This window comes from Leiobunum rupestre, chromosome 9, assembly GCF_980474605.1.
Source record: "Leiobunum rupestre chromosome 9, qqLeiRupe1.1.hap1, whole genome shotgun sequence".
In the NCBI taxonomy this organism is placed as follows: domain Eukaryota; kingdom Metazoa; phylum Arthropoda; class Arachnida; order Opiliones; family Sclerosomatidae; genus Leiobunum; species Leiobunum rupestre.
In genome coordinates, this window is record NC_143392.1 from 44,154,281 (window position 1) to 44,226,369 (window position 72,089).

At 35.1% G+C, this 72,089-nt stretch overlaps 2 protein-coding genes across 3 annotated transcripts; both read right to left on the bottom strand.

Annotated features, from left to right (window-relative positions):
• Nucleotides 1–300: 300 nt before the first annotated feature.
• LOC149928513 (uncharacterized) lies at nucleotides 301–40,347 on the bottom strand. Of its 2 annotated transcripts, none has more exons than XM_090158741.1 (8): nucleotides 40,187–40,347; nucleotides 23,474–24,080; nucleotides 18,027–18,421; nucleotides 14,738–14,949; nucleotides 11,223–11,375; nucleotides 7,445–7,594; nucleotides 3,746–4,015; nucleotides 301–1,920 (listed from the first exon to the last, which is right to left on the bottom strand). In XM_090158741.1, the coding sequence occupies exons 1-8, from the start codon at nucleotides 40,207–40,209 to the stop codon at nucleotides 1,898–1,900; spliced, it is 1,833 nt and encodes a 610-aa protein (XP_090014867.1). In that variant the 5' UTR covers nucleotides 40,210–40,347; the 3' UTR covers nucleotides 301–1,897. The 2 variants fall into 2 exon arrangements, with proteins under 2 accessions (XP_090014867.1, XP_090014866.1); XM_090158740.1 differs by having other exon boundaries at nucleotides 7,445–7,603.
• On the bottom strand, nucleotides 29,282–35,853 carry LOC149928514 (uncharacterized). Its single transcript, XM_090158639.1, has 2 exons — nucleotides 35,835–35,853; nucleotides 29,282–30,264 (listed from the first exon to the last, which is right to left on the bottom strand). The coding sequence occupies exon 2, from the start codon at nucleotides 30,260–30,262 to the stop codon at nucleotides 29,378–29,380; it is 885 nt and encodes a 294-aa protein (XP_090014765.1). The 5' UTR covers nucleotides 30,263–30,264; nucleotides 35,835–35,853; the 3' UTR covers nucleotides 29,282–29,377.
• Nucleotides 40,348–72,089: the final 31,742 nt, after the last annotated feature.

Consider the following 72,089-nt stretch of genomic DNA (forward strand, 5'->3'; position numbering starts at 1 on the left):
AAAAAAAACGAAGTGTCCAGCAAAACCAACCGTTACACGACTAATAAAGGTTCCTATAATACTTAAGCGGTTGACCCGCGAAGTAGTGCAAATAGCTGGAATTCTATATGTAAGTAGGACTGGTTATTTTTAACTAGTTGCAAAAAGCATACAAATTCTAGTGATCGGATCATAATGGGTGCTTCTGTTTCGTTCTCTAACGATTTTCCATTCTGATCATTTTCCAAGATGGCGAATATTTATCCAACGAAAAAAGCTCCCCAAAATCTAAAAAACAACAAATGATGAGACATATATCAATTTAATAGGAGATCAAAGTCTATTTTCCTGTTAATATTTTATGGTACATTTTTAGATTCATTTCTTTACCCTGGATTTTGGCGCTGCATACTTGCCAACAACATCCATAATTTATTAATTCGATGTGCAAGAACATTTATAGAAATGCCAAAATTTAAAAATGGGGTATTTTTATAAGTGCAACGTTTTTATCCAGAACCTTCAACCCCATGCAATATTTAAATATATTTTTGCCTTTACGGTTCTTAATCTTGTTGTTTCGGGAGAGTATAGTATGGCCTAAGAAAAGTTGGCTTTCACCCCAAACCTTGGAAACTACCACCCGATTTCATTTCTCTTCAATTTTGGTTTGAATTATTATTTGACCACCATTAACTAAATTTTTACAAAATATAAGAATGAAGTTTAAAATTATAAAAAAAACTGCTAATATTTGGTGGAAAGTTTTTTACAAAGACGATTTAATAAAATTAGCGGGAAAGGTACAGGTAGAGAGAGGATAATATTTCAATACTTAGCTTTAAATTTCATAACGATTATACAATTTGAAGTACAAATAATGTTCTTAATTTTAATTCCTCGTGTCAGTGTCGCCATCTGTCTAGTAGTGCCAAAATAAAAGTACAAATAAAGATTCAAACATATCATTTACGTTGGCAGGCAATTTAAAATAAAACCACTTTTGTGAAAAATTCTATTTCAACACGTATAAACTAGATTTTTATAATCTACGGAATTTTTGGAATACAGCTTCGATATAATTAGCAAATTCAAACGATTCAACGGAATATTTTCAAAAAAAACATATTTTAAATCTATAAAGATTATCAAACTGAACAAGATAATTTTATCACTTTTACGTTTAAACATTTTTTAATAATATTAGAAATAGCGTTAACATACAACAAATAATTATAATTTTCAGTTTTAACCAGATGTAAATTTAACGTAAGACCTTCATTATTTGAATTTTATTTCAAGATTTCAAATTAACACATATTTTTGATTTCACGATATAAAGATGTTACATTACTTTAAAGAGTTTTACTTTGCTTTTATATATTTTTTACATTGATTTCAACATTTGAATTGTCAATTTAATATTTTTACTTTAATTTTGAGAATTTCACATTGTATTCAAGATTCTCATAAACCATTTCGTTAGTTTTCAGAGTTTGAGTTGTAAGTTACAAGTAGATTTCGGAACTTCCAAGATGGTATCGAGGTACGTCGTTTTTCCGATAACCTGGCTGATTCGCGAATCTTTATTAAATTAATTACGGCAATAAATTTATTTCCAACAAACGTTTTTAAAGTATTTAATTGACGAAAGATGTTAACATTATAAACTATATAAACTTAAAGCAAAAACGTTAGCCCAAAATGTATCTTTTTTGCCGTTGAGCTTTGAACATTTGTTTAAATATTAGTTGAAACATTTCTTTTTTTGTTAGTCTTAAGGAAATTTCGTTTCGAGTAGTTTCGAAATATAATCACTCAGTAATACAAACCGATTATTAAACGTATGATTAAATGCTCGTTTTTTAATTTACTAAAGCGACTAATATAATTTACAAAATATTATAAATCTTGAAGCTTAAAAATCAGTCCCATCCATTTCTGAAAAATACAAAAAAATATTAAAATCGTATTTCACTTATTGTTAAGGTATGATTTTACTAGGAATCGCAGAACTTTGACTAAACTTTTTCACAAATTACGTCAGACAAACAAAAAACGACATTTTCGAGTTTTCCCTCACCGTCGTATCCGAGTGCAATTTAAAGAAACTACGTCACCATGAATATTTTTCCATAATACATATATTTTACAAAGTAACACATTTTTATTATAGTAACCCTAAAAGTTTTGATTATTTAATTAAATGTATACATTTTATTGTTTGGTATCCTTTAGGATTTGGTGGAATTTGCGATGCAACTGTAGCCGAAGTTCTTTTGAGCTTGAAATTTTAAGGTCCAGATCTTCTCAACTATTTTTATTGCTACCCAAGCTTGAATTTATATTTTGAATATTCGACGGTGGATTTAACATTTTCTAGAAATTGACCAATTAGGCTTCCTAGAACCAGAATTACGAATAAAACTATTCTAATGAAAATTAATTAATATTTAAATTGTTTGGATAAAAATTATTTGCTTTATCTAGTCCTATGGCATTATCGAGGCAAGGAGGATTAAGGGAGGGGTGTTGTATTGAGGCTCCTCTTATGGCTGCATCCGTAGTCAGAGAGCGTGAGACGCCCAGTGGGTGGGAGCGGGAGGAAAACGTATGTAAAATACCAGCTCGCGTTCCGGTTTTGAGCGCCCTCTAGTTCGGAAAAATTGTTGAAGGTCATTTCGGTTTTTATTTTGAGAATTTAGTAAGTGCATTTTCCATATAAAAAATATTTTGAGTTTTGCAAATTGTTTACTAATTTACGGCATTAGAAAAACAAACACCGAAGCAGCTGAATTCTCAAAATAAAAACCGAAATAACCTGTAAAAACTTTTCTGAACTAGAGGGCGCTCAAAACAGGAACGCGAGCCGGTATTTTACATACGTTTTCCTCCCGCTCCCACCCACTGGGCGTCTCTCTGACTACGGATGCAGCCATAAGAGGAGCCTCAATACAACTCCCCTTCCCTTAATCCTCCTTGATCGAGGCACCATGATTGACATCTTTCTCTTTGGCAGACAAACAGTTTCTGCCTACTGTGAGGTTTTCTTAATCACAGATTAACCTTTGAAACCGAAACAATTTAAATGATAAAAGTTGTTATAACAAATTCCTCGTGTGATACCTTACTCTTAGATTTGAAAACTGTTTCAAGGCAATATACGACCTTTTCGATCTATGAACAAAAGCAGAAATAAGGTAATGTCAATTATTTTAAGCGGACTAAAAATCAATAATCTTGTTCGATTTGCTCAGTTGGTCAATAAGGTAAACAAATATTTCATTTATATTTAAGCGTTAATACTGACAAGGAATATTAATTTAAAATTTATCATCTGGGCCGTATTCGACATTGATTTTAATATTGATTATGCGTAAGCATTGTTCAATAAAAAGCTAATTTGTGGAGGAGACATTCATTTTCCTGGGGTATATAAAACAAATCATTCTAAATTAACAAAGAAAATTAAAGGGTTTTCGATTAACTTTTGCAATATTCCGCATTTAAGAAAGTATCGCTTTTTGGTTGTAATTTGCAATCCATGTGAATTTGAAACACTGAAAGCATCGAATATTCCAAAGGAAAAAGATTTCTTTAAGCTCTTAAATTCAAAATTGCTGTTTTGGATCGCGTTCATCTCAAAAGGGACATATCTAATGTTTTTAATACCGTTAAAAACAACTGCAATCACGCGAAACAGATTGGCTCATCAAGAGCTATACTGAACAAAGGAAAGGCCTATATCTTAACCGCAGCTACATACCGTGTTCGGTAGGGTCCTCTCCCGTCATGGCTTGCAACATTTTGAAGGACTGCGACGGAATTCTGCCACCAGCGTACTTCCTGGGCTCCGGGTCTGATTGCTGTCGAGAGGCGGGCACCTCTGGTTGAGGGAAATACTTGGCTGGCATTTGCGGCGGCGGTTCTGGCGTTCGCGGCTCTATTCGAATAGGATGCACTTGAACTCGGCTAGTTCTCTTGGTCGGTGGTTGTTGACCGGGAGGAGCTTGCCAGACCGAGGGTGGCATCACACCTGTTCATGAAAATCCGAAACTTCAATTCTGTACTCACACCACCGAACATTCGAGTCAAATTAATTTTGTGACTATTCATACGAGTTAAGGCTAGCTCCCACTTAGCGAAAAATGCAGTTTACGCAAAGCAAATTGACGCATGCGAGTAAAATTTAGTGAAGCTCAAAGCTAAGACGAAAATTAAATTCGTCGCGAAAGTCTCGAAAATTCGTCAAGTGGGAACTCAGCTTTAGCTTGAATTCAAAGTTTTCCTTTAAGACGTTTGGATAAAGAGTTGGTGTCGGCTAGGAGCAACAAACACCGCACCCCACACAAGGAGAACGCAACCCGTCAAAAGTCGTGCATTTTCTTCTATAAATTTTTCATTGGTTAGAGGCTTTAGCGCCGCTTTAGTCCCATTCGACCGAAGGCGGTTTTTGAGGTGTCCCATTCGACCGAATTCCGCCGAAACGTGCGGTTTTTATGTGTCCCATTCGACCGAACGCTGCTATATAAATTGGCTTTTGCTATGTTTTCAATTTAGTTACTGAAGTCGTTTGCAATGGAGCGGATAGCTAATAAAGGAGGGTATTTATACATCAATAATAATTATTTATTCCGTCTTAATAAAAAGAAAGATACAAATTGCCATTTTTCTTGCCGAAACGCGATGTGTAAAGTAAAAATAGTAACGCATGATGGTGTAATTAGTAAAAACTTAAATAGTAAACTTAATCAACTCTCACCTAACCTAACCTAACCTAACCTAACCTAAACATGGATGTTCGATAGTACATACCTTATAAATAAAATACCAAATCACCCCGCCAATTGGGCTACATTTTAAAATTCTTTCGGTCGAATGGGATTCGGTCGAATGGGAATAAACGTTTAGCGCCTGCTGCCGTTGGAAGGGGAAAAATCGGAAATTTTCTTCCCCCGCCCGTAAAACGTTCAGCGTCCAATGAAATTTGTACACAACACTGCGTTAGCGTGTTTAAACGCTAGCTGCGTTCTCCTTGTGTTTGTTGCTGGTATTTTTACGCACTTTAATTGTGAATTCGATAAATTGCCTTACAAAATGCGCATCAAGGTTTCTTACGTTAGCTTTCTTTTCTGAAATATTCACCATTTGGCCAAAGAACAATATCAGAATAAATCTAATTTTTGTCCTTTCGTCTCCATAGTTCTCCTATCCGAATAACTAACATAAGATTCTTCGGAGAGCTTATAAATTTTAACACATACCTACAATTAGAGAAAATTTCCCGCTTGAAAATTTTAATGGTTTACTGAGAACTTTTTTGTGGAAAGTTTTCCGTATTTTCCAGAAAAAAAATAGCCTAATATTCTTTGCAAATTAAATTTCTAGGCATTTTAGCCTCAGCTTTTGATTCCAAAAGTAAAAATAACGTCTAGACTAGTCTAGTGTTAAAAGGCCTTAAAAAGTAAAATATGTTTTAATTTTAATTTTTCCGTTTTGCGGAATATTTTTCGGGAAAATTAACAACCCTACTTAAAATAAAAATCTTAAGTTGCTCAGTGTTGTGTAAATTTTGGTATTCTTACGAAAACGAAAAAGCATTAGTATAAATAAGAGCGTTTTCTTCAACGATATAGTAACGGTGAAGATTAATTTGTAAAACAAAACAGTGACAGATAAAATATGTGGGCGGGACCTACGATTTTATATATTCAACTATGACGTCGGTTATTAATGAAAATGCATTTTGTTTAACATTTTTGAGAACAGCCGCGGGTGGAAGAAGTACATATTCAATGGTTACAAAGGACTATTTTTAAGTTACATTAAATTGACCAAAGAAGAAAATTAAGTAATATGAAAAGTAGCATAAGACCCAAAAGTTTGTCAGAACGGTATAGTAGTTAATGAGAGTTTGTCGCAAAGTAAAAAGGGGAAACAAGGGGGGTCGGAAAATACGTCATCAAAATAGAGGTACTCCAGCGGGGGAGTAAATCGAAGAGAGATAATCGCGCCAGACTATAGACTAAATATAATGTTGCTAGTACTATTCCAACTAGTCTGTTATGTAGTCTATAGTGTGACTAGGTCTCACTAGAAATTTTAATAGGCGCGAAGGTACAGCTGACACACTTTTGGGTCTTATGCTACTTTTGGTAATATTAATATTAATAATAATAATCAGCTAGGCTGACTCCCAAGGCAAGGTAGTTAACTAAATAGCTATCTCCAAAATTTAAATATAAATAAATGATAATTAAATTTTTGTGATAATATTTAATACGTTTTATGATGATAGGTAGTAGCAGAGTTTTATTGTAATAGGTAGTATTTATGAAATACACGAAATTTATTTAATCGGTTAATGTGAGTGGAAATTAAAATCGCAATGTATTTTGCGGAAAATGTTTGAGTCGATTTAATTATTGAATAGGCTTTGGCGTAAGACAGTTTCGAAACCAGAGTCAGTACTCAGATGCTTTTAGTTTATAACCTACTCAGAAAGTGTTCTAGTTTTGATCTCAAGCTGCAAAGGTATGTCTAGCAAAGTTGTCCATGATTAACAGCCGTATGGAAAATCTGTTTAAATTGGATTCGCGGGATTGACTTCAATGTATACAGCATTATCATTTGAAAATAAATTTGCCTTAATGAATAGTTATATCTATAAAATATTTACGCTTGACCAACTTGTTTGAGGTGGGTCCCTCTACGTCACAAAAACTTCATTTTCTGGGGGAGTGAGGGATATTTTTTGGCACAGTAAAACACGTGTTATCAGCCTCTAGTGGCTCGAATTAGAGAGCTTCACGTCGTATCTGATTTACAAAATATTAATTAAAAGTAAGTCAGTCGATTATTTAATTAGAGAACTTCTTCAGCGAAAGAAAAATAAAAATACCCCGCTAAGAATTTCGTCAAATTTCGCGGCGCTTACTAAATTTTGTGGTAAACGCCCCAATGACGTCGTTCGTGATGCGGCGGGTTCATGCTTTTTCTCACCCAATTTTCTTGCCCCCCGATTTTATAGAAATAAATATTTGTTTCAACGTAAATTCATTCAAAGTTGTCACGTTATTCAGAGTGGGAGTAACGGTAATCACATTCCATGACAAATGGGCACACCGTGAAACTGGAAAAATTAATATGACGATTAAACTGTTTGTCTCGTTGTTGCATCTGCTTCAGTTGATAACAAAAATCGACATTTAGAAATTAGGTTTTTGGCATAAAAGAGCATTTTATACGAAACCACAATTTAGACTAAGAAGGTAAGGTTGACAGTGGGTTACCATTCATCATGAATTGACCACCAAACGAGACACTACGACCCACCAGAATTTTCACCGAGGAATTAAAAATGATAAAATAGAACCGAAAAGAAAATCGCGCAATGCTTACACAAAGTAGAACAAAATTAATTCAGGTTTTGCTGTGGGTCATTGTAAATAAGTATTGCTATTACCTGTCTCCGTCATGTCTTGAAGCATTTTGAAGGACCTGGAAGGTATATTACCTCCGACGTATCTGATATCGACAGGCCCTTCCTCGTCTGGGCCTTCCGACGGAGGCTTGTGCTGATGTGGCTGTTCGTACACAGCCGGAGATTGGTACCCTGAAAAATCTAATCAAAATTAATATTTTCATGTTTAGTTTGCCACTGTACCGCTCAGTGGCGTAGCCAGAAATTCGTCAAGGGGGGTCGAAGTACGTGAATGTTAAGAGGGGGGTCGAGAAGGGGGTAGAAATTTATTACAGTGAAAGGTTGGCCCAAAGGGGTCTGGATCCGGAAACCCGCCCTTGTCTACGCCACTGGTACCGCTTAAAGCCGTTTGGTTCGAAGAATTACAAAAATAAATTTAGCGAGTCAAACTTGAATGATTGTGTGGAATATATACACAGAATCTTCAGAACAAAAATATATATATATATTTCTGAAGTAGATTTAAGAGAATATGACTAAGTTGCGAACTATGAAGGATTATTTATTGATGATATTTTAGATTTAGAGATACTGTTTTGGGAATAATTTGAAAAAAAAAACTTTATTTAACATTTTTATCCAATTTTTATTTTTTATATATTTTAAAACCATTGGCTTAAATTTGAGCCTTGAAACCGTTATGATAAATTGATTGCAAAGGAGTACGTGTGTATGTTCAGGGTTTATAATTTGGATCCACTATTTAAACTCAGTTTATGGCAAGCACGCTGGTATTCCAAAAACTATGCGTACGTCCTATTTTGGTTTTCTCCAAAAACTAGATATGTAGCATATAAATAGGCGCTAGATTTCTGTTATGGACAGCTTATATTTGGGCCTGACAATTGGGTAGTCGTAACAATCGTCTGCTACACTATCGTAACCCATTTGAAGACATTCCTACAGTTTTGTTCGCATTTTTGTTTATTTAATAACATACTAATCTTGGATTTTTATGTATTAAATTTAAAATGTGTATTTTCATTCATACGTTTACTTGCATTTAAATTCAGCCATGTTTTCAAGTTATATGTATTTGCAAAGCTAATTAAAAACCTCTAGGACTTTTCGTAAGTAATTTATTTTTCGTTTATGTCTCATATCTTTAATATCATTTAATTTTAAAATACATGTTACAAATTATTTGTTTATCCAAGGTTTTTCAAATTTTATTAGCAATCTGTAGCTTAAACCTATTATTTTAAACGTTTTCTATTATTTTACATAAAAGATTAGGGTTGATCATCAATCAATTTCAAATGAAGAGTTCGCATGTTTTATAGTTTTATTTTGCATAAAAATGAAATTGCGAAACACTTGTAACCTTCTGAAAGGTATTTTCGAAATTAACTCTTACACCAAAAATGTTGAATCACAAAACTCATATCCTGAATAATATTAGATTTTTTGGTTTTAAATAGTTTAGTCACAATAAACATAACCACCAGCATATCAAAGATAAATGCTGCTATTTGACATATAATCGTTTACAATTTTGTATTTTATCAAATTTAAGCAAAGGGTTTTAAAATGTATGCATTTCCATCTAATAAATATATATGTCAATTAACGAAAAACTGACGAAAGTGATAAATTATATTTAAACATTTATGAAATAAACTAAAATATATAAATATTTTTAATTATTGCCAAAATTTAAAATATCATCAATATCTGAGCCTTTATAGGTCCCAACTTAGTCCCTTCCCCTTAAATCGGCCTTTAAACTGCTTTGGTAAAAGCATTTTGGTTTTAATATATCCCTTCATATTGGACTCACGAGCAAGAATTATGATTTGTTCAAACCAGGAATATTTAGAAACTTAAAAATTGTTACGGAAATTGTAAATAGTTAATATAAACAGTAAAAAAGTATGTGAGCTTAGAATTAGAGTTTCTATTCATGGGAATGATGGAAGCTAACTTTCTCTCATGCTAAATATAATAAATTCACTTAGAAACATTAATTAAAAATTAGTGACAAAACCTAGGAATAGGAGAAAATGGATTTCCAGTGACTGTGGTAATTGTTTGCCTGGACTTTAATTTAGATAAAAGAATCAAAAGATAAAAATAAATTATATTTAGTCGAAGTGATGGAACAGGTCACAAAAGACCAAACCTCTCTATCATTTAGAAAAATTGGCCACTATAAGAGAGAATGCCCCAAAAACAACAAATCTACTTCAAGATGTCATTATTCAAATTGGGAGAAACATTCAAGAGTACAAGTCACCATTGAAAGATTTATATCCGAAATAAAATATGCCATCAAACCTTCAGTCTACTTTAGATTATTTTTGATTTTTGTTAACCCTCCCATTGCCTAACATTAACATTTTCTATATACAAAAATAAACACGTACTAGAATAATCAATAAAATTTAGTCTCTCAATAAGCTTATAATATACAGAATACATGATCCCAGATTTTTTCCTTTACCACTAACTAACGTAATATTTTTCAATGCAAAAGATCAAATAGATTTTACAGTATATTAATCGGTTTTCCTACTGCACCAACATAGCAATTGAAAATTCTACTTTCTAGCTGACGACCAGTAACTGGTGGTATTTGTTTCCAAAATTACTTTCAGCTACGTTCATTTAAACTCATATTTTAGTTACTTTTTGTGGTCAAATAAATCATTTAGTTTGGTATTCTCAAAAGTTTTTTTTATTTTACTACCGACCTTGCCATATAAGACGTAAAATGAACCACGAGCTTTTAAAAACTTTAAATTTATTCCTTTTACCACTCCAACATTTCGGTGGAAAATTTACTGTTGTATGTCTAATAAAATATATAATGTTTTTTAATAATTGAGGGAATTTATTAAGCAATATTCTTTCTTCCCGAAACTATTAGAAACAACCAGTGGGACCGTTAAAGTCCGATATTTCAAGTGAATATCGCAAATAGTGTTGTAGATAAATGATTTTGTTTAGTTTTAAAATTTAAGGGCAACGCAAGAGGAAACCCTTACATTTTCATTAAAATGTCGAAATTTGTATTCATCTGGACTCGAGATATATCCAATTTTAAACCAATCATGTTTGGATTAAATAATTTTGATCAAATCGAAATGCAGTTGAGTTTTAAACCAAGAAGTTGAATGAAATATAACACATTTTGGATTGTTATATGCGATTCGAGACGATTTAAATTTGCACATTTCTTGAGCATAATTTTGTACACACGATTTTCCCAAAGGAAAAAACTAAAATTCGTACAAACGTGATTTATATTTTACGCTGATTTCACTAGCTGATGCACCAAAACCTAACAATCTTTTAAGCAATAGAGATATAATATACGAAAATTATTTCCATAAAAATGACAAGATACTTCATGACTAAAATATGTTTATTTAAAATACTTGAAATATTTTGGTGAGCTTTCGGACCACGGTCAAGCCGAAATTTCACCATAATTTCAACCGTTTACAATCTTATTCCTTTTCGACCATTTTTTCTTTTTTCTTTCTCTTATCTTCAATTCCCCCCAGTTTCTTATGTACATAGGTCCCTTGTCTTGATTGATTCTTAAATACACATATTTTAGTCATGAAGTATCTTGTAATTTTTACGTAAATAATTTTAAATATAGTTATAAAGCCATGATTCGAAAAACAATTATAATTCAAGAGAGATATAATGTGGTTTTGAATTGGCACTTGACACATTTTTAAGGTACACTTCAACCACTAGTTTTTATATTATAACTTTAAATTGAAATCTAAGGTATATATCACCTCACCTTGATATCTCGTTGGCTCAGCAGGGACATTATCGGAGTCAGTCATCCTTTGAAGAGCTTGAAAAGAACGAGATGGGATCTGATCCCGACGAAGACCGGAAAACCGCATTTCGTCTTCCTGAGGTCGCCGATTGACCATTTCCGTTGCATTGTCTGAAATGAAAGCCAAATTTACATCAATGAAGAGCAAACATTTTAGAGAAGGTTTTAAAATATTGTAGCGATAAAGGCGGAGAAATTGAAATTCAATCGGCAGTCTCATTATCTCAATTAAGTTAATAAACAATGTATTTAGTTAGATTTAAATATTTATGCTCACGTATGAAAACTAAAAACATACGTGTTTGGAAACCTATGAGATAACGGACTTATTTATTTGTTTTAGGTGAAGTAAATTACGATTCGCGCATGATCAAGATTAAGAGCATCGTTAAAAGTCGTCTAAATATAGTAATTTCCCCTTTTTATAATCGAATTGTAGGGAGCTGTTCGCTCGCGTGGCATGAAGGGCTTGCCACCACCCTCCTGAGCAATTGTAACCCGGCAACCGAATTAATGGCTTTGAAAGTCGCTTGATGACTTAGGCCTAAGGTAGTGCCTTGGGTATTTTTATTTATGTATTTATTATTTATAACTATTCCGTTATACTATTCCGAAATTATACAGTTACGAATCTATCAAAAATACATATAGAAACGTAAAAATTGTATTAAGTACCCAAAACTGTATATTTTGAAACCCAAAATGTACATTGAAGAACCAAAAATGTATATTTTGAAACCCAAAATGTACATTGAGGAAACTAAAATGTACATTGAGGAAACTAAAATGGATATTGAGGAAACTAAAATGGATATTGAGGAAACTAAAATGGATATTGAGGAAACTAAAATGGATATTGAGGAAACTAAAATGGATATTGAGGAAACTAAAATGGATATTGAGGAAACTAAAATGGATAATTAGGAAACTAAAATGGATAATTAGGAAACTAAAATGGATAATTAGGAAACTAAAATGGATAATTAGGAATCTAAAATGGATAATTAGGAAACTAAAATGGATAATTAGGAAACCAAAATGGATATTTAGGAAACCAAAATGGATATTTAGGAAACCAAAATGGATATTTAGGAAACCAAAATGGATAATTAGGAAACCAAAATGGATAATTAGGAATCTAAAATGGATAATTAGGAATCTAAAATGGATAATTAGGAAACTAAAATGGATATTTAGGAAACTAAAATGGATAATTAGGAATCTAAAATGGATAATTAGGAATCTAAAATGGATAATTAGGAAACTAAAATGGATAATTAGGAATCTAAAATGGATAATTAGGAATCTAAAATGGATAATTAGGAATCTAAAATGGATATTTAGGAATCTAAAATGGATATTTAGGAATCTAAAATGGATATTTTGAAACCCAAAATGTACATTGAAGAACCAAAAATGGATAATTAGGAAACCAAAATGGATAATTAGGAAACCAAAATGGATAATTAGGAATCCAAAATGGATATTTAGGAATCTAAAATGGATATTTAGGAAACTAAAATGGATATTTAGGAAACTAAAATGGATAATTAGGAAACTAAAAGGGATATTTAGGAATCTAAAATGGATATTTAGGAATCTAAAATGGATAATTAGGAAACTAAAATGGATAATTAGGAATCTAAAATGGATAATTAGGAATCTAAAATGGATAATTAGGAATCTAAAATGGATATTTAGGAATCTAAAAGGGATATTTAGGAAACTAAAAGGGATATTTAGGAATCTAAAAGGGATATTTAGGAATCTAAAATGGATAATTAGGAATCTAAAATGGATAATTAGGAATCTAAAATGGATAATTAGGAATCTAAAATGGATAATTAGGAATCTAAAATGGATAATTAGGAATCTAAAATGGATATTTAGGAATCTAAAATGGATATTTTGAAACCCAAAATGTACATTGAAGAACCAAAAATGGATATTTAGGAAACCAAAATGGATAATTAGGAAACCAAAATGGATAATTAGGAAACCAAAATGGATAATTAGGAAACCAAAATGGATAATTAGGAATCCAAAATGGATATTTAGGAATCTAAAATGGATAATTAGGAAACTAAAATGGATATTTAGGAATCTAAAATGGATAATTAGGAATCTAAAATGGATAATTAGGAATCTAAAATGGATAATTAGGAATCTAAAATGGATAATTAGGAATCTAAAATGGATATTTAGGAATCTAAAATGGATATTTTGAAACCCAAAATGTACATTGAAGAACCAAAAATGGATATTTAGGAAACCAAAATGGATAATTAGGAAACCAAAATGGATAATTAGGAAACCAAAATGGATAATTAGGAATCCAAAATGGATATTTAGGAATCCAAAATGGATATTTAGGAAACTAAAATGGATAATTAGGTATCTAAAATGGATAATTAGGAATCTAAAATGGATAATTATGAATCTAAAATGGATAATTATGAATCTAAAATGGATAATTATGAAACTAAAAGGGATATTTAGGAATATAAAATGGATAATTAGGAATCTAAAATGGATAATTAGGAATCTAAAATGGATAATTAGGAATCTAAAATGGATAATCAGGAATCTAAAATGGATAATTAGGAAACTAAAATGGATAATTAGGAAACTAAAATGGATAATTAGGAAACTAAAATGGATAATCAGGAATCTAAAATGGATAATTAGGAATCTAAAATGGATATTTAGGAATCTAAAATGTATATAAAGGGATCTAAAATATAAATTGATCTAAAATATAAAGGGATCTAAAATATAAAGATATCTAAAATATAAAGGGATCCCAAATATAAAGGGATCCCAAATATAAAGGGATCTAAAATATAAATTGATCTAAAATATAAAGATATCTAAAATATAAAGGGATCAAAAATATAAAGGGATCCCAAATATAAAGGGATCCCAAATATAAAGGGATCTAAAATATAAAGGGATCTAAAATATAAAGGGATCTAAAATATAAAGGGATCTAAAATATAAAGGGATCTAAAATATAAAGGGATCTAAAATATAAAGGGATCTAAAATATAAAGGGATCCCAAATATAAAGGGATCCCAAATATAAAGGGATCCCAAATATAAAGGGATCCCAAATATAAAGGGATCCCAAATATAAAGGGATCCCAAATATAAAGGGATCCCAAATATAAAGGGATCCCAAATATAAAGGGATCCCAAATATAAAGGGATCCCAAATATAAAGGGATCCCAAATATAAAGGGATCTAAAATATAAAGGGATCTAAAATATAAAGGGATCTAAAATATAAAGGGATCTAAAATATAAAGGGATCTAAAATATAAAGGGATCTAAAATATAAAGGGATCTAAAAAACAAGAGGCCTACAAAAAACAAGATTTAGGAATGTTTCATGGAACCTCAAAATGTAAGGAAATACGAATGATATATTAAGGGATATTAATAATTTGAATAGTGAAAACATGTCGGCCTACCTTCAGCTTCCTTATCGGCGTCCGTTCCGGTCACCATTTGCAATATTTTAAACGACTTAGATTGCGGAAAGCACCTCTCTTGATTAGGGTCGTACTGTGGCTTCATCTGCTGGTAATTCCTGGGCAAAGAACTGTATCCATCTTGAGGTTGATAGGCCAAAGGACTGCAGGGTAGAATTCTCGGAGAGCCGGCTCCCCCGTGCAAGTTTAACCTTCACCAGAGAAGAAAGAACAACGGCGAAGGAGTGAGAGTGATTTAGAACATTGACCCACATACTTATCGACTTGTAAGGGAAAATGAAATATAATACTCTATCTCGTAAATGGCGTTATTATTGCATCACTAGCCCCGCATTCCATTTCTGCGGCGGCCGTCTGTACAGGGATATTGATAATGAGAGGAGCCACGAAATTTATTGAAGAAGACGAAATAAATAATTCTTTATAAAATATCATTATTAAAATGAATAGAATATATTTATTTCTACTTAAGGAAAATGTCTTTGTTGATACGATCAGTGGCATCGTGAGAGGGGGAAGGGGTGTGGTTAAATGATGTCGTAATTAAAATTTATTAGCTACTTGTACAAAAATACTGAATAAAATGAAAACAACGATAGTTAAAAGTGCACAAGAATTTTTTTTATTATTAAAAGTTAAGCCCGACTAGTTTCGGCCGAGTTAATACGCCGTAATCGTTGTTTTCATTTTATTCAGTAAATGATGTCGCTAAGATTATGATAACCAAAAAGACTTAATTTGTTTATGAGGCAAAACAATAGTTATCCCAATAGATCTTAAATATATCTTTAATATATAATCAAAACTATATATTATCTTATATATTATTCATCGAAAATTATATATTTATCTTCATGTATTAACATTATTATTAAATTTTTCAGTTTATTTAAGATTTATGAAAATCGGAAAACTTCTGATTAACATTTTATTATTTAAAAATAATCAAAGAGCTTATTTGTTTGATTTCGTCATGATATTTAGACAGAAATGTACTTAAAAACAATCGCCGCCCTTGGAAAAGTTAAATGGACGTTCAAGGAGGCAATTTCTTATTGAACCTTTCTTAAAAGGAGTTTTTTCTCCTTCGAAATTAAATTGCTTTTGATTAACAAACTGAGTTGAATTTTTTAGATATAGAAATATAAAGTAGTAATAACCGGCTTTTTATTTAATACTTTTAATGTTAATTTGTTTCATATAAAACAATTATCAATTACGCCAATAAAACATTTTAAAATTTTATAAATTAAGTTCGATGCTCTTTAAATTAGTTGTTGTTAATAAGGTCTTTGGCTATAGATTTGAATTTTACTACTGATAAGTATCGAAACCTAATTTTTCTTAGGAAATGAAAAATTAATTTTCGTGGAATTTTTACACAGGGATAATTGCAAATAGACTTAAAAATATAAAGATTAGTGTTCGATAATTCCCACCAGGAAGGCCAGTGAAAAAAAAAAGGTAATTACGATAATAAACCTGGAAAACATACTGGTACAAATGAGAGGAAGGAGTACCCTAAGTGAGTTACGCCATTGTAAGAACTCTTTAAATAAATATGGAGCAAATTACGAAATTATGAAAAAAGGCGCTTTTTAGATTTATTGCAAAATTTTACTCATAGCCTTAATAAGACTTTGTTTGTAAGAGGCTTAGGCAAAAAAGGATCTCAATTATGATCGAGCAGGAAGTGCACAGTTTATCAACAAGTTGTGGGAAAGGAGGGATATAACCATTTAATTATTAATTATCTTTTGTCTCAAGCCGTTTTTACTAGCGAAATAGAAATTCTGAAAGGCAGATCACATTCAATAAGATGAACCTAACAATGACAAATACATTCTAAGAAATTTGATTAATTCAATCATTTATTAGGTTTTAGTTAGCTCCATATTATCATATCTATTTAAATTGATATTATTTATACTAATAATTTTAAGGCAATTTGAGTTTAAATAATTAGGGAAATGACAAATATTTCCTTAAAGGCGAATTGTCACCACACTAAAATTGGTTAAAACCATATAAATGGATAGAGGATGTCCGAAAATGGTTATACTAGAAAATATCATGTTTATATTTTCAGAATTCGATTTATTATTAGCAACCAAAGTTCGTGTTTTATCCCCCACCCCGACTTGAGAATCTCAGAACCGCTCGCTTCAACCTACCTGCAGCGCCATCTCGTGAGCTAAATATTATTTTTCCCGGTTTTATCATTATTCGGTCGCAAATGTCGTTTGCTACGACATTCTCGTTGGATTTTTACCCGATTTATCGTGTTTTAAAAATGCCTTACAATAAAAAATGTCCGCAAATTTTTACCGCTTCACTCTTTTGGCGCTGCACGTAGGTTCAACCGCGATTGCGAAATTCTTTGGAGCCGCTTGATATAGGTTGCAGTAAAGTAGCGCAACTTTTTAAATACTTTTCCAGTAACTATAAATTTTCAGGGACATAATCATTGATATATTTTCGATCATTTTAAAAAACCTCGTAAATTTTGGTTTTGGTGACAATTCCCCTTTAAGCACGAACGAAAAGGGAAATCACTTTCATAGCGGTCATAGCGATCAAAGAGATTCAGCACTTTTTTCCTGCCAAAATGTGAGCGCAACTTTTTTTTTAAAACCATGACTGGAAACACTCCTATGATGGTTGGCTATAAGTAGGCAGCATGAATGGAAGAGTAAGAAAATGTCATTTAAATTGGTATTTACTAATACATTAGCCATAATATTTTTTTATACATCTAAGGTGACCTACGCCAATATACAATTTTTCTAAATATACGAATATTTGATATAAATTTAATTAAAAGATGAGGTTGATATATTTCTATTTCATTGAATACAATGGTTTCTTTCAGAAAGGTTTTCCAATAAATCTACCTATTTATAATCTTAAAAAAGCTTCACCATTCAATTAGAAAAAGGCCGAAAAATTATAATAGAAGCCTGTAGGATGATTTTAGAACTTTCATAAATTTACCAAAATTCAAACCAACAATCCATCGTTAAAAATTTAAATCCGATCCAAAAATTCAAAACCTCAATCATATTAATATTGATGTTAGTGTGAATAATAATATTATTAAACTTTAATTTACCTTTATTAATTATAATTAACATTTTTAACCATATTTATTATATTAAATAAATTAACACTTAACTTTAAAATTTATAGTTTCATTATGTAAAGCGTTGAGGAATGTGATCTGATTCGTTTTTAGATAACAATAATACCTTGAATGTAATGGCCTTACCCTTCGAGTTGTCTGGCGGCTTGACTGGGGTCAAAGGGTGGCAGGACGGGTTGCGTGGTTCGGACGGAAGGAGATGACATTCCTCGGCCGGCGTTATCGGCGGCGTGAACATCAGCCTGGACTACTTGCCTGATTTGAGGACTAGTTGGTGGTTCCTCCCCGCCAGTTACGGGAAAGTTCTGCTGGTTGGCCGATATCCTTCGCGCCATTCTAGGCGATCTGATCTCGGACAAGTCGATGCCACCCGGAGTGTACGTGAAAGGCTTCTTGTCCTTATTCATGGCACTCTGTAGTTTCGGAGGCAAATAAGAGAAAGGCTGGTTCGAGCCCTCTTGCGGTGTTCTAACTGCGTTCTGCGAAGGATTGTAACCCGAGTTCGAATCGGCTCTGTTTAACTGATAAAATAATAACAATGACGACTTAAGATTTTTACAAAACTTAAGAAATATTCCAACACTGTTTAATAATAATAAACAGCTAGGCTAATACCCTTGGCACCACCTTAGGCCCAAGTCATCTAGCGACTTATAATGCCTTTAAACAGGTGGACGGGTTACAATGCGTAGGAGGGTGGTGGCAAGCCCTTCATGCCACGCGAGCCAACAGCTCCCTACACTAACTATTACCGTTAACCTCGAGTTGTGAACTTGTAACAAACTTTTTCAGAAGCTCGTGGAATTTTACAAAACGGACGATTTTACCCTAAGACTGCAATGCGTAAGCAGTGACAAGGCACAAAATTTACCATGTTGTTTTACTTCACTTGATGTAAATTGTAAAAATTACATTGCGTATCAATATGATCTTATTTTTAAACCATATTAAATCTTATGAAACGATTTAGAAAGTCACTATATATATTAAACATTTCACCTAAAATTACCATTTTAGGAATCGCACTTTGTGAAATGCAGCTCGAGCTTGGGAAAGCGATTGTTTTAAGCTATAAGCATTAGCTGAACAAGAAGAAAAAGAACACTTATCGCTAATAGGCACTTTATATACTTCTCTATGCATTAATCGCGATAATCAGTGAACCTTTTGGTAAAGACATGCAATTGATGTGTACCTAGAAAATTTCATTAAAGGTTCTTCCAATTTACCAAATATCGACAAAATTATTTTCTTCATTGAACTGTCCAAAATTCGGTCAATTAGATTCTAATCGATTTCATTTACCATCACCTACCAAAGTTCAAGAATGGTTTTCAAAATAATTTTTTGATGATTAGAAACCATTTTAATATTGTTTTTAATTTCTTATTTTGTCCGCCGCAAGAGTGGGAAAGGGAAACCTAACTGGCGCGTACTTGAGTCACCTTCGTTTTAAGCGTGTAGGCAAAATACATACAGACTGGAAGGCTCTATGGAGCAGAAAGTCTTATTTAGTTGTACTGGCCGAAAATGACGTTGCGTTTTCTACGTTGCGCGCTAAGCCCGGATCACCCGTGTGAGTAGATCGTAGAACGGGTATTAATTGTTAGATTTATTTATAACTACAATGTGTCATGATTAAATTAAGAAGTTCAAACTTAATTTAAATAGTATCTGGGTAAATATTAAATGGGAAAGGAGCCTTCGACGTACACATTATTGACGGCTTTTAAAATTCATTTTGCGCGTGAAAATACCTCTACATGTTATGGTCAAAGAAGGCTGTGTGCCCAAGACATGTACCTGTAGTGTCACGCGCTAAAACGTCATTTCAAAATATGTCAATTGCGCTTATCAATCCTGTAAAAATGCCAAGGCTAAACAAATTGGCATTGGGTTTCTCAAGTTTCCAAAAGATAAAGATAATTCAAAAATACAACTTTGTAATAGTTTTTTTAGGCTGCTCTGAAATCCACAAATTTCTTTCAGGTGTAATAACTGGATTACAAATAGTGGACGTAACGATCTATTTGACAAGGAAATAGAGGAACTGAACAATTATTACGTATGCGCTGAAAATTTTGAAAGAAAATAAATCCAATACAATAATCAGAATCATTCAAATCAAATAGTTTGTCGTTAAGCCGCAAGCGGAGTTTCAATCATAAAAATGCAAGTTCTCCCGTAAAAAGACCAAGAAGAAATAGTGATGCTATATTTATATTTTAAAATTGTGACTTCATGTTTTTATTGTCAAGGAGAACCCAAAGGCCGAGTTCTGTTCACACCACCCACTACGCGGGGACCTCAAAAACATAAAATAAACAATCAAACATTGATATAAATTCACCGACAAATAAATTAGGTAAGTAAAATAATGTTTAGTTTTTAGTTTTTATATTTTAAAATGAGTTTTCTCTCTTTAGAGCCCTTCAACCAAATGTCGTGGACAAATTTATACGAAATGCTCAAGATTCTAGGCTGAAATCAATTCGAGTCAACATAAAGGAAACTGGTGTGTAAAAAATGTTACTTTAATATATTTTATTTTAATATATATAGCTTAAATTCTCATTTTTCATTTAGAATTAACCAAATCTAACATGCCTACGTCTCCACCCCAATGTTACATCTGAGTGTCTCATAAAAATATTATTCGGGGCTTCATAAAACATTATTTTACTGAAAGTAATTTAACCTCTACGTTGAATGCTTTTATGAGTGAGGAGAGGACCCAGTGAGTAACTTTTTTCCAATAATAGAAAAATGGATTGAAATTTAAAGAATTCTGTTTCACACTAAACTAGAAATATGCATGTTGATTTGATATTTTAGATTTGAAGTATCTCTCCATAAAGTGATTGAATATTACATCGATGAACATCCTTCTTTGACTAGCTAATAAAAAATTAAGATTAAACTGATGTTTGAAACTAGAATTCATAGTCTTTTTTCCTTCTTGATGATTGTAGAAAGGCGGAAATAAGTGCAACCAAAGTGCTCAATAATTTAAAGACATTTTTAAACTAATTCTAGTTAATTCTTTACTCTGTGCTAGTAAGGGACAGAATTGTGAGGATGATTTGAATGACACGCTATAAGTATGAAAGATTTGACTAAAGGTGTGACGGTTGAAAAAACTAATGAAAGTCATACTTCTGCAAGAAAAACTGAAAATATTGATGTAGACACTGCACAAAACATCCCATCAGCATCTTCGGTAACAAATCCTAAAAAGCCTCGAGTAAGCGGATTAGTTGAGGTGGACTCAATTAAAGTTTCAAATGAATTTGGAACTGTTTCAAATTTAAACGGGCTTTCTTACGTGGTGGGTAGTGTAATGCGCTAAGTTAGGGACCAGCACAGAAAATACTCAAGTTTTCATGAATTTAAAATCATTTTCAACTAAGAAATGACATTTTGGTGGGCTGATTTCACCCAGATTAGTTATAGATTTTATTATGCATAAAAACCAAGTGCTCGCTAGATTGTTAAATTATGCAAAAACATTGACAATACGCAAATATGCGATGGTTTTAAAAAAAATCGTTAGAAATTATTTACGGATAAGAATTTACTATGCAGTGAAATAAATGAACGAAAAAATGGCAGAAGAAAAAGAGAAGAAGAAAAGTAAGAAGAAAAATGATTATAGTAGGAAATTAAGAAGGACAACACATTTTTAAAACTAATGAAACTTCAACATAAAAGTTGCTAGCTTTGTATACACTCTTTTTCGCGGTCTTTTCAACCCCTCTTTTTGGCCGCCCGCTAGTCGGCCATTACCTTGAACCACCGGTGGGGGGTCTAGGCTCGGGTCTTTGGTCCCAGGATATGGAGAATGGGGGTTAAGGGGTGAAAACTCAACATGAACGCGCCCAGCAAAATTTCTAAAAAAAGAGTGTATACCATAATATATACCTACCAATATACCTTTTTATATACCTACCAATATACCTTTTTAGATCATTTTATTTTTGAAATTACTTAAAGGTTCCCTTAATTTTTTTAGTATTAAATAATTTTAGTAATTGTTTTCTTCGAAAGGCTTGACAGACACACTAAGAAAACCCTTTTCTTGTTAGCCCTCCGTAATTAGTTCCGGTATTATATAGTACTGTGTGGTCAGCTTGTTTATTTCACGCCTTTAAAACAAGACGTCGCGTACGAAAACTGTTAACCAACTTCACTAATGGCCTTCCAGTCTATGTATGTATTTTGTCTACAGTTTTAGGTAAGTATGGGGCGCCAAACCGGAAAAAACTAAATAACATTTCTAGGAATATTTTAACAATTCTAGGAATATTTTCAAACTCTAGGAATATTTTTAAATAACCTATCAATTTTAAGAATCCTATATATTTTAATAGACTTTCTATAGATATTTTAAAGCGTTTCCTAGTTATTTTAAGAGAGACGTTTCCTATATATTTTACGGACATAGAATATTTTTCGGCAAAACGCGGGAGAGAAAGCAGCGCTTTTAGTTTCCAATCGGAGAGTTGAATGTGAACACTGTAAAGGCGAACTCTGATTCTTGTACCGTTGATGGGATGGTTCTTGTACCGTTGATGGAGTGGTACTTGTACCGTTGATGGTCTCCTAATACCCAATTGAACTCGAACGCTTAAGCTCTACGTTTTCTCACCTCAAGAAAATTTAGGGTCTCGGCTCAAGTACCACTCCATCAATGGTACAAGTACCACTCCATCAATGGTACAAGTACCACTCGATCAACGGTACAAGTACCACTCGATCAACGGTACAAGTACCACTCGATCAACGGTACAAGTACCACTCGATCAACGGTACAAGTACCACTCCATCAACGGTACAAGAATCAGAGTTCGCCTTTACAGTGTTCACACTCAACTCTCCGATTGGTAACTAAAAGCGCTGCTTTCTCTCCCGCGTTTTGCCGAAAAATATTCTATGTCCGTAAAATATATAGGAAACGTCTCTCTTAAAATAACTAGGAAACGCTTTCAAATATCTATAGAAAGTTTATTAAAATATATAGGATTATTAAAATTGATAGGTAATTTTAAAATATTCCTAGAGTTTGAAAATATTCCTAGAATTGTTAAAATATTCCTAGAATTGTTAAAATATTCCTAGAATTGTTAAAATATTCCTAGAATTGTTAAAATATTCCTAGAATTGTTAAAATATTCCTAGAATTGTTAAAATATTCCTAGAATTGTTAAAATATTCCTAGAATTGTTAAAATATTCCTAGAATTGTTAAAATATTCCTAGAATTGTTAAAATATTCCTAGAATTGTTAAAATATTCCTAGAATTGTTAAAATATTCCTAGAAATGTTATTTAGTTTTTTCCGGTTTGGCGTCCCATAGGTAAGCAATGAGATACGAGACATATTTCATTTTTGAGGAATACGGAGTTTACACTGAGGTTTTGGATAATTGGGAGCAACATAGTCATTATCGCTATGTCCAACCCCAAAATAAAGTTCATTTATATTCCATTTAATTAAAACATTATGATTTCCTGGAAAAAATCATATTTGTTTCTCCTATTCGAATTGCTAACTATTGAATGACATCTACTAACCTGTTGTTTTTCCTTCCACGTGGGTGCACCTTCAGGTGGAGGGGGAGGAGGCGGAGGCGGTGGTAGTACGCTACCTGTTGGTGACGTCATATTTCCGGGAGACAGTGGTGCTGGCGGTGGTGGAGGCGGTGGTGGTGGCGGCATAGCCAACGAACCGTTTTGCGCCGGAGTCCATTGCGTTGGATCATCAGGCGAAGAAATTTGCCGGTTTAATCGCGGCATTACACTCACACCGCCAGAAGGCGCGTTTGGCACATGGTCATAGTCAGACGCTACATTAGCGTTCTGTTGTCTAAACAAAGGGCTTTGTTGCAACATTTTCCCGAAGTCTACATTCGCGGGGCTCAGGCTGGGGCTAGGGTTGCTCGGTGGCGGCGGCGGAGGTGGCGTCATCTCGTAACTGGTCTGATAAACATTTGAGTTCTGTCTCTGGAGTGCCGGCGCGACACTAGGACTGGCCAGGTTAAACGTCTTTGGTTGGTTCATCCAAGGTGGATTCAACGAAGCCGAAGGACTGGCTGACGCCGGTGGCGTTTTGAACATGGGGTTTCCCAAGTGCATGTCCGGTGTGCTCGGGTAGTATGGGTTGAAGCCTCCATTGGCTGGCCTGTCAAAAATATTCATTGTCAGAGCGAAATCATACATGTACGTTATAATATTCAATTGACAAAAAAAACAAATAACATTTCCAACCCACAGAGGCTAGTTCAACACGATTTAATAGAAATTGTTTTTGATAATTGATATTATCAACTTGTGGCATTATGTTTATACCATTAACCATTCCCAAAGATGTTACAACGAAAATAACAGACGGAGTTATGATTACTAGTAGACTCTAAATCCTATTTTGTTTCTAGATTTCTGCACAAAGTTTTACATTTTAGCCATACAGCAATAGATATTCATTTTTCCTGTATTTGTTTTCTATAATAATTAAAAGACCGAAACCAACGTATGACTGGGAAAGAGTACTAACAATTTAAACGCGAAACAGTTAGATAAGAACCAGATTTAGGGGAAACTAAGCCTTAATAGGCCTTCTATAGGCGAATACAAGACTTAAGACCCAACACTTAAGTTTTGTATTCGCCTAGAAGGCCTACAGGACGAAGTACCGCGCTTGTTTCCCTAATATTAATGCTTAGTTTTCCCTAAATGTTGGTCTCTTTTTGATTTTGAGTTTAACTTTAAATTAACATTTTTAATATCTTTTACATTTACGTATATATACGCCTTTTAAATAAAGGATTTCTCCATATAGATAATTACGTTAAACATTATTGCTTTAAAATTTAGTAATAAGCGTCTTCATCGTTTGAATAAGATCTAAATGTAGTATATTTGACTGCCAGCTGTTAAGCGCATCTTATACTTGCTCTTCTGAAAATGGACATTCAACTAAACCTTTTTTTTAGCAATGAAGTTTTAATTAAATCGTAAAGTTTACAAAAATTTAACTACAAAAGAAAAGAAAAAAACTAAAAAACACTAAGTTTGTATAAATTGTCCTCGATGGAGGAGCCAGGCGGGAAAGTGTTCATTACCGCGGCCGCGTTATCCCGTTGCTAAATCTTTGTTTTAAATTTTGGAAACATGTATGTATGTTAAATAACTTTATTTTTTCTTATAACAATCCATTTGTGGATTAACATCTATAATGGCCTTTCTATAAATAACTCGACCTTCTTTTAGTGCTCTGAAATGATTTCCATAAATGAATATTTATGCAATTCTGCAATTGAAGTGGGCAAATTAGTTTACTAACTTGTAAGTAAAGAACAAATATAAGTTTGTGTATTAAAAAAAAGGTTAAAAACTGTTGCAAAAATCAAAATTAAAGAAGCTTTAATCTACCAGTTTTTCCAAAATCTATAGGAAATTTTCATAAAATTAAATTTTTAAAGATAATTAAGATTTAAACCAAGCTGCTCGCTGGTAAACAGTTGTGGAATTTTTGAATTTAGCTAAAGGGGAAGAAAGATTCGTTTCATTATACAATTTAACTTGTAGCCAGCAATGACCGTAGATGAAATTATAAAGAAATCGGAAGGGGCGATCACAAATTATGTCACACAAAAGGGGTAGGGGGAACAACAACGTTTGCAGCTCTGACCGCTCTTGCCTTTGGCTTTAGAAATGTTTGGCGCCACTGTACAGGGATATATGAAAAATGAAGGGGTCTTCCATAAGGATTGCTTTCCCTTTAACTAACGCCGCTATTAAAATTGAGAGAGGATTGAGTATTTTTGAAGTAATTTAGGAAGTGGAGATGGCTTTCCAATGTTCCTCCCCGTTACGAGAAAGAGAGCGAGCTCTCGAAAAAGTCGATACCTCGCGTTACGTTATTTACGAACAGCCCCAAAGGTCGCGTATACTTGCGGGGAAAAAATGTTTATAAAATTATCGTTTACGAACGACAGAACGGCAGAGTAGCCGGGGCCAGAAATAACAACGTGTGGGCGATGGCGAAGACCGAAAGTGCGACGGCAAAGAAAATCCAAGGAAATAAGAGCGAAGCGGAACAGAGAGAGGGCGACAAGATGGAAGGTGGTATGGCGTAATGCAGGGGGAGATAAAGAGGGCGTTGATATTCTCGGGAAGTGAGCCAGACGATTTGGCAAAGATAGAAAACTCATAAAGAGAGAGAGAGAGAGAGAGAGAGAGAGAGGCGGTGAGGAGCTCACGGCATAGTTCCTTTTTTTCACGAGACGAAACTTTTATAACATCCGGTCTGACAACTTCGATGATATCACCAGATTTAATATCATGAAATTATTTCCACACTCAAAGCTTTTAAAATTACGTTGTACTGCACGCTTTTTGTTAATTTCCCAATTCTTAAAACATGTTTTTTATTCTACTTTTTTATCTATGATATCTATATATGATTTTGTTATATTGATTATTTGTCTTTCTGCGCATAAGCCAGCCTTTGGTTTCGCAGTTATTGTTTCATTGAATAAATAAATTGTTCAAAAAAATTCTGAAATGCTTTATGGACAACGTAAAAACGAAATTTACTAATTGAAAATTCGTTCACGTTGATAAAAACCGAATGTTTCCTAGCCGTCAGACTTTTTGGAAAATTTCGTTAAAGATTTGCATTTTGATGATATATAAAATTAAAACCATTTAAATTTTTTTATTACGGTAACGACGATAATTTTATGGACTAAAGAAATACAGTTCCCTTAAATAATACGGAAAACCAACCCTTTCTATACGCAAATTTTAAAAATTATTCTTGAATTATTTTAATTAAAAAATTCAGTGGTACTTTAAGGAGACCTACTGTAGCATACCTAAATATATTTTTCGTCCGTTTATTTATTAGAAAACGAGTTTGCAAAGCTTTGTTGGTTCTTCCAGCGACTTAATTCGAACGCGGGTGGAAAGAATATATTCGTGCTAGACAGGAATCTCTCGCGTGTTAGGCAACAGTTATAAAACTGAGCCACCGAAGCTTCGCAAAATTGTGAAGAAGTTAATAGGCCTAAGAAAGAATTCAATTTAAAATGAAAAAGGGAATACAACGAGAGTTCAGTGTGCACTGTTAACTCTCGTTGAATTACGAGCAATTTTGTGCAAGTGACTAGTTATTTAACTTTATTAACGAATTTAACTAACTAGAAATAAAACTCCACTATTGTATAACAAAATTCAATTTATTATTTAAAACGTTATTATATGTACATGTTTACCATGTATATTACCATTTGTAACGAATTTAATATACGCCTAAATTAAACTTGGGTCGAAAAGCCTAAATTAAACTTGCGTCGAAAAGAATACATTCGTGGCCGATTGGGAATAATACTGCTAGAATTACAATTACGATTTCGGTTACCATGGTTACGCGGGACTTGTTCTGATAAGACTGTACGAAATTCATCTTTATAATTAGGCGGTAGCGCCATCTATACTTTGTAAAGTTATATGGCTAAAAATAAATAATTATTAGCTAACTCACCGTAACTTGAGTTAAAAAGGATCGTGTTGACAGAATAAAATTATTTTTAAACAACTTCAAAGGTTTGTTTGTTACGAGTAACACATTACACAGTAATACATTTCAACTTCGCATCAGATTCGCGAAAAAATTAAATTGCAATATAGTTTCCACCACTAGAGACAGATGCCGCCACGGAAGAACGATAAAGTTGATTAAGTCTCCTAATTGAACGAAATTGGTCCCGCGCCAGCCAGATTAAGTTGTACCTATATTTATTCCCAACTCAATGGCCGATGGGAATCGAACCCGGTTCTATTGCAGATGTTTTTGAAGAAGCTCACATTAAATCGAATCTAGTAGAAGCTGCATGTACTTAAATCTAGCAGCAGCAAACAAAACACCCCACACAAGGAGACCGCAACCCGTAAAAAGTCGTGCATTTTCATTTGTACATTTTTCATTGGTCAGACACTTTAGCGCCTGCTGCCGTCGGAAGGAAAAATTCAGAAATTTTCTTCCCCTTTCCGTAAAACGTTCAGCGTAAAGGTTCGTCCAATGGAATTTGTACACAACACTCCGTTAGCGTGTTTAAAGGCTAGCTGCGTTCTCCTTGTCTTTTTTGCTCCTAGCTTAAATAGTGCCCAATAGAATTTGCCGCTTGATGAACTCGCATTCGTACGACTAGAAGTACTATTTTGGTTTTCCAACTTGTAACAAAAATACATTTTTCGTGGTTTCGTCATAAGTAGTAGTAATAATTTACAGCTCTTTGTGGAATAACATAAAATTGACGTGATACCGAATGAAATATACGCGTCTAACGAGGAAAATATCAAATTTTAAAAACATTTCAAATTATCAAGTCTCCCTTGCTTTTGAATACATATTTGAACAGACTAAAGCAAGTGTCCCCAAGTATCAAATGACAAATGTAAACCATCACCCATTTAAAGGTCGAGATCACCATTTTGATGGTCAAGATCGCAATAAACCAAGACCTATTTAGGCGCCGCTGTGCTCCAAAAATTCTTATAAAGAATAAAATTATCACAACCTTCACTTGGAAATATTTTAAAGGTTTTGATGTATGTGTCTACAATCGCTTCGAAATTGTATGTTGTGTTTTCCTAGAGCTACGCTTGTTCATTTAGTAATCAAGGAAAAATTATGAAACTATCACAATTAAGTTCGTATAGAGTAATGGCAGTGCCACGTCACACCACGTCACCCATGGTTTTTCCTAATCATAAAAATTAGCACCTTCAATGGCTGCCATGAGGCCCATGGCCAAAGCTACGGAGTGCTACTCTATAGTAGGAGAAAGCTAGCATGAAGCCATGAAACACGACAGGGCAAAATCACCCAAGTCACATAGGCAGAAAAACAAGGGACATACTCTGTTAACATTTCAGGGGTAGAGAAGGTCCAAAGAATCGTTTCATTTCAGTCAAGGCTTCATCTAAACGGGGGGGGGGGGGTTGGTTTACGCCACTTCCATTATGAAAATGTGACTATTTAAATGAAAACCATGAATATCTGTAACTCTTGTTAAATTTAATTGAAAGCACAATATTATGTTAATGGTTTTTGTGAAACTTAATTTGGTCAAAGTCATTTAATTCACTGGCAAACAGTCTAAAATTGTTTGAAATTTTAATTTTCATTGTATGTAACTTTTTATTTTCTTTAAAAAATTGGTATGCATTTTATGTAAATTACAAAATTTCAGAGATATAGTCAATATAAATTTTAAATGTCTTACCTATCGAATTACAACAGCCGTTTTTATTCAAATAAAAGATTATCTAGAATTTCTAGAAGTTTGGTTAACGTAGCCTAGCACATATTGGTTAAATACAAGTTAATTAAAAAATAATAAAACGTATGATTTGGTATCATGTCACAAATTAAAATGTATATTTTGGTCAGAAATTTTAAATATGTCCTTTCTAAGAGCGTGACGCAGGTTTGGAATATCTGAGAATAACACTTTCAATGTTGAGATGTCCAAAATATTTGGCCAAATCGGCTGGCGTCTCGTTAAATTCATTTCTGGCGTCGGAAATGGCACCATTTCGTAACAGTATCTTCGCTACGCCCTTGTGACCATTCATACACGCAAAATGCAGCGGCGATTCCATCAACATCGAAGTACTGTTAACTTCAGCGCCCCTTGACAGCAAGCACGAGACCATGGCTTCGTTACCAAGACTAGCCGCGTAATGAAGAGCGGTTTTGCCTTCGTTGGTGCTAATATTTGCGTTTGTCGATTTTTTTTTAAGCAAATGAAAGAGAATGTCTTTGTGATCGTTTTGGGCCGCTACGTGAAGAGGCGCCAAACCATGCGATTCCGTATTTGCGTCGGCCCCTTGTTCAAGCAACAAACAAACGATATCCGCGTGACCTTTATCGATCGCTATATGAAGCGGCGTGATACCGTTCGTTGTAATATTAGGATTCACTCCTTTTCGGAGTAACAGACCAACGATATTTTTCTGACCTATGTCTATGGCTGCATGAAGAGACGTTAAACCGCTTGACAATCTGTTCGGGTTGGCTCCATGATGGAGCAGCAGAGAAACTATGTCATCGCGACCTTTCTTAGTTGCCAGATACAGAGAAGACAGACCCATTTCGTTGTTGTTAACGCTAGCACCATTTTCTAACAACAACGCGGCTATTTCGAGATGACCTTCAGCAGACGCGGCGTTTAGAGGGCTAAATGTCCCATTTTTATGAGGATCCACACTAGCGCCCCTGTCAATTAAGCTCTTGCACGCGTCGTAGTTACCTTTTCGAGCTGCTTCGAACAAAGATTCTTCGCTCATGTTCATGTCTTTTCAGAAATTGATCAAAAGAACCGAGATATATACTGCAAGCATACAAGCTTATTTTATTAGACAGACATTCAAATAGTTGCACTTTACTTATTATGAAGTATTAAGGTTAAGAATTTGTTGAATTCAAGTTATTAAAATACACTTGAATAGTTTGATAAACCTTTAGTGTTTATCATGGGACAGGATAACAGTAGGCTGTTCAGTAATAAAGTTATGTTCACAGATGCTCCAAATTTCTTAAGACTTTGTTATTCCATGTACCAACGGGAATTAGTATAATAAGTTAAGTATATCGAATCCTAGGGGTCCGGATGTTGGCAAAAGGTTGGTAACCCCAGGACTAGTCTAGCTCAAGGTCAGGATGTGGGTGTAGGCTTAATACTCCAGACAATTAAGGAGCCAAGGTGATAGTTTTATCTCTCACTGTTATTCTGTCTTAAATCTTGAGAACTTTACCGCAATTTTTCACCACTTCTAAAAAATTATGTAGCAGTTTAATTTTATTTTACGATGAGTTTAATTTCATTAGATATTTTATTTAAATTTTATGTACTTATGTACGATATATTAAGTGTTGTCGTCTGATACGATTTTGAAAACTTGTAACGTCACAGCTGTAGTGTTAATAGTGGCCGCCATGACAGTTACCGTTTTTTATCAGTAGGCCAATTACAATGGTGACGTCGCAGGGTTTCAGACGACAACCCTATATTTGGTAATGTATAACTCAAAAGTCTATTAAGTATAACCTTCATGCTAGAGTATCAGTTTAAGATAGATAAATACCGTATTTGTTTATGCCGGCAAGGGCTAGGCCTATTTCACTTCCTCGCTTTCTCGGCTGGCGGACCGTAACCGTTCGACGAACAGATTCCCGCCGCCGCGCTGGCCAGAGACTCGCTATTTCCCGCAAAGCGATTGACGCGAGTGGCGACTCTCTTCGTGGTGAGCAAAGAGGAATTTTTATAGCCGGGGGTGTGTCAAAAATCTTAAGAATTTTTCGCCCCGTGAGAGCTCGCTAAAAAGTGTAAAATGATAATTCGTTCTTCTCAAAATGGCGGCTAACGAAGAAGAGATTACGTCACGTCCTGTGGGAAGGACCTTGAAAATTTTGAGAAGTGAGGATTCTCACTTTCACGGGGAGAATTCTTAGAAATTTAACGTGCCCCGGGAGGTAAGTTCACAAAGGGAATAGCCTGTAGAACGCTTTCATTCGGCGGGTGTTCCAATTCGAGGTTTCTCCTCCCCTCAGTCTTAGAAAACTGGGAATTTCGAGTTTTGAACGTTATAATTTAGAATCGTTCTTCCAGCCCATACCAGAGCGCGCTGCTATCGTCCTGCTTTTCGCGCATATTTTGAATTGTTCGAATAATAAACTCATCATATTCGTATAAGAAAGTTATTATAAAATAAAGGAAAGTCTTTTAATTAGCTTTTAAAACATTAATCGGTAAGAATTAATTTTATTATAGTGGTGCTCATTCTAGTTTAAATTTTAATTTATAAAGTTTGTTTTAAATTTATTTACAACATGTAAATTTTAACTTGTGTATAATAAGCGCGACAATAATTATAACATTTGCGTAAAGTTTATTTTATGATTTTAATAATTAAAGTTTGTTTGAAATTTGTTTACGATCTTAATACTTATAACGTTTGTTTGAAATTTATTTTTCATAGTTATTTAGAAATTTCGTTTTGATTTTATTATAAAAGAACGTTAGTATTTATAAAAGTTAATTTAAAATTAAATAAAAATGTTAGTATTTAAACAGTTGTTTTCAAATTTACTTAACATTTTAATACTGGGAAAACCGCCTAATTGGAGTTTATCTAGATTCAACCCCGCGTTATGTGATTTATAAACAATTTCGTATCAAATGATAGTAGTGGTTGTGACTACAGGGCAAATAGGCGGCTTACGCCCAGACAAGAAATCGTATTCGACTCGAGTTGAGTTTTATTATTTTATCTCGATGGCCCTTCTTTTGAAGGTTAAATTAATTGAAATTTTTAGTAATGGTTAATTGTAGCATTCATGATCCGTTAGATTAGTTATTCCTTAGACCAAGAAACACAGGGACGTCGCACGTTAGATATTTCGCGCCCAAAGCTTCGTTGCGGCTGCCAATTTCCTATTTATCTCGCGCTGCGTCGCTAGTAGCGAAGGTGAGTCAATATTTATTGGGTATTGGAGTATTGTGCACAGCCCTACAATCTGTCAGCACGTGGCCTGCAACAGCGTGGCTCCAAAAAACTAAATTTCTGGTATGTTTTTTAATATTTGTGTCCCTAAAATATTAAAGAAATATTAAATAATTTAAAAATATGCAACTCTTAGCTGATTATTTTTTTCAAGTTCTTTAAAAAACGTTATTTTTCCCTCTCATGGATGGCGCCTATTGACTATCTGTATCACATAACCCCAGTCTTGGTGTCTAAGGCTCTAGCCGACACCATACCGTGTGACTCTCAAAATAAAAAAAGCATAACCCCACTCTCCCTACCACAGCCGCAACAAAGCCCCGCCGAAAAATAAAGCGTTGGGTATGCTATAAGCGAGACGTCCCTGTGTTTTTTGGTCTAAGGTTATTCCAACCAATTTATTTGAATATTCTACCCTAGTAATTTAAAGGGTAATCATATTTAAATTTGTGTTTTTTTGTGGAAAAATATCACGGTATTCAAACTATCTGTTTTACCAATGTTGCACGTAACAACGAGCATTTATATTTCACGCTTAATTTTAAGTAGTCGTGAATTAATCGTGGTTGTTTTATTTAAATAACCGCAGAACGTAATTAAAACCTTGCTGCTCTCTAAAAATATTTGAACGCCGTAACGTCTATATCAATCTAAATTCTGCAACTAAATATCGGTTTTGCTGACTTGGTTTCTGTCACGGTGTTTAGGTAGCTAGACTGTGCCAACAACCCTTTGAGCTATTTATACAAAGGTGAGCAAACCTTTGTAGTATAAATTCACAAAATTTCTACTACAAACCCGAAATTTTCGTAGACTTATTTTTAAATTAGTAAAGATACTTTTCTTTTAAGTCTAAATTTAATATAATAATTTCATTAAAAAACTCCAGTGCAGATTTATACATAGTTAAAGGATAAATTTTTTCTAGCAACTGCGAAGTATCTTTAACCGAGATAAGAGCTAAGATTGATTACCGTTAACGTTGTTAACCAGAATACAATAATCCAAAGTACCATTGTTGGATAAAAACTTATTGTTACCTTGTACAACCAGAGAACACGCAACCCATGATATTTTTCCATAACCAATCATGACCTACAACTAATCTAAGCCTTTACAGTCCTACCCACTTTAATTATGTAGTTTTATTAATAGTACCTTAAGCTTATAATTTATCATTCACATAAATGTCAGTTGCTTATCTTTCGCGTGTGAAGTTACCGAGAGCCACTTCTAGAACAATTAGAAATGTCCAGTGATTAGTCATTTAGGCTAAATTTTAAGAATTCTTCCCTTGATAGTGAAAATTCTCACTTCTCAAAATTTTGAAGGTCCTTCTCACAGGAGCATTCTCACTTGGTCAAAAAAGGGGGCGGGATTTTATAAATGAAAATGACAGGTTATATTCTAGGCAGTCTCCGATTTTTGGAGAAAAATTCATCATTTATTGTATAAACCAATAAGATATAAGTAAGATTAAATTTAATTTATTGAAATTTTCAACATTACTCTCCATTGGATTCATTTTGAAGCGATAATAGGCTTAGCGTTTTTGAATATTCGCGCCAAATGAGAACCTACGCCCTAGCGTAAAAAAACGCAATGTTTTAGCTACGCAAAAAATTAATTCGTTGAAATATTTCGTCAAGTGGGAACTAGGCTTAAAAGTGCCACCTAATCAGATCGCCTATAAAGCATTTGAAAATTTTGGTCAGAAATTTGTAAAAGTAGTGTTTTGCGATGTTAAACACCCTGGCGGGATTTCCTACAAGCTCTTTCAGTCGGCTACTCATGTTTCAGTTCTAGATGACTCGGAAAAAACCCCAGCTCAATTAACATTAATGCCTAAAAACCTGGCAAGTCAATGTAATTTTTAGGGAAAAGAGCTGTTTACGACTGGAGTTCAAACTGAGCTCGTTGAAAGTGAAAACAATGAAGACAATTTAAAAAAAAGTAAAGCGTTAGAAGATTTAGATAAGTTAGACCGAGGCTTAGTGGCTGAATCTGCTGTTGTCCTCCTCATATTTTTATTTCAACAATGTAAATTGCGAAACCATATCTTCAATAAGTTCATTGTGAAAAAATCGTCTTCAGCATAATTCTTAATAATAAACTTTATAATTCTACTGGAATTTTCCATAATTATAACACAACTAAAACAGCGCGTGGAGGCTACGAACTTAGCTGCTAGCTATTTCGCTGAGAGCGATGTTTGTAAAACCAGTTTTCACATGTTCCTCGTGCAATGCCCTAAATTTGTAACGATCCGCGAAGGGGGTCGGAACCTCAGGAAAGGGATAAAGTAGTTTCTCAGATTACACGGCGCGAACTTTGCCTCCAGTGCTTAACTAAGGCTTAACATTTCATTGACAGTCACAGTAGTGTAAGAATTGTTCTTTATCATAAAATACTACCTAATAAATATCTAAGTATTAACAGAGTTGATATGAATATTGCAATAATAATTTATTTAATTTTTATCTAAAATAAATTAAAATCAGTTTGAACTCCGAAGTCACTAAGCCTAACCCGAGCTCCATATAAAAAGTGTGGGGAAATCTTACACATAAATATAAGAAGTACAGCCCACGCTTTGTCTTATTTTAGCGAAATTTGTGGTGGGTAACGTAGATAAAAACAGTGAAAGCACGTAGAACTATTTTATGGAAAGGCTTATTGAACGTCACATATTGCCGTACATAAATATTTTCGACATAATAACAGCGTTATGTTACATAATTTCAGCATTACTCCAACGCATTATCTTAGTAAAGTTCAACTTCAGCCCGCATAAGGGGGGAGGGTGCCTGGGAATGCTTAGGGCCCCCAAATGAATACTTGACCATCCCCAACCCGACTGACCCAAAAAATCTATTGCTCAACCAACAAATATTTTAGATCATTTCTTTAGGATGTTAATCAAAAAGGAGAGCTACATCAAATTATTTTAAGTAAATATTTATAAGTTTTTTAGTATAGTTTTGAAAACATTTGTTTTCGCTCGTTTCACTGCACCAAAAGTTAAAATATTTCAATTGAAGACATACCGAACCAGCCAATCAAAAGTGTTTCGACGATGTAACATTGCCTTGGAGTTTTTGGGCTACACCAGGATACATTAAATAAAAAAAGTGATTGGACCATACTATACTTCAACAATGGTAAAACGTTCATAGCAATATTGAAAAAAAATTCCAAAATATTTTTAAGGGAAAAGAAATAAAGTTACATAGAAAATCTCAAAGTAATTCGGCGGCGGGATCAAAATTTATCGGAGGCGTGAAAGGTAAAGGAGCTTTTGGCGGCTGGTTACGGGCCAGTTATAACCGAAATTATATTAAAATTTAAATAAGGTACTTACCAATATCAATAGCTAAATCCCTTTAAATCCCGAAAATAAATGTAGATAAAATCAAAATTACAACAAATTTCGCCGTCTTTAAAATGTACGTTTTGCTATATGCAACGCCTCAACTTTAACTTCCTCGACACTATCCGGATATATAGTTTCGAGAAAATGTAGAAGTTGCTAGTATAAATATTGCCCAATTTTATGAAATCTTCAGATTGGCTACGAGTGCTCTGACGACGTGAAACGTTTTGCGGAGGAAGGTCGAGCTACGGCGCGTTGTAAATAATGTGTATAAAAACGATTTAAGGTCTATTTCTTGTAGATTCGTGTATATCAACGTCTTAAGAAAACAAAGCCACTCTTTGTCTTAATCTAAAAAACTTATCGAATGGTACGAGTCCACACACCCCGAAATCCCAAGAACAGTTCAATATTAAACTTTACAGTGGGAAAAAAAACGTAGACATCTGACGCCATAAAGTATACAATGATATTGAAATATTGCGTAATCGACAATAATCATACTGAAAATAGTGTTTTTTATCAACAGAATATGCGTTATTAACATATTTTGCCTTTAAGGCCCACCCATTACGTAACCAAGATAAACTTTTAGGGAAATCCTCCCACCACGTTTAAAGTTTACAAATAATGAGCCTCCCTCAATTACCATATCACTATTAGCCTTAAAAGAATTAAATTAAATTAAATTCAAATATAATTTGTATTTTTATTGCTATACAGCTAGAAAACTAAACATCTTATAAAGAATTAAAGCAAGTATTAATAATTTTTATGATTTAATGCGCCTAAACTGGCTATTCATGGTGGGGTTACGGAGTGGTTAGCGCTTGCGCCTCGCAACTAGAGGAGCCGGGTTCGATCCCAACTTGTGGCACTGGGTGAAAACTCGGAACCACTCCTTCCACGTTGAGTTTGCAAGTTCTCTCCCCACTAGTTAAGGGGTTTTCCCCTTCCATAAAAACATGTCGAGGTTAACGGTAATAGTTAGTGTAGGGAGCTGTTGGCTCGCGTGGCATGAAGTGCCACAAGCCTCCTACGCATTTTAATCCGGCCACCTGTTTAACGGCATTATAGCCACGTTCACACGTACCCTCGAAAAAGTTGTGTCTCGTTGCGATCTCGCTGTGGTTCTTAGCGTTTGGAAATCGTTTTGTTCACACGTTTGATTTCCAGTTAGTAGTAGTAGTATAGCCATATAATTAGAAGTTCCTCTGCTCACGCATTTGAGTTACGTTTCAAAACTTTCTTAAAAATTAATGCACCCAGAAGAAATTTGTTTGTATTTGTTAAACAAATAGACAAAAGGTTGAGAGACATTTTCTTCTAAAAAAGGCATAAAAATTTTATAATGCGCAAAAAATTACACAATTTTTGTAAAAAAAAAAAGGCTCAAGGTTTACAAAAACCGACTCGATGACGTCACGAATCGGTGCCAAAATAGCGGTTCGGCCGAAGCGATCTGCAAGGCTAGGACGCGCAACGGTAACTGCTCACACGACGGAATATAAACGTTGCGGGAGCACTCGCAACGTTGCAGAGGGCATGTGTGAACGCGGCTTATAAGTCGCTAGGTGACTTGGGCCTAAGGCGGTGCCTTGGGTATTAGCCTAGTTGATTATTATTATTATATTATAAACATATTTATATCCTACACACTAATCGAACAAATTGTCATGAACATCTTAAATAAGTGTAGGGCACTATAAGTGGAGCTTATTACAAATTAATATTACCTGCTTTGAAATTTCACGGATTTCTACTGGTATCAGTTGAACGGATTTTCGGCTATAGTCAATTTCATTTATCATAAAGAATTAGCGCAATGGACTTCCGAACCTTCTTTTTTTTAGAGTCACACGATATGGTGTCGGCTAGAGCCTTAGACACCATCTGGACTTCCGAACCGAAGAGTAATTTAAGACGCTAAATTATGGGCATAGCGGAAAGAAACTAATATAGTACACTCTAGTGTATTTCTTTAAGCGGCGTCGACTTCAGCGCCACGAAGTTGTTGAGGTAACAATTAGAAATTACTCGTACAATAAATATGACTGAAGAGGCAGGTCTCTTATAATAAACATGAAAAAAATCATTTGTTTTGTTTTTTTAAGATAAGTTTTAATGCGTAGGTTTAGTGTACCTTTTATTATATCGGAATTATTTTTTGTTGAATCAACATAAAAAAATATGTATTCCTATGTCTACCCTCAGAATTATTGTTCTGCCCACACCACCTGCAAACAGCTATTTCAGAGATTGCCGGAAATTCAATTTTAATTACTACACTACGAAAAAAATTATATGACTCACAATTTCCTTAAGGGAAAAGTCCAGGTTGGGTAAAACTTGAATCTATTTGAAAGATCATGTTTAAATATACTCAAAAATATCAGTCGTAAAATTGTATCTTTTTTTAATGACGAGAAATTAATTTTTAAACGAGCCAAATTTACCCGCCAAGTGATCTGCCATTTTCTTACGCGGTGACGTTTTAGGACTTTAATCACGCGCTGTTCGCGCTATCACAGCGCTCTGTTCCCTGCGCGCGCTTGCTCCGCGTGCGGTCTGTCTGAGGGAAGACGAAATAAAATGGCAGCTCGCTTGGCGGGTAGATTTCAGTCGTTTAAAAATTAATTTATCGTCATTAAAAATAGATACAATTTTAGGACTGATATTTTTGAGTATATTTCGACATGATCTTTCAAATAGACCCAAGTTTTACCGAACCATGGACTTTTCCTTTAATTGATAGGTTTTGTTAATTAATAATATAAATTCTGAGTTTTGACCGAAGTTTTTTTGTTTGAAATAATTAGAGTAAATGCAGATTGAGAATACGTAACTGATGACAAAGTCAGGCAATAAGAGTCCCCAAAGGAAGATTAGTAATTACTTTTCGCCTGGTGACGATTTTCTTTAAAATGTGTCGATAATGTGGGCAATATATAGATTCCCAAAGGATAGGATAGATTCGAAAGAACAGTTTTTTATAGTCAGTGGAAGCTAGGAGCAACAAACACAAGGAGAACGCAGCTAGCCTTTAAACACGCTAAGGCATTTTCGTGTACAAATTTCATTGGACGAACCTTTACGCTGAACGTTTTACGGAAAGGGGGAAGACAATTTCCTAATTTTCCCCTTCCGACGGCCAATGTAAAATGTACACAAGAAAATGCACGACTTTTGACGGGTTGCGTTCTCCTTGTGTGGAGTGCTGTGTTTGTTGCTCCTAGGTTTAAGAAAATTGGTTTCTTATATCTTGTACAGACTCCTTTTCCCTGGGTCGTTTTCCCTTAATCTTAAGAGAGTTAATTAAACAACGGAAATGACGATATTATGGCGTAAGTTAAGTGAGGTTTCATAAGATAATGGGAAGGGAATTTACACTCACTGACTTTGGGAATAGACCTATAGTAAGATGTTTCCTTCGGAATTCGACCGCCTTTGCTAAAAATTCTAAGATAAACTAAGAATCACACTTATCTCGACCATTCATCTACTTCGAGGCTGATATGTTATAGTGCTAAATGGTGTTGCACTTTTAATTATTGATATTTTGGAACAAGTGAGCCACGTTTCTAACGGATGTTTATGGCTAACAACAACCTCGTTGGAGAATTTAATTTTAAATGTGACAAAATAAGAGAATGCGTTTCTTAACGGATGTCGATTAGTGTTCGAAAAAAATCTTTATTTGCTAAGAGCAAATTAAAACAGGAAAATATAGCTCTCGAAAAACAAGTCTTTTTCAGTTTTACTTTTCCCGTTAAGATTTATTAAAATGTAATTGATCTGCCGACCGAAATGAGGAATATCTATTAAATAAAACATAACCTTGAAATCCGCTTGACCTTATTATTTGCATAATGCTCAGATATTTTCAACTTCAATAATATCTTAGACGCTTATGGTGTTATACAATGTCGGTAAGTATTGGTACAAGTGGTGTGTGGCTTTAGTGCTAAATTAAAGATAATTATAATAATAACAATATTAAAGGTTCAAATTGAATTCTAGACATTGACAGATTTGTCATATAGTCCCGGTTTCTTTATAGCAAACTCATGAGATTTAGTTTTTCTTGGTTTTTATAGGTAACCGATTTGAATATTAACGACACTTGAGTGAAATATCGCTATTTAACTAACGAAACTAAGGTCTTTTGAACCATCTGGTATTTACGTTGTGAACTCTTAGTTGCAAATTCAACAGTTGGTACCAGAACATCTCGCGAAAAAAATGTCCCAGCACTAGTAGTGACCTCAAACCCCAAATAAAAATAGCGCAAATTCCACAATGGATTGAAACCGCAAGTAAAGAAAGATTTCATGCCCTACCTTAACCCTTGATGCGAATCCATTTTCAGAAGATGCTCATGAACGTTTCGAATTCTTCTCGTGAAAACCACCGCAAAATGATATTCCTTTATGAAGACGCGAAGAGAGAACTGGCCGACAGCGGAAATTCGCCTATCACCGCGTTGGGAACGCGGCTGGAGGAGAGCGAAAAAAGCGAAAACTAGGATATATTCGGTAAACCCTCCCTCGTTGTACGGGACGGGACTCATGGATCGGGGAAAGTTATTTTGGGAAGTAGGAAAACCTTTCGAATTTAGATTTTAGAGTCACTATATTACCATCACTTATAGCGAAAACGTATTAAGTCCAAACCCACGACATTTTAAATAAAAGTTTTAAATAAAATATTTTACCTCTCCTTAGAATTTGCAGGTGTTATTTGTCCAAACCAATTTGGAGGACAGATGATGGAAAATGTATTAAACGTTGATTGCTTCTGTTGTAGAAATAAGTTGGTCTTAAATTCAATATGGCTGTTAATTAAGCGACGGTTAGTACTAATTATTTAAATTTAAACATTTTAAGCTTTTAATAAAATATTTCATGATTTTGTATTCATAAACACATTATTTACGCTTTCTTGAAAAAGACAGTATTGGAAAAATTAATATTCCTTAAATTGGATTTTGTTATATATTGTGTTCTTTAAATCAAGCTCGAACTTGTTTTTAACGTAACTAGCGCCAGCTAGCTCAATATTATGTTATAACTGTTTGGTATGTTTAGTTAGGTGATCCACTATAAATATGAAACTATTTATTACCTTTAAATAAAAATCGTATTTTAAAATTATCGCTTTGTACCAAACATGTGTAATGAACATATGTTAAATAATATAAATATTTCTTTTAACAAGAACATTGATATTTAAATAACATTTTAATTTAAATTAACACCAAATTTTAATTTTACTTGAAATAAATTTTATAATTTTTTGTTGAAATATTTCTAATTTAAATTGAAATGGACCTGCTACGTTTTTACTTTTAGTAAGCTATCCTAGTCACTAGTCTCGGGGAAACCATTACCCGAAACATCTACCAAAGCCAGGAGTACCCTTGCACGTCTACTATTTTCGTGTACAGTAATAATGAAGACCTTTCGTAAAGCTTACTGTGACTCTCACTTGAGAGCATTATAGAAGGTAAAGAGGACTTCCCTCGTTTTAAGGTCTGAGTTACAATGAGCACCGATTTTAAAAATATCCTTCCAGAACTCGCGCAACCTGTGCATCGAGACGGTTGGAATCAGGACAAATCTATATATAAAAATGATCTACCGCGCACGCGCATCCCTGTAATGAAGGAAATGAAATATTTCTGAAAAATATTAACTATATAATAGGTCAACATTGCAGCCTCTACGAGAGAAAGTGTTGTAAGTAAAAAACGCAAACCGAGAGCTTTGTCAGGCATCAATTCATCGGGAAAGCGGGTTATCGACGTTTCGTAACACTGTAACATTGTGACCCGTATTACTGATCCACATCCATTGCGGCAGAGAATTCGTATGATTTCCAAAAATTGTGTTTATGTAGGAGTTGTGTTTTTTCGGTGCCATAAGCGACAACTTATAAAAACAAGCTGGCAAGCCAAAATATACCTCTCCTCGGAAGAGTTTCTAATTTTCAGTAGAGCGTAATACGTATCCGTGGTCCTGTGGTAGAACGCTATCCATGGTTCTCATGTAGAACTCTGAGCAGGATGGCTCGTGTTCGAATCTCTCCCGATACTAACTCAATTTGAAAAGAAAAATTATACACCCAAATGACAAAAAGCGGGCTCTTTTGCAAAAAGCTTTTCCCTAATTCAAAGAAACTGCGAACGCAGCGATTTCACTTTTCAGCCCAGACAGAGAGACCCACTGAAAGACATACACGGTGATTGTAAAACCCCTCCTAGGGAACATGGTCCCTTCGGAGAGGTAAAAATGCATTCATCAAAATATCCAAGGACTCTTCGGGAATGAGAAGTTTTCCAGTTTTAAACAAAATGCTTAAAGCAAATTTTATAAACAAGTATTTTTATAATAAATATGTTTAATAAATATGTTTTAAGGTAATGAACATTTTTTATCGCTAGTTAATTGTTACATGAAAATTGTCAACTAGAAACTTGTAAAGCGTCATCGAAAACCTATTAATATCGTTGACGCGAAAACAAAACCTGAATTTTGCACCGAAAAAACACGACTTGAAAAAGTGGCAAGTTGAGCAATTTCCAATATTTTTTTTTATCAGCTAGGCTAATACCCAAGGCCCAAGTCATAGAGCGACTTTTATTGCCATTAACGTTTATCCAAATTTGCAACACTGTCAATTTTACGATACATTCATTTTATCTGAGACAACATGTTCAAATCTTAGTTCGGGATATTTAACGGCTTCAAAAAAGCGAAGCGGCCTGTTTCGCCAAGCGATGTATTGCAGCAAAGCGGTTTCAAAGTATGTGTAAGCCCTCGATTCCGAATACTAGGTTGACTTCGCTTAAAGGAAGTATTACCCCTCACGTTTTGTAGGGTTTAACAATAATTACAACGTTTTGGCGCTGCGAACAGGGACAGACAGGTTTTTGTGGGAATCGTCGTTAAAGAATGCCTTGGAGGTAATAATCCCTTTAATGCTTGGTTGTCTCTAGCACGCGCCAAATTGAAACACTAACTTTGACACGTGCAGAAGTTTGTGCGCGCGACAAAAAATTACTTAACGTCGCGTTCTTTCGCAAGCTGGTGTAAATTTAGCTTTACGCCAGCCAATCGCGAAATCGTGCGACAGGATTATACAAACTGCGCACTAGCCATGTGTTACATCACTATGATAAACTAAGCCTTGTACGAACACGCGTAATTAGACGAGCTCTTAAGCTACATAAGCGCTACTAAGCCAACGCAATGTCACTGGCGCGAAAGCTATGCTCAAGCGAATAGAATTTGTCGGAGCAACTTTAAAGTTTTCATCGGTGAGTTTTACCTATTCACATTGTCCTTCCCTTCTCTCCATTCAAGTTTAAAAGAGGTTTCGCATACGACTAGAAAAATAATTATAACGGCAATAGATTCCTTGCGAAAAATACTATATTATAGCACAATCAAAACAAATATATAGAAGGGGGCGCTATTCTTGAAAATTGCTAGTTCGCACTAGTTTTGCAAAAGTATGCAAAATATTCTTTCCGCAAAATAGGTCTTGAAAATGGCCAGTTCGCACTAGTTTTGCAAAAGTATGTCAAATATTCTTTCCGCAAAATAGGACTTTCCATTTACTACGGAGAAGGTGTAAGAGATTTTAGACGAGTGAGTGAGATCTTCGAACACCGACCCCCGGATAGAAGACCGTCAATAAATACAATGAGGTGAGCTTTTAATGACTTTCAGCAGTAGTGGACTTTATCCGCGTAATTTTGACAGTGTTAAGCTTGTTTTCCACTGGCGCGCGAAACGACGCGTTTCTCAGCTTTGAAACGTTGAAACGTTTTTACGCGCGTAAAGAAAATAACATTATGACGCGCGCTAGTGGAAAACAAGCTTAAGCGTATTTTGCCGCGTACCCGCGTAGTGGTTGTGCCGCAGCAAGTACGGATTTGGGTTGCAGTAAAACACGCGTCTGGAAAATATTACGTAGACTTCGTGGAGGGACTTCTGTGAGAACATAGCGGATGTTCCCAGTACGGCCAAATTAATGAAAATTCTGGCACATGATAATACTAAGCATTTTGACACCATTAAGTTGAAAGATGATAGTTTTTCCACGTCCGGTAAGGATACTCTGACACATATGCTAGATGTACACTTTCCGGACTCTAAGCTCACCAGCAATGGTGGCGATGGCACTCGCCCTTTGAGGATCAATCGAACCAAAAGGGAAGATTGGGCAGTGGCGAATAAGGTCGTCACGCATTCTAGACTTATATGGGCTGTATAGTCATTTAAACCCTATAAGTCCCCGGGACCGGATGGGATTTTTCCTATCCTCTTACAGGAGGGCAGTGATATTCTATGCCCTCTGCTGCTGATAATCTACAGGGCTTGTATTGCTCTAGGGCATTTACCTAGCACCTGGAAGCTGTCTCAAGCAATCTTCATACCCAAACCTGGTTAATCTGAATACCTGGAAGCTAAGGCATTTAGGCCAATTAGTCTTACCTCTTTTCTCCTAAAAATTCTGGAGAAAATGGTAGACAACTATATTAGCATGCCTATCAGAAAGGCAGGTCTACTGAGAGCGCCCTACATGCTATAAGCAGCTGCCTAGAGAAGGCAATTGAGCACAAGGAAATTGCGCTAGCAGTTTTTCTTGATATTGAGGGAGCCTTTGATAAGGTCTCCAGCGCAGTTATACTTAAGGCCGCGAAAAGGTTTGGTATCAATGACACATTGTGCCTTTGGATCAAATCTATGTTAACGGACCGGAAGGTGACATCCTCCTTGCTGGGCGACTCCCTTACGGTCTCCACCAGTCGTGGTTGCCCACAGGGGGGGGTTCTTTTTCTCCCCTTCTGTTTTGCCTGGTGGTGGATGAACTTGTTCGGAGGTTGAACAGGGGAGGATGCCGCTGTTTCGGTTACGCTGATGATATTGCTATCATCATAACTGGGAAATTCCCGGTAACAGTGAAGGACGTAATGAGGAGGGCCCTAGCATCAGTTGAGAGCTGGTGCAGAGAGGTCAACCTCATGGTTAATCCTAATAAAACTGTCTTGGTTCCTTTTACTCGTAAAAGGATAAAAGGCATGTTCGAGGGTATTTCCTTATTTGGAAAGGACCTAGTGGAGAGCACCGAGGTGAAGTACCTCGGGGTTATCCTGGATAGCAAACTAACATGGAAGCCACACCTGGCTGTACACCATGATCATCAGACCTATCCTGTCTTATGCAGCTGTGGTCTGGTGGCCAAGAGTTACTTTAAGGACTGTGCAGTTTGATCTGCGCACTCTACAAAGGCTGGCTTGTGTCGGCATTACAGGAGCCATGAGAACAGCCCCAAGCGCTTCTCTGGAAATACTCCTGAACATGCTTCCTCTCCACCTTTTTATTGAGGAAGCTGCCTTTTTAGGTGCCTATAGGCTTAACCAAAATGGCTGGTGGAAGGCTAATAATTGGGAGCAAAGCCACACCAAGCTTTTTCGGGGTATTTCCAATCAGATTCCGATTCTGACAATGGGTTCTGATATGATGGTTACTAAACTTCACTTTAGTAAAGCTTTTGAGGTCAACTTCCCTAGCCGTGCGGAGTGGAGTAACATGACCCTCGGTACCAGAGGAGAGATCGTCTGGTTCACTGATGGTTCTAAGGCCCACTATGGCACTGGTGCGGGGATGTATTGCCTTACTAATAATTTTGGCTTTTAGGAAAGCCTAGGGATACACGCTAGTGTATTCCAGGCGGAAATTTTTGCCATTTGCTCCTATGTTGCTTACTGTTTACATCAGGGGTATCAAGGGAAGGTTATCCAGATTTATTCGGATAGCCAGGCCGCTCTTAGAGCTCTCAGCCAGTATAGTATTCTTTCTAAACTGGTTCTTAGCTGCTTAGATTTCCTCTGTGCTCTTGGGTTGCATAATAAAGTTCAACTTTGTTGGGTACCTGGGCATAAGGGGCATCTTGGGAACAAAAGGGCCGACGCCTTGGCCAAGGAGGGTGCGAGGGCTGGGTTCATTGGACCAGAACCTGCTCTCCCCATCTCCCGGGGACTTTTGCGCGGCTTGATCTCCAAGTTTATGTCAGATCGTCAACTCAGACAATGGTCTGAGATTGAGGGTCAAAGGCAGGCCAAAGAGTTTACTCTTGGCCCTTCTAGGGAGAGAACCAGAGAATTACTCTCGCTCTCTAGGGCTAGTATTAGGATTGTTATTGGCCTACTTACAGGCCACTGCCATCTAAACAGACATTTAACTCTCATTGGGGTCAGTGATGACCCGATTTGCAGAGCTTGTCTAGCTGAGGAGGAAACTGCCGCACATGTACTCTGTAGCTGCGATTACTATGCAGAACAGAGGTTTGAGCATTTGGGTATGCATCGGTTGGAGACGTATGACGTCTCTAACATCACGGCCAGGCAGATTTTAAGCTTTATGTCAGCAACAGGACTTGTTTAAGTCACCCAGTTTGGGGATGCACAATGGACCTTAGGTCGAAGTGTTTGGCTTGCCACCCCACTCAATAAAACCCCTGAAATGGTTCAACGTGCTTTCGACAACATGGTTGTTTGCGCCCAAGTCTGCATCGCAGTCGATGGTGGAGTATTCGAAACACACTTTTCAGTTTTGTTTGTAGTTAGTTAAAGCCACAATTGACTTAGCCCCTTATACCCTTGTACAAATCATTTTTGGAAATCATTAAAAAAACAATCAAATCAATAAAAATAAAAATTGGCGTTTTCATGAAATTTCTAATATTTTTCCAACATACGTAATTTAAATCATTATTATTATTATTATTATTATTTCTTTATTTGTCCAAAAAATACATAAATTACATAACTTTTTAACTTAAACCTCAATGGGTTTTTTTAACGGACAAAATTCCCCCTAGCTAAGCAGTGCTTGTGTTTAGGGGGACAATTTACTTAAATAATTATTTAACATTTTTTATACGTTTATTTATTTTATTATATTAGAGACGTCACTCTCCAAATTTCAAGTTAGATATTAAAAATGACTTCAATTTAGCTTTAAAAGAATTCATCGACAACGCTGATTTTACCTCAATATTTAACTCATTGAATAGTTTTGGACCTTGAAATAAAATACTTCTCCGTACTAAAGATAAGTTCGCAGTAGGGATATAAACATTTTGATTTGCTGCAAAGCGGGTTTTATAATTAAAATTATTTGGTGACAGAATACTTTTGTCAACATATTTATAGAACAGTAGGATAACCGACATGATATATAACTGTCTAATATTTAGAACATTATACTCTATATATAGTTTAGAAGTTGAATAGTACCATGGTTTTTTTAGACAAATACGTAAAATACGGTTTTGGAAATTTATCAATGGTTCTAAATTATTAGCGGTAGCACTACCCCAGCAACTAATTCCATATGAGATAACAGAATTTACAATAGCATAATAGACAGATCTTATAGTAGCTAAACATAAAATATTTCTTAATTGGTATAAAGTGTACAAGGAGTATCTCAGTGTTTTAATATTTTGACTTTTTTGAGAATCCCATTTTAATAAGTTATCTACGTAAATTCCTAAATATTTCGTAGATTTAACGCTCTCTAAAGGCTGACATGTACAGTTTAATATATTTTTGCAACTGGCACGGTTATGAACCTTTATATGTCCATCAATTGGCTGACCACTAGTCGTAACAGAAAATGTAATGTAACAAGTTTTTTTTAAATTAAGACTTAGTAAATGATCATCTAGGATATATTTTAAACTATTAATTCCTTTGTTAGCTTTAGTGAAAACCTCACTCCACGTTTTTACGCGGTAAATTTGTACCATATCACCAGCGAATGACACAAAGTGATCAGATTCATTGCTTTTAGAGATAGTATTTATATATATTAGGAACAGAATCGGACCAAGCACTGTGCCTTGGGGAACACCACAGTCGTAAGAAAGTGTATCACTATAATGATTATCTATCCTAACTACACCCCTTCTGGGGGTTAGATAATTTTTAAACCAAAGTAATGGAAGACCACGAATACCAATATTTTCAAGTTTTGTAAGCAATATGCTATGACTCACTGTGTCAAAAGCTTTTGCGATATCTAAGAAAATTGCCAATATTTTATCACCATTATTTATACTATTTAGTACATAAGTGTAAAACGAGTTTAGTCCATCATTAGTAGACTTATTTTTTTGAAAGCCATATTGTGTATTATCTAATACATTATATCGATCCAAAAACGATGTTAACCGAATTTTCATACATTTCTCAAATATCTTTGAAATATTTGAGACTATTGATATTTAGCGATAGTTAGCGGTTTCCTTCTTACTTCCTGTTTTAAAAACAGGAATAATTTCAGCAATTTTAAAAATCGCGGAAAACGTACCGCTAGAAAAACTCATTAATTAAAAAAGTTAATGGTGTAATTATTTGATCACTGATAATCTTTAAAGTTAATGACGTAATTTTATCAACTCCACACGAGGTCGAGTTTTTCAGATGTTTATACATTTTTTTACAACATCATTATTTACTGGATTTAAAAAGAATGAGTTACAATTTTTAGTTTCGTTGTATTTACATTGTTTGACACATGTTGCTTTAGGAATTTTTTTAGCAAGATTTGAACCGACTTTAGAAAAATACTTATTAAATTCATTAGTAATTTCCTTAGGCATTTTAGTCATATCTAGAGTTTTACCATTGACATCAATGCTCTTTACGCTATTTAAATAATTATAGCTTGGGTTCTTAATTTCTCTTATTATTTTCCAAATTTTACTCGGGTCGTTTGCAGTATTATTTATTTTTTTTAATAGTAATTTTGTTTTGTCGTTTTAATAAGATCAGATAATTTACGTTTATATTTTACATAATATTCTTTAAGTTTATTATTGAACGGTTCTGTTTTTAGGCGGCGATTTAATTTATTTCTTTTTCAATACTTATGACTAAGCCATTTGAGATCCAAGGTTTAAGTTTACGTTTTATTTTCACTATACTTTCAGTTCTTTTAGATAAGTTTACGTAAAAGTTTATAGTGTCAACAAACATATTAACAGCACTATAAATATCTTTACAATTATAGACATTTTGCCACGTTTCAAAACCCAAAATGGTTTTTAATTTTTTATAGTCAATTGTACCAATAGTATAAATCTCATTTTTTATTTGTGGTACGGCAGTATTTTTCCCTAGGTTAACTTCTAATACTGTTGCTGAGTGGTCCGTTATGTTTGTATTTACAATATAAGAATTCAGGCATAAATAATCACTCAATTTTATAAAGATATGGTCAATACATGATTGACAATCACCCACGGATCTTGTTACATCATTTATACAACTAATATAGCTGTATGAATTAAGGATATCTAAATATTCATTTGTTAAAGTTTTATCAGTCTGTAAGATATCAATGTTGAAGTCCCCTAGGATAACAATGTTCTTCTGCTTACCATAAGACGAAAGTTCAGCCTCTAGGCCTAAGAGGAATTTTTGTTCATCAGAATTGGGTGGCCTATAAATCGCTAGACATCGGATAGCCTCGTTCCATTGAGTACATTTTAAATCAAACTTTAAACAATTACAATCACCAAGGGTAATTTCTTCACAAACCACATTAAATACTTCATTTACAAATATGACAATTCCATCATTTTGATTTAAAAAACGAGTGGTGTTATATGTTTTATAACCAGGTATATCAAAAATGTCAATGTCTTTTCCATCTAACCAACATTCGGTAAGAAAGATTATCGCAAATTGATTTTTTAATTGTGTCAAGGTTATTAATAATTCATCGAAATTTTTGGTTATACTTCTTATATTTTGCTGGAATAATTTGAGTATTCATAAATAGTTAATGACTGAGTGTTATTATTAAACATAAAAGGAAGATTAGTTTGGAAAGCCATTGATTATATAAAAAAAACGATTATACAACACAGTAAAAATAACTAAATTATATTAATTTGAGATCATCCAGCAACTTAATTCTAGTAACCTTTAAATTGTCGTCTTTACGCAGAAAGATTTTGCCATTGTTAACCCATACATATTGGTAATTTTTAGATTTCGCTAATTGTTTTGTTTCATACAATAACTTTTTATTAAACGGGGTTAGTTGATCATTAATATATATTTTTGAATTTTTTAGTGCTTTATCAATATCATTTGCTTTTAGATCTTTTCTATTTTTAAACCCTTTAAACCAAAAATCGCGCGGCTTTTGGTTAACAAAGCGAATTCTTATGACAGGCATATTTTTAGTCCCTTTAGGTAGTCTATAAGCATCCACAATATCATTGTTATCAAATTGTACACCTATTTCCTTCGCCACGACTTTCAGTATCTCAAAAATCTGTTCATTTTTTGTTTCATCAATGCCAACTAATTCTAAATTGAATGCGAGACTATCTTGTTTTAATTCGTCGAATTTTTCATCAATGTCTATTAATTTCGTTTCTAATTGTTGGTTTTTTAATTTTAAATCACCATTATCTTTTTTGATTAACTTTACATCATCACGAACTGTGTTCAAAGCCTTCGAAAAGTCGTCTATTTTGTCTGAACAAAACTGGATTGACGCCTCGATGACATCTATTTTGTCTAATTTGGCCTCTATTATTGCAATTTTGTTCACCTTGGCTTGAATTTCATCTAATGTAACTAGTTTATTAAGAATTAGGCTTACATTTTGCGTTAATTGTTGAAACTTGTCTTCCGTTGGTTCTTCAATTGTGTCATCGTCGTTACCGGATCTAGTAGTTTTCTTACATTCATGACACTTCCAAGTTTGTTTACGGCTTCCCAATTTTCTTAGATTTTCTTCAGATTTAATGGTCGTACATGAAACGTGAAAATAATCGCTACACCCCGAACATTCAATTATCTCCTTAGGATTATTTAAATTTGAGTTACATTTTGCGCACACCGACATTTTTTTTTAAGGGAGAGATTAGATAACCGCAGGAGCTAAAATGTCTGCGACTACTCTAGCTGACGTCTCGCAAAAAAAAATAACATATAAGATTCATATGTTCTTTCGCCATTGTCTTCTCGATTTTACGGTTTTGTTTATTGTTTTTTTTTTGTTTTTTTTTGACAGCCACACATCGGTGTCGACCCAAGGCCTTAGACACCAGCACACAATAACTGATTAATCAGGGCGAGATATATGTGTAACGGCCACGCCAACGGGGGGATACGTGGGGACAGGGGTGGGGACACCCGTGGCGGAAGTATTCCGACCACCCGTGGGGGGATTGGTGGTCGTCCTCACACGGCCATCCACAAACTCTGCCTCCCGGACGCCTGGGATTACAGGAGTGAGCCACTACTCCCGGCTGTTTATTGAATTAAAGAAACGTTTGCCAACTTCTGACTTTCATAAACTTATCCTACTTTAATTATGAAAATTGAGTAAACGTAATTTAGCTTGCTCAACTTGTCACTTTTTCAAGCCGTGTTTTTTAAGTGAAAAATTCCTTTTTGTTTTCGCGTCAACGATATTTCTACGTTTTCGATGACGCTCTACAAATTTCTAATTGACAATTTCCTCACTAACACTTTTTTCAACCACGTTCACCATTCGCTCTAAGTTCACCATTATATTAGATTTGCGTCGATTGTGGGTTATTTCTCTCGGAGTAATTTTTTATACCTTCGAAAAATATTCCAAGTCCCAGCTATAAGGTCGGAGGTCACGTGAGGATAGACCAAGGTGTCGCGCACCATCAAAGGGTGACCCGCTCATCACTCCAAAATATTTATGACGAGAAATGGTGCCAGAGTATCTGCGAAAGATCAGCAGAATGACCAATACAAAAAAATAAGTTGAGAGGGCGATAACAATTATATAATAATCCAGACGGCTAAATCTTCATATCGCAAGCAGCGTATACTATACAATTCAAAACCCGTATCAACATCTTTTCAAGGTTATCATATATAGCAAAGGATTTATCCGGTCTGATACATACAGGGTGTTACGGGAGACAATGTCATAAATAATAGGGCGTATTCTGTCGGTGCTACTGAATTGAAAATGTCTGATGAAAATGGGTCCTAAAGCGTTTCGTTTCAAAGTTATGGTCCCTCGGAAATTGGCCGTCAAAACCCAAAAACCACCTTAAAAGTGAAGTCCTGTATTCTGCCTTGATCCCAATGGTTTTTAGTTATTACTCTTTGGTTTTTTATGAGATTAGATAACTTAGTATCAAAAGGGCATTATTTCATTAGAAGTAGGCTACGTGTACTAATGAGTTTAATAATGATTAAGGTCTTTGAAAATGTCAACGCAGTTACAATAAAGTTGTTAATTGAAATTGGACCTTTTTAGTAATTTGAAATTCAAGCTACAAGCAGTGGCGTAAATAGCGACCCAGCAGACCCCGCGCCGCGGTGGGGCCCTTCTCGGGGGCCCCAAAACGTTTATGATTAAAATCGGTGCTATTTAAAAGGGCCCCAAGTCGTTTTTCGAGGGGGGCCCCGGGGTTCCTAGTTACGCCACTGGCTACAAGTATGAACAGTGTTTAATTTACCATTTAACCGAGGTGGAAGAAAGTAAGGTTAAACTAAATGGTCGCCCACAATGCCACACCAGACATTTATGCTAAATTGCTCTAGGTGTGATCTACCAGTAGACTGTTATGCAGATTTTTTATTCCGTCACGAGAGAAATTGAACTTGTCAGCTGATAAGACAAATTTCGGATACTCGGGATCTATAGCAACTCTGTTCACAAGCCATTGGAAAAACTCAGTTCGCCTTGGATAGTCCCCGTCGTTAAGTGATTGAACGTTTTGAAGGTCTTAAGGGTGGAATCATGAATATATCTAGCTATGAATATATAATGGCAATAGCCTCTCTAACCTCCCGATAAGATTTGGGTTGGGCTTAGCTAGTCACGAGATCAATCACGTGGCGGAAATAGAGAGCATAATTTTTTTAAGCAGACGATAACTCAAGCTTCGAGTAAGTTGAAGAGGATTAACAGTTTATGGAATGAATTGGTGAGTTATTGAATGTATTTGAAGAATTTCCGGATAAGTTTTTCATCAAATCTTTTTTTAAAACAAAGGATTCTCATAGAATAAAAAAATAACAAATGTCAACACGATTAAGGGTCAAAAATGTCTGATAAACAGAATTCTACTACTAAGCCTTTGCTTATGCTCAGTTCGAAATCCAATGCGCCGGTAGCAAAATCACATAAAAAACATAGAGAATCCAGAAATTTTGAAGAAATTCTTCAGAGAATAGAGAATTATAATGACCAGGAACTTAATTCTACTGTGAATAATAAGTTAATGATGGACATTCAAGGAGGTTGCGAGTCAAAAATGAAAATAGTCAAAGAATTAGGATTTGAAAAGGAATCATATAATCTAGTCTCAAGTGCTATTGGCATCATCATTGTTAACGAACTGAAAAAGTTATTTATTAAAATTTACAAAGATGTGGGATATGACAAAACAGTTAAAAATGATGAAAAACACATGGAAATGGAGAAGCGGTGGTTTACTACACTTGTAGTAATTTGCAAGAGGCTGGTTGGTTGCACGGAAGGGTTATTGGCAACGGCAGATAAAAATGATACGGAAACTACCCTCTTAAATATTTTGAAGAAATCTTCTGCAGAACTTATTGGAAGCTCACTGAGAGACTGGGTGTCAGTGTTCCACGCTATCGCCTATGCAACCTTTGATAGTATTATGATACAAGTTATCAAAGAATATCCATCTATACATTTGCCAACCCCACCTCAAAATAACCAAGATTTCGGGTAAGTTTCTTATTTTGCTTTACCTTCACTAAGAATTAATTATTTTTTTTTGTAATATTTCAGGTTTACGGATGTTGATCAAAAATTAAGATTAATTTTATTAGCTGGGGGTTGTCTCGGTCAGATGGTGAATATTGGAAAGCGCAATGTAAAAAATGACTTTTTAAAATTCATAACAGCCATAACTATGGGGGACGAAGATAAGAAAACACTCGAGGAAGCTTTAAAGGATAGAGATAAAGGTGGTATGTACTTCCCAAGAAAACAACTAAACCCCTTTCTATTGAGGTTTGAAAGCGAGTTACGCAAAGTAGCATCTAACGAAACTATGAAAACCTATGGTCCAAATACTATAAAGGTAAGTTAATGGATGGATAAAGTATATCTGGATATTTCTGAAATATTTCACTTCAGAAGATCAAATCTAATTGCCATTTTATTTTCTGTTTCAGTTCATATGTTCCCATATGAAAAATGCCCTTTTTCTTAAAGAAGAATTCATTAAAGCAGTTAACCAGATGGAAGTTGAGGATTGTCGTCTGTTTGAACTAGATGATCATGATTCATTTTTCAAAATATTTATCAGGAAATTAGTGCACGCAAGAGTAGGAGCTTTCCTAACATCGTATAATCAATTAAAGGTACATTTGATGAAAGCTAGCAAGGGGTATTAAATTGGTGTTGGTATGCTAACTCCAAAAACCACTTTAGCTGCTTGCTCCATTTAACATTAATTTAATTTTAGGTTGACGCACGAAAACATCTTTCCAAGGGAGGATCAATGCTCCGTGATGATCTGTACGCAATTGCATTAAAACAAAAGAAAAATGGCATGAACAGTAAAAAGAGTAAAAAAACGAATATGTTGAAATGTGAACAGAATAAGTATAAAGACTCTAAAAGTAAGATAGTTAAGCATGCACCTAAAATAGTAGGACTCTCAAAAAAAAGTGATAAGATTAAAAAAATCTCGATTAAAAGTGATAAGATTAAATGTGATACTTTTAAAAAAGCTGTAAGCTCTGAAACTAACAATTGTAAGTCTAACTGTGATATAATCCAAGAAACAACTAATTCTGTGAAAGAATATAAATCTACTGCTAGTCTCGGCTCAATTTTGCCAAACAAATCTCAGATATTGGACCATAGCTCATCTACTTCTCGATCAAAACGGGTTATAAAAGCCAGAAAAGTATTAGACCTTTAATCATTTAAAAACATTTTTAATATTTGGTTAACAAATTCCTATTTTAAATAAAATATTTTTAAAACCATATGCAGCGATTTATGCTCTCAATGATATTTCCACCCATTTATTTTTTCTTCAATTCTGTTTCCGCCACAGCTAGTGAAACATTTCTGTAATCACCATGGGAGGCATGTATCCCATGAACATCTCTTTTTATCAAAAAAGCTCTCCTTGCTGTTGCGTAGTTAATTCCTGATAATTTCCCAGCCGCGCTAAATTTGAACTGACTAAATAAAGTTTCCACCGCACTTCCATTCACTTTACCAGGTATTAAAAAATAACCAGGGTTTGCTGCAAAATAATCTTCACAAAGGTTTAGGAATTCATAATACATCACACGCAAAAGATCCCAGGTCTATATATTTAAAATTAGTAAATTTTAAAATAAAAACTAGCTACCTCAGAATGAAAAAACCATAACTTGAAAAATTGAGTTTTGAGAAAACTCTCCTTAAAGGTTTGACCTGATAATTTAAATAATCTATAATGGTTCTTGCACTGATGTAAATGTTAAGGTGAGGGGTCTGAAAAGGGGTGAAAATTTGGTACAGTCAAAGGTATATGCCCAAGGGGAGTCTGGACCCCCCCCCCTTGTTTACGCCACTGGGTCAAACCATGAATATAGCTAGATATATTCATGGTCAAACCTTTAAGACGAGTTTTCTCAAAAATTGATTTTTCAAGTTCCTTTTTTTTATTCTGGGATAGCGAAATTATTTTAACACATACCTGCCATGACAAAAACTGAGATTGTTTATAATCTTCCAGATCTAAGAAGAACGTTAGTCGTACTTTATTAAATGTAAAATTTTTAACTAGTTTTTAAACTGTTTTCTACCTTCAATAGAATCGATCCAAGTACAAAAATAGTTGAACCCCTCTTTAACTCTGTCTATCATAGGGTGGTCTAACCGAAAGAGAGGAAACCTTGCAAGAATTCCTCTTTCGAAGATGTAGTTGAGGGACTTAAGATAATTATACACAGCCAACACTTCAGGAGCGTCATCTGGTACATTAGGTGCTAGAGTTGATTTTGTGGCAGACTCTGAAGCCTCAATTATTGATGGTTTAGCATAATGCAAAAGTGCCATCAGCATCTCTTCTTGCTGTGAGATTTGGTTGTTAATATTAAATCATAATTAAGGTTAGGAAAATTGGGAAAATGCAGTAGCGTAGCCAGGATTTGGTTTCAGAGGGGGGAGGGCAATTGTTTTTTAAACAACCATACATTGAGGGGGGGGGGGGGGTCACATGTTGTGGCCCTGACTATTTCACTGATAAAATAGACTCATACTTGTAAAATTTTAGCGGGTAAAACATTAAGCTTCGTCCATGAATCCCTCTCAACATAAGACTTTTGCAATTTCTTTACTAGTTTCGGTAGGTTTTGCTTCATTCTTACGATTTCTCTGTCATAGTGGTTTTCGATAACTTTCCAACCAAAGCAGATGCCTGATGAACTTTTGAAAGTCCTTGCTCCATCAGGGTGTCGAGAATCGTGTAGTTGATTTACCAAACTTTTCATCTTAATGCACAAATTAAAGTTATAATTATTAACATTAGGGGTGAGCAAAATATTTCTATTAGCAACTGAAATCATTAATTTTCTTAAGGTTTTTGACTAAATTTCTTAACTATTTGTAAATTATCGGTTTACTGGCTTTCATAATAACTAATAATTTAACTAAAAATATTCAACAAAATTTTTTCTAGATTTACATATTCAATTTGGCATTCGAAGTATCTAGAAAAAATGTTATTTGCACACCCCTACCATTTATCAGATATGTATTTTACAATAAACTCTTACCTCGTGGCTAGGACAAATAATCCAATTAATCCTATGTCCAGGCCAAAATGGATTGTCAAAGGAAGGATCAATCTGATGGGAGCCAACTTTCTTGCCAACTGACTTTTTAGGGTGACCGATTGTAAATTTAATGACACTTAAATTGGTGCTGGCACCATCACACACACAACCACGCACGTGAAAGTCATGGAACTCGAAAATTCTAAGCGTGTTCATTAAGCACGTATACAAATTCTTTCTATTAACAGGACCAGGAAATGTGAAATATGGCCCAAGAACGTCGAAATTGTGAGATAGATCGCGCCACAAAAACTGGAGAATGTATCTAGTTTCATAGTCTCTTGCACCTGAAATATCTTCATAAATATCCCCCAACACAGTGAAGTCCACGTCACTCATAGCATATCCGGTAATTTCATGACTTTTGGAGTTCCACATTATTTTTCCAATAACACGCACCTCATCAAAAATCAAAATACCCTCTCCCAGAGGAACTTGCAGTCCTTTATTTACTTGTTCAACTTTAATCTTATCGTACACTTCCCGTTGAGACTCCAAATATGAATTTGACAGGCCTGGTTTCTCCAATCGGTTGCCTGTGAAGTGCTTCAATGAAGATTCGCTCGGAAGATTTAAAATGTGGAAACTTTTGAGGGCAGAGTAGGCCGCTGGACTTCTTATGTAGACTGATAAGGCAAGCCTATATGTAATGAGTGACCACTTGTTACCTCGATTTCCTGTATCTTCGTAAAAAGTAAAAAAAAAATGTTTTAACTTCATATCAATTTGACTAAAACGTAAAACCAAACTTACTATTTTTCTTTTGGTCTTTCTTAAATTCCTCTGTGTCTTTAGCATGACATCTCAACCTGTCATTTTTCCATATTCTTCTGAGTTGGGCTTTCGTTTTTTGATTTTCATTAAAAACTTCCTCAAGGTCATCTTTAAAACTGGTGTCTATCTTTGAAACGATACTCTCTAATTCCTTTGACTGACACTCATTAAGCATAACTTCATATTTGGCTATTCTTTTCCGGAGATACTTAATTTCATTGCTTTGGGTTATCCTCTTTTTCTTCAAATTTAACAAACGTTTTTTCTGAGTTGTTGGTGTTAAAAATCTAATTGGTACTCTAGAAGAGATGTTACTAGGAGTTTTTTGTACATTATGCAGAATTGATACTTTCGCTGAAATATTAATAGGATCGTGAATGACAGGATTAATTTGTATTTTTGAAGGAGTGACGTTATGTTCAATGTTTAAAGCTTCTGAAGTTGAAATTTTTTCACTTTGCTTATCAGTATCTTTGCATATTCGTTTAGCTGCAGACTGAAGTTTGAACTCCATGCTTCGCTTTGCACGGCGTGAAATATAGGATTGGCAATTAGCGCAACGATGAAAAGGATATGCTGGCAATCGGAATTTATTTGAGATATCAATTAAAATGCCACAATTTGGTCCTTCGTATACCTAACCACCCCCTGGATAATATCTTCTTTGAGCAAAGTCCTTAACGCCTTTTACCTTCAAACAATTAAATTCATCATTTGTGATTCCGCAACACAGTTTAACACCACCTGTTTTCACTAATCCAAATGAAGAAAGTTTTTGGAGAATTTCAATAAATCCCTTTTCAATTTCCCATATTTCATTAACCAATATAGCCAATTTACTTATATTTCTAACACTTCGTCCCAGTGCTACAAGGCTGGCGGACCAGGTTCGTGAAGACACTACCACTTTCAATGGATTTGATATCAGACTTGCTTCTCTTTGTCCTGCAAAACTTTCGTCATGTGAAAGGGTTTTTAAGCTTTCAAACTGAATATCGTCCAAATTAATTTTGCCACAAACAGCTGGGAATATATGACAACTATCCTTCCTCACTATTTCAAATGATAAAAGCTCATTTTTCAAGTTTGTAGAAGCTGAACACACTGAACTAGTCTGTTCGTACCCAAGGCTTATTACTTCACTAAACGTTTTTATTTCTAGATTGTCAAAAATACCGCATGCGCTAGTTAAAACGGCTATTAGCAACTCTATATCATTTCCCACCACCCCTGGCATATTTAAATAGTGTTTTTTTAATAAATATTTTATTTACTTAAAAAATCGCAAACCTTTTTTAAAAGCGTCAGCGACATGATTGTTTCAAAAAATTACTGTCTGCTACGGCTACGACCGAGGGAGGAGCTAACAAGCCGTCACTTCCTCTTGTTTCCTGATTGGTTTCCAATCGCGTCACTGGCCTCGAAAGTTACCACCCAAATCAAATCGACATGATAGAAGGGCTATATCGTAGAGTTGGATATTCATAGCTAGATATATTCATGGTGGAATGGATGGACGTGAAGGATTCGCCGCACCATAACGTGATGAACTCCAAATCGCCTCCCAACGTTCTGGGTACTTGTTCCGGGATCATCGTCGAAAATAGTAAGTACCTAAATAATTCACATTGGTTATGTATTTCACGGTAAAAAAAGCGCCGACAAATCTCATTTAAAAAACCTAGTTGAAAACGTTAGGTGTAATTACGTGTTCTTCAGATATACGATGTTTTTTTAACTGAGATAGAATACACCAAGATAATTATTTTGAACAATAAGTGGACGGCGGTGATTTACTTTGGAATTCGTACTACTTCCCAACAGAATGGCTCATTCTTTAGGTATAAATTAACGTACTGCTTCGAAAATAGTATTACTGATTTGCGAGTATCAATCATTTAGATTATTATGGCTCGTTTTACTTTTTCTGAGTCCATGGATATGCACTTAATGTATGGAAGGACTTAAAGGTAATGGTAACGAAGCAAGAAGATTGTATCAGCAACAATTTCCTGGACGACAGGTACCAGATCGACTCACGATCGAGGCAATGGATCGCCGATTAAGAGAACGAGGGCATGTTCAATCTTCTAATAAGCTTGATAGAGTCCAAGACGTTCGAGACGACGCACAGTGGAGTATTTATTTCTCAAAGTTGTCCAAAATTATTTCAGTCATTTTTGTATATAAAAATGCATTAAATATGTATTTAATGAACTACTTAGGTAATCAAACTGGTATGGTTTAAAAAACAATTTATATTCGTTTGGAAATTTCGGCAATAGAGAGTAACATAAGATACAGTTGAAATCCAGCATAAGAGTAGGATATACCGGATGCTGCGCGGCCCCTTGGACCAGCCTTAGGCTTCACCACAATGCTCACGTGTTTTGTGTGTTGGAAAGATACGGTATAATCGCAGGGGCAAACGCGCTGCACTGCCTGACTCTGAAAAAATAGAGTCAAAATACAATTTGGAAGTGCTAGAGAAAAATATTAAAATACATCAAAGGCGCGAAAAAGCGCAGTCAATTATCATTAAGCTGCAAACTGGAAGCCCTACTTATCATATTATGGTAAAACAAGATTGGAAGCTTTTGGAAGTATAACATTTTCAAGTGGATATTTGTGAAATATAGCAAAAAAAACCAAACAAAACAAAACCTAACTTCAAGGTCACATAAGTGCACATTGAAACCCCAAAAATACAAGAATATGAAGCACTTAACTTGTCTGCTACTAGCAGACTAAAGTTCGTGTTTGAAAAGTCAAGTGGAAGTCTCGTATATCAACTACTAAAAGGAAAAACAATTATTAAATTTGGACAATTTTTAAAATTTTGAATAGATATTTTGACGAAATATTCCAGTGTGCGACGTTGAAGCTCAAGTAATTATAAGAAAATATTTCAACTTGGTTTTTAAATGATATTTTTTACCACTTTTTCAAAGTTCCCGTTTGATTTTACGTCATGAAATACATAACAAATGTGTATTCTTTAGGTACTAAGTCATCAAGCGACTTTTGAAGCCATTAATTCAGGTGACCGGGTTACAATGCGTAGGAGGGTGGTGGCAAGCCCTGCATGCCACGAGATCGAGCCAACAGCTCCCTACACTAACTATTACCGTTAACCTCGACAAGTTTTTTATGGAAGGGGAAACCGAAGAACTCGGGGGAAAACCCTTTAAACCAGTGGGGAGAGAACTTGCAAACTCAACGCAGAAGGAGTTGTTCCGAGTTTCCACCCAGTGCCACAAGCTGGGATCGAACCCGGCTCCTCTAGCTGCGAGGCGAAAGTGCTAACCACTCCGCCACCCCACGTTGGAATGCGAATCCATCACGCCCTTCAATATCACCCTTACCATCTTCAAAAAGTGCAATCACTTAACGATGGGGATTATCGTTAAGATAAAGTTTCTGTAGATCCCGAGTATCCGAAATTTGTCTTATCATCTGACGAGGCCAATTTATCCATTGATGGAAAAACAAATCTTCATAACAGTCACCAGTGGAGTCAAATAAATTCTCACGCGACTACTGTACACACCAAGATAAATTTAGCGTAAATGCCTGGTGTGTCATTGTGGGTGACCATTTAGTTGGACCTTACTTTCTTTCACCTCGGCTAAATGGTGAGGCATATTTGCGTTTTTTGCAAGACATCTTACCCGAGTTATTGGATGACGTGCCATTAGCAACGAGAGCGCAAATATTGTTTTTCCACGATGAAGATTTACCACATTTTAGCAGATAGGTAACGGATCATCTTGATAAGACATTTCCTTTGCGGTGGATTGGTCGAGGGTGCCCAGTTCCGTGGCTGGCTCGCTACCCGTATTTAAATTCTCTCGATTTTCTTCTATGGGGGCAACTCAAGGACCTCGTTTACAAAACTGAAGTCCGCGACATTGACGACCTACGCCAAAGAGTAATTGACGATTGTGACACTATTTGTTACAAACCCGGAATTTTCAAACGAGTTCAAAAATCTTTCTTACAACGGGCTTATGCATGTATCAGAGCCCAAGTCGGTCATTTTGAAGATTTTCTTTAATTTAATTGTTTTATTACTTTCAATGTCAAATTTTTGAAACGGTCCAATATCAATTTACATCTTTATTTGTAACTGCGTTGACATTTTCAAAGACTACTTCTAATGAAATAATTTTGGTAAGTCGACCAGACCACAGGTTTCGTTTTCCCTCAGAGGTTGCATTTATTCTTCAATTGCTGCTCTCCATTCTTCGGAATGACTGGAACTTATAGCTTGAGTTTACGATTGCGGCTCTTCAACTTCAGAAATCATGGCAGGAAAGTACGGTTGTGTAAATAGATCTGGCTCTGGTTTTTACGGACATAGGATATCTTACGATATCTTGTCTCGATGTAAGGGAATCAACGGAGGGTTCGTCGGAGTCCTAAGCAATGACGGAGGGTTTGTCAAGGAAACCAGAACGTACCGTGGATTCGTCCATTTCTGTTGAGTCAGGATTGAAAAATGCAGCTCCCCCTGTTTCTCCATGATGATGTGATACAGTCCCTTGGAAAGTAAAAGATGTCTACAGCTCGAAGACAACTTCTTAGCTGTGAATGAGTTTATTACTCTCTTGAATCCACACTCCACATCTGTTTTGTATCCAACTAGTAGTCCTCAAACTCACTTTGCACCCCACGTAGCAGACTGTGTCAAACAAATATCGAACTCTTGGTTGTTTACCATAGAACAGCTCAAACGGTGATTTGCCTTCGTTTCGACTTGTGCCAACTTGATTTAAAGCGTAGGCTGTCATGTTAAATGCCTCAGCCCATAGTTTCTTGGGAAGTTCCTTGGCTTGGAACATGACTCTGGTTAAGTCCAGAATACTACGGTTCGTGCATTTGGCACACCCATTCTGTTGTGGTGTTGATTTCTTGAATTGCGTTCCAGTCTGTGACAGAATTTCTCCGACCTTTTATTGTCATAGTCTCTACCACCATCAGTCAGCATGGCTTTGATAGGATACCCATTCTCCTTTTCGATGAATTGTTTAACGCCATCGACAGCTTGGCGAACTTGGGCCTTCTCTTTCAAAAAAAATGAAGTGAATTCTTGAATAATCATCAGTAAAACAAACGAAATACTTGGCGCCTCCAAAAAACTGCTCTTCCATAGGACCAGGGACGTCGGCATGAGAGAAAGGAATTACGGTATGGTTAATGAGATTATCAGTCTGATATCTTATCTCATTAGCCATACCACCATCAGTAGATTATCTCCCTGACATCACCCCTTCCCCTCGTTACCGATAGAATGGTTTTTCGATTCTATTCACTATAATTTCTTTATCGTTTTCCGAACCCCAGAATTCCCCCTCCCTAAAATCCATAATTGTTAACTCTCATTCACCATACAGCAATCAGTAGATTCTTTCTGATCCCTATTCTCCCCCCGTTAACTATAATTTGTTATCGCTTCCATTCGACATAATTTTCATTCACCATGATTTCCACTATCGCTTCCATTCACCATAATTATTATTCTCTAGAATTTCACTCCCTCCGCCTTCTTTGTTCACCCCGTCAACCATAATTTATAATCTCTAGAATATGAGCAATACGAACAAGTTATTTACATTTAATTTGTTTTATTTTAGAACTTTGTTTGCATGATTACTAGTCAGACATTTAACCCGTTTAAATCGTAATTTATCAATATAATAGTAATTAATTCGAACTTCGTAAGGGATATAAACAATTTCATTTCAAGGGATGAAACTACCTTATGCAAGTGCGATTTGTATTAATAATTCAAAAAAGTTCTACCTTACGTATTTGTAGCGTCTAACAGCAGTACCATCTGTCAGATGAGGGACAGTCACAAACGTCGTCTTCAGGTACTGGTGAGATGCATTTGTCGACGACAGTAGTTGCCCTTGCCGTAGGTTGAATGTTCTATTATTGTAAAAGGTACTTTTCTGAGTGTGAATTATCCCTGGACGGACAGTTTGGAAAGCATCTGGCGTGTTCCTATTCCGGTACGTCTCCTGATTCCCAGTGTTCTAAGATTCCGTGGCACTTGTAACATCGTACATCATCTCCACGTTGAATGTAGTAAAATCCAGCAGCAACTAGTTTTCTTTGGTAATGCGGGGTTTTTCCAGTGACGAAACTTTTCAAGTCGATACGCTTCGATATCCATAGCTGTTCTAGACAAAATATTTTCTATAGTTTCAAATGATACATGCTAAGCCTAATTTTCTCAACATGGTTTTAACTGGTGAGGCCTAAATTTCTACGCTTAAATTTATCAATATAAACGCTTTTTCAATATGCAAATTGTTTTACAAATGTCTAAATATATAGTCTACTACAAAAAAATAGTGACTTACTTTACGGTTGGAAATCCTTTGTCGAGATGTAAAAATACTGATCTAACCGACAGCAGGTCTTTACTCGTCAGTGCGCCGGAGAGAAATGAGGCGTGGGAGAAAGAATCAGCTAGTTTCAAGACACTCGAGATTAATATCTCTTGAAATTATATCGAAACTGCAACTAAGGGTTGATTGCCATTGGTTGATGACAAAATTAACATCTAAAGTGGACCCCATTGTTTGACGAATGTAGAGTAAACGGCCAAATAAACAAAGATCTCGCTATTTCTTACATAAAATATTTTCAGAAAAATAAAAACATTTAAAGTAAAATACAAACTATTTATTTTTAACATTAAATAGATTATAATTGACCGAATCCATGACATCATCTGGAAGTTTCTTTTAGTTTCTGTTGAGTAAAAAATAGTGTACTAGATTCTGATGAAATTTAATTCAGGTTAAATGGTAGTTAAACTTACTTCGCATTCAACGACTAATGGATAGATAATCCTCTCACAAATCAGTTGAGCGACTTTATCGCCTCTTGAAATTTTACATTCGTCTTTCCCGTGATTAATTAAAAAAATGAAGACCGGTCTAGTATAGTCCATGTCAACAACACCGGCTAGATGTAGAGCTAAACCACAGCGTTGAGCTTTTTTTTTAAAAAAACGAACTAAATCATGAACTAAGAATTAAATCTTACTAAAATAATCAAAACATACCAATCCACCCAAAAACTATTCGGTTAAAAATTGCAAGGTCCTTTAAACAAAAACGTTACGTCCTATAAAAGTAATGAAATCAAATAACGGGCAAGATCTGTAATTATATTCCCATAAACGTCATAAACTGGACTTATTTATCGACAAGTGATGTGCTCTGAAGTAATATGCTAGACCTTGCGCGTCCTAAGGCTTTTACTGAGTTAAAATCCTTTGTACAACCATAAAACATTTCAAAGAGAATGGCTAATATTAGAATCGCAGTGTATCAAATATATTGTTTAGATCGAAATATATTATCTTCTTTGTTTAAATTTACTCTTTAACCTTAAAACCATAATTAAATAAAGCAGACAAGTTGTTGACTGCAGTAATTACGTCACTGCAGTCAACAACTTGTCTGCTTTCAGTAATTTGCCAGTTTCAAAAGAGTAAATCTAAACAGAGTAGATAATATATTTCGATCTAAACAATAAATGCACCTATAAATAAAATAAACAAGCCGGGCCACGTTTTGCGAGAACAGAAGAAAACTTTAAAGTCAGGAGGTTCAAATGGTCCCGTGATTAGGTAATGCTGCCATCTACATCGTTTTTAGGAACTAATTCTTGATATTTATGCTTGCCTTTCGTCCGCTACGTTGTAAATTTTATGAATTGTTCACTCTTTATACATTCTTAAGAAAATGTTTTATCTTATATTGACATTTTTCTTTAATTAACTTGGTAAATTATATAACTGATATTGTATCATTAGAATCGTTACAGCTAAGATAAGAAAACTGGTCTCGGCCATCGAGCCGAAAATACGTTCTAGCGCATGAGCGAGAGATAGCATTTTCAGCCAATAGTGTGTTTCTTTCTTATCCAGAATGCTTTGCGAACATCCCAAGAACCGTTGACAATTTTCAAACCAATTTATTTAACGGTGTATTTGATACAATGCGATTCTAATATTAGCCATTCTCTTTGAAATGTTTTATGGTTGTATCATATGGCCATCGATGTAGAAGCTTCAAGAACTCAAATGCCTCCGCCCACTTTTAGTGACTACTTGTTTCCGCGTTTAACTTTGCAATACAGAGCGATGCTGAGGGAATCTTTACCCCATCCGCAGGCAGATTACGTTACTAAGCATTCGCCCAGTGCCGTAACTAGGGCGGTGCCAGCGATGCCCAGGCACAGGGCGCAGACATTGGAGGGGCGCAGAAATGACCCGGCCAGGACCAAGGTTTGGGCCATCATCAGGCTCCCCGCCAGCAATAGGCACAAGTAGGCACGTGCCTACGTTGAAAAAGTGTAGGCCTACTTTGGGGGCCTCTAAATTTTTGAAACGGTGCCTATTATAACCCTCAATATTTTTAGTTACTAGTTTGTATAATAAGATTTGATATTTCCATTTTTAGCCTACTGAGAGTAATATAACAGATTGGAAACGAAGAAAATCGAAAGTTAATTTTATCGAAATGTACTATAATAAGAGTACGGTTGGCAACACTGTCCGTGATTATAGATTTCCCCCTTGAAAAAACTTTTTCTTTTGAATTGACTGATAAGAGATGGTGACGCCGGGAGGGGGAAATACGTCATGCTAGGCCGCAAAGTGCAGGGACACCTGTCTTTTTGCCTCGGTGTCAGTGAGAAGCTACAATACACACAACAAAGACATTTAGTTTCTTGGAATTTGACGACGTCAGTGAAGAGGACCGGAGGTGGGGATTGCCCAAACTGGATTTCTCTCTTTCTCGTCCCAGCAGAGGTAAAGCCCAAGCCTATTGCTTTGATAGGAAGGGGTTATTCTTTCAAATATTGAGGAATTTGGGTTTCCCCTTTTTCCCTCTTTTGCGAAGTCACGTGATTTCAGTGACCATCGAACGGGGTCCGTCAGTGATTAGGGCCTCGCGTTTCGTCAATCGTCATTTCGTTTTCGTCACATGAACAAGATAGTTCTCAATTTCGAGTCTCTTTTGGCCAGAATTTAACTAGATTTAATAGTTGATTTTTCAACAGCCTTTTTCAAGGCTAATAAGCTATTGTATATTAATTTTCCAAACAGCCTCTTTCAAGGCTAATAAGCTATTTGTAGCTTAATTTTCCAAACAGCCTTTTTCAAGGCTAATAAGCTATTGTAGCTCAATTTTCCAAACGGCCTTTTTCAAGGCTAATAAGCTATTGTAGCTCAATTTTCCAAACGGCCTTTTCAAGGCTAATAAGCTATTGTAGCTTAATTTTCCAAACAGCCTTTTTCAAGGCTAATAAGCTATTGTAGCTTAATTTTCCAAACGACCTTTTTCAAGGCTAATAAGCTATTGTAGCTTAATTTTCCAAACGGCCTTTTTCAAGGCTAACAAGCTATTGCAGCTTAATTTTCCAAACAGCATTTTTCAAGGCTAATAAGCTATTGTAGCTTAATTTTCCAAACAGCCTTTTTCAAGGCTAATAAGCTATTGTAGCTTAATTTTCTAAACGGCCTTTTTCAAGGCTAATAAGCTATTGTAGCTTAATTTTCCAAACAGCCTTTTTCAAGGCTAATAAGCTATTGTAGCTTAATTTTCCAAACGGCCTTTTTCAAGGCTAATAAGCTATTGTAGCTTAATTTTCCAAACGGCGTTTTCAAGGCTAATAAGCTATTGTAGCTTAATTTTCCAAACAGCCTTTTTCAAGGCTAATAAGCTATTGTAGCTTAATTTTCCAAACAGCCTTTTTCAAGGCTAATAAGCTATTGTAGCTTAATTTTCCAAACGGCCTTTTTCAACGCTAATAAGCTATTGTAGCTTAATTTTCCAAACAGCCTTTTTCAAGGCTAATAAGCTATTGTAGCTTAATTTTCCAAACGACCTTTTTCAAGGCTAATAAGCTATTGTAGCTTAATTTTCCAAACAGCCTTTTTCAAGGCTAATAAGCTATTGTATCTTAATTTTCCAAACGGCCTTTTTCAAGGCTAATAAGCTATTGTAGCTTAATTTTCTAAACGGCCTTTTTCAAGGCTAATAAGCTATTGTAGCTTAATTTTCCAAACAGCCTTTTTCAAGGCTAATAAGCTATTGTAGCTTAATTTTCCAAACAGCCTTTTTCAAGGCTAATAAGCTATTGTAGCTTAATTTTCCAAACAGCCTTTTTCAAGGCTAATAAGCTATTGTAGCTTAATTTTCCAAACGGCCTTTTTCAAGGCTAATAAGCTATTGTATCTTAATTTTCCAAACAGCCTTTTTCAAGGCTAATAAGCTATTGTAGCTTAATTTTCCAAACAGCCTTTTTCAAGGCTAATAAGCTATTGTAGCTTAATTTTTCAAACGGCCTTTTTCAAGGCTAATAAGATATTGTAGCTTAATTTTCCAAACGGCCTTTTTCAAGGCTAATAAGCTATTGTAGCTTAATTTTCCAAACAGCCTTTTTCAAGGCTAATAAGCTATTGTAGCTTAATTTTCCAAACAGCCTTTTTCAAGGCTAATAAGCTATTGTAGCTTAATTTTCCAAACGGCCTTTTTCAACGCTAATAAGCTATTGTAGCTTAATTTTCCAAACGGCCTTTTTCAAGGCTAATAAGCTATTGTAGCTTAATTTTCCAAACAGCCTTTTTCAACGCTAATAAGCTATTGTAGCTTAATTTTCCAAACGGCCTTTTTCAAGGCTAATAAGCTGTTGTAGCTTAATTTTCCAAACAGCCTTTTTCAAGGCTAATAAGCTATTGTAGCTTAATTTTCCAAACAGCCTTTTTCAACGCTAATAAGCTATTGTAGCTTAATTTTCCAAACGGCCTTTTTCAAGGCTAATAAGCTATTGCAGCTTAATTTTCCAAACAGCATTTTTCAAGGCTAATAAGCTATTGTAGCTTAATTTTCCAAATGGCCTTTTTCAAGGCTAATAAGCTATTGTATCTTAATTTTCCAAACGGCCTTTTTCAAGGCTAATAAGCTATTGTAGCTTAATTTTCTAAACGGCCTTTTTCAAGGCTAATAAGCTATTGTAGCTAAATTTTCCAAACAGCCTTTTTCAAGGCTAATAAGCTATTGTAGCTTAATTTTCCAAACAGCCTTTTTCAAGGCTAATAAGCTATTGTAGCTTAATTTTCCAAACAGCCTTTTTCAAGGCTAATAAGCTATTGTAGCTTAATTTTCCAAACGGCCTTTTTCAAGGCTAATAAGCTATTGTAGCTTAATTTTCCAAACGGCGTTTTCAAGGCTAATAAGCTATTGTAGCTTAATTTTCCAAACAGCCTTTTTCAAGGCTAATAAGCTATTGTAGCTTAATTTTCTAAACAGCCTTTTTCAAGGCTAATAAGCTATTGTAGCTTAATTTTCCAAACGGCCTTTTTCAAGGCTAATAAGCTATTGTAGCTTATTTTTCCAAACAGCCTTTTCAAGGCTAATAAGCTATTGTAGCTTAATTTTCCAAACAGCCTTTTTCAAGGCTAATAAGCTATTGTAGCTTAATTTTCCAAACTGCCCTTTTCAAGGCTAATAAGCTATTGTAGCTTAATTTTCCAAACAGCCTTTTTCAACGCTTATAAGCTATTTGTAGCTTAATTTTCCAAACAGCCTTTTTCAAGGCTAATAAGCTATTGTAGCTTAATTTTCTAAACAGCCTTTTTCAAGGTTAATTTGCTATTTATAGCCTATTTTTCCCACTGCCTTTTTGAAACCTAATTAGCTATTATATTTACATATACTATAGCTCTGCTTTATCCAAACAGTCTTTTCGATACTACTAAGCTATTACAAGCTTCGTTTAGAATAGGTTTTAAATTAAGTTTTAAAATATGAGCACCCGAAAGTTTTTATCTGGGGCCCAAAAACGCCAGAAGCGCAAGAGAGAAGATGGTGTTGTTAGTAGTCGGAAAGGCGCAATGGAACGTTTTTTGAAATCGTCAGGCAAGAGTCATAATGATAGTCCCGGGGAAAGCTTGGGCAATAAAGAGGGTTTAGAATTCAAAGGTGGTAATATTTCTGAGGTTCTTCCAAACGTCAGTTCTGCTTTAGACATTGCACTAAGTAATGGAGCCGAAATTATTAGAAACCCTACTATATCTGCCAATGTGCAAGATTTAACTAATTTAACAGAAGTGCGCTTACACGAATTGAATATTAGTTTAGATAAAGATTGCCTTCCAGTTCAGCCTAAACTCAATCCTTTTCCTAAAACTTTAATGGGTGGTAAAAATCGTGGTTTCATTTCTTCTTGGTACGACAAATATCGAATGCTTGAGTATTCAGTTGCAAAAAATGCAGTTTACTGCTTTTGTTGCCGTCATTTTCTAGGCAGTAGAAATACTGGATTTGTGAACGGATTTTCGGATTGGAAAAATATGGCGAAAAAATTCGAAGAACATTTCACTTCGAATAAATCTTCCCACCAACTAGCCTATAGAATGTATTTAGACTACACTGAATTAAAATATCGTGGATCAATAGCGTGTCAGGTTAATGGCCACCATAGACTTGACGTAATTAGAAATAGAGAGGTATTATCTGCACACGTGGAAGTCATAATTTTATGTGCTTAACAAGATTTAGCACTTCAGGGGAATACATCTGCCGATAAAATTGGAAACAGAGGAAATTTTATTGAAATTTTAGAACTTCTGAAAAGAAAATGTCCTGATTTGAAAGCCAAATGCGAGAGTATGCCCAATAATGCAAAATATATTCACAGCACTGTACAAAATGAAATAATTGACATTTGTGCAAATTTAGTAAGGAAAATGATTGTCGAAGAGGTCATCGAATCCGGTGGGTTTTACTCTGTAATTGCCGATGAAACCCGAGACAATGCAGGGCTGGAGCAGCTAAGCGTTTGTATTCGATATACTAGAATAGAAATAGGTGTCGTAGAAAGATTTCTAGGTTTCACTGATTTACATAAGTTCAATTCTGAGAATATCAGCTTCGCAATTATAAATCTTTTGACAGAGGGTGGTTTAAAACTGGAGAATTGCGTTGGACAGACATATGACGGGGCAAGTGTAATGAGCGGACACGTAAAAGGAGTGAGGGTGAAAGTAGAAGAGGCAGTAGGCGGACATTGTCCGTACGTGCATTGCTACGCGCACCGCTTAAATTTAGTTTTAGTTGACTGTTGCTCCAAAATATTGGCAGTTAGGGAACTACTTGGTTTGATTCAGGCCATATACAATTTTCAAAGCAATTCGGTTATTAGAAGCGAATATTTTGAAAACTCCCAAAAAGATCTGGGCTATGAGATACTTAAAATGCCACAAAGCTGCGACCCTCGGTGGTGGAGTAAAAAAAAAGGTGTTAGTTATTTTAGAAATAGATTCGATTCCGTAGTTTTAACGTTAGATAATCTAATTGAAAACGGAAAACCAGAAGAAGCTGCTGAGTGTCGTGGGTATATATCCCAATTACATAACTTTAACAACTTAATATTAATTGTCGCACTAGACGAAGTATTAGGCGTAACGAATTCCCTGTCGGAATACTTGCAAAGTTCGAAAGTTATTTTAACGGAAGCCGTTGCCATTTGCCAAGCTACTGTTAAGACCTTAGAAGAATGTAGGAACTCGGAACGTTTTGATTTAATTTGGGTAGAAGCTACTAAAATCGGAGAATCTGCTTTTATTGCAATACCTGATCGTAACAGCGAACCGATAGCTTTACGGAAACGTAAAATAATCCCTAACAAGAGATTAAAACATAGTGTGGTAACGAGTACAACGGGTAGCAGGGAAATGGAAGCAAAAACCCTGATTGACCAGTTGAGGTCCACCTATTTCGAATTAGTTGATAAATTTATTTCAGAAATGAAAATCCGACTATTGGAAAACTCTGGCTTATTCAAAGGTATAATGGCGTCTGACCCTAACTCGGAAAACTTTCTTAACGAAAACGATATCGTAACCCATTGTAACACTTATAATCGGTTTCAATTCGACCTGAATTCGTTAAAAAGCCCAATTAAAATAGCCAGAAATTTAATTATCCCCAAGAAATTTACCAGCGTAATCGACTGCTTCCACTATTTAATTAAAATGGCAGATGGGTTCCCCGACCTAGTGAAATACTACAAAATTGTTTATTGCATTCCTGTGGCAAATACAATCTCAGAAAGAAGTATCAGTTCACTCAAAAGAATTGAAACACGTCTACGGACAACTATGGGAGAATTTAGGATTTCAAATATGGCTACACTGTCGATAAATCGTGATTGGTCGAATTGTTTAAAAGAAAACCCAAAGTTAGTAGTCGACGAATTTGGAAAAAAAACTAATCGAAGAGTGTCATTCCTTGATTAAAATACCTTTAAAAAATTCAATGGGAAAATAGAAATCATGTCAAAATTTAAAACATTTAAATAAAAAAAATCCTTGAAACTCGGGAATTTTTTAAATAAACATTATAGATGAGGCCTCTAATTCAGGCTGGGCCTACGTGCATAAAATCCCTGGCGGAGCTACTGGCCATCATGCCATGCAGGGTTTTTAGAAGCACACGTCAGGGCCGTAATAATTAATTATTGTGTTA

Coding starts and splice junctions, on each gene's coding strand:
- LOC149928513 (XM_090158740.1), bottom strand. CDS start 40,209: ATGGATTCGCATCAAGGGTTAAG. Junction 24,081..40,186: donor GATTCGCATCAAGGGTTAAG/GTAGGGCATGAA, acceptor TATTTTTGACAG/GCCAGCCAATGGAGGCTTCA. Junction 14,950..18,026: donor GCCGCCAGACAACTCGAAGG/GTAAGGCCATTA, acceptor TCTCTGGTGAAG/GTTAAACTTGCACGGGGGAG.
- LOC149928514 (XM_090158639.1), bottom strand. CDS start 30,262: ATGAACATGAGCGAAGAATCTTTGTTCGAAGCAGCTCGAAAAGGTAAC.